Genomic DNA, 61520 nt, shown 5'->3' with positions numbered 1-61520 from the left:
GTTTTCCCCAGGACCAGCCCAACACATTTTGCCACCTAAGACAGAAAATCCAAATGAAACCCTGCGCCGGCGGATCAGCATGGATTCCTACGCTCCAGGAAGTTAATTTTAGGTGGGCATCTGTGTTGGTCTGCAGTAGAAGAGCAAGATTCATGTCTAGTTGCCCCTTAAACGCCAACCAGATTTCGAGAGTAGGAGCTTTCAAGAGTCAGAGCGCCTTTTGTCAGAGCTCTGACTCTCGAAATCTCATACCCTGGAAATGTAGTTGGATTGTAAGTTGCTACTGGAGCTGAATTATGCTCCAAGATGTTCCCCCTGTGGAAATCATGCTGACATGAACACAGCAGCAGAGCTTTCTGTTGGATCAGGCCCAGTGCTCAGATCTGTTCCCTACAGTTCCCCCTCTGGACTTTCCTTCTTTATGATGTCTGCCCTGGCCCTCAGCCACTAAGCATCCTGCGCTTCCTTCCCCATCTCTGGAAGGAGGATCAAGAGGTTCCAGGACGGTGGTTTCCGGCAGGGCTGACTTCTGGAACTTTTCACAGAAATTAAGCTCAGACATGACAAATGAAGTCAGAAATAGCAGGGACCTCTGCCTGGACATCTGGGACAAGAAAATGGGGTGGGGGTAGAAGAGGCCAAGCTGCATGCGTGTTATTGCTAGCCAAGCTGGTTGCAGTCCCAGCTTGGTAACTTTTTCAGAATTGGAGCTGGCCTTTTGCTATGTGAACGCAGAAAAGCAAAAGAAAAGGGTTACGGTAACAAGATGCCAAAGAAAACAAAAAATCCGGAGGGGGGGGGGATTGTTTTCTTTGGCACGTGAATGCCGAATGCAAGATCTCCTCCCAAAAACGGGAGAGGTATTTGTAAAGCCAGTTGAAAGAAAAAGACGGGCAGGAGGGTAACAACGCTGGGCTCTACCATTCAAGTGCTGTGGCAGAAACTGAGGGGACAAGTTGTGAGGTTTGCAGTCTGTTGGGAGAGAGCTTTTCGCCTCCCTCCCTCCTTTAAGGGAGAAGACATGGCCTCAGCATAGCAGAACCCGAACAAGCACCAAGAGAGAAGATCCCTCTGAAGTGATTTTGCAAGCCGGGTCCACAACTCTCAACCCTCATTCACTGTTCGCACAACGGTATCTGACAAAGGGCGCTCTGACTCTCGGAAGCTCGTTCCCTGGAAATCTGGTTGGTCTTTAAGGTGCGACTGGACCCGAATCTTACTCTTCTATTGCAGATCCACACGGCTACCCACCTGAATCTGCCTGGTGAAAGAAGACAAACTTTTGGCACTAAATGCTTACTTTCTTTCTTTTCTAATTTTTTATTGATTACTGCAAAAACGTTAAAAATAAAAAAGCAAACAGAAAAGAAAAAAAGAAAGTACAGTGCTGGCTACAAAAACGCTTTTAGCAAATCTATACATATGATTTCCAAATATTCTCAGTAGTTTCTAAAGTGAGCCCAGTCCAGTGGGACGTACAAAACTGCTTTACACCGAGTCGGATCACAGGCCATCCACCTCGGTCCTATGGGGCTTTACCTGACGGCAGCTGCCCAAGCTCTGAGACTACTGTCAGGTCTGTTGCCCAGAGTCCCTCCATACTGTTCCACAGTCTAGCTAGAATGTTGCAATAGCCTCGTGCACCTGTTCCCGTTGCTCTCCAGATTCCAGTACGGCGGAGACCTTATCTTGGATGGCTCGCCGCAGTGGCCTTGGGGCAGCTCCATGCTGATACTCCCATCCTGCTACTGATTACGTTCCTGCTTGATGAGCTAAGCGGGTGGGGGACATGTAGAGGGGTAGTTATAGTGTATCATGTAGTCAATGCATCATTCTTAACAAGGAACCTGTGTACGGCCAGGTGCCTTTAATTGCTTCTGTGTAGCCTATGGACATATGTATGGCGAAGCCTATGATTTCTCAATAAAACCCTTTTACTCAAGAGCCTGGATTTCTTGCTGCGAGGGTTGGGATTCAGCTTCAACGGATCCTGTCTTCCATAGACTGACAACTACAAGCATCTTCCTTGATACCGGCTGCAAAAATGCTTTACTGCTGAGGATTGAACTGGGAAACTCGTGCATGCAATTCTCTCAGTTCTCCTTTCCTCCATTTCACCTTCCCAACCACCCAAAGAGGTAGGTTTGGCCATAAGTTGCAAGGACGCTTATGTTAGAAAAATCAGGATTGATCCAGGTTTGTGTCGTGGTTAGTGTTGGACTAGGATCTACAGAAATCTAGGTTCGAATCCCCGCTCTGCCATGGAAGGTGACACAGTTTCAGTGTAACCTACCTCGCAGGGCTGTTATGAGGATAAAATGCAGCAAGGAGAGCTGCATGAGTCTCCACTGGGGAGAAAGGCCAAGTTTAAATGAAATAAACAAACAGACGCTGTGCAAAGCACGTTTAAGAGTTCTGTGATTTAATACAAATAAAAATACATTGATCAGTATAGGGAAAGCACATGAATCTTCATTCTCTGCATTCAGATGGTCCAGAAACTCATTACAAAATGAGACATGAGGCAATTGGCACGTTCGCATATCTTCATGAAGTCAGGCTTTCTGTTTAACCTGAAAATCAGGATTCCAGAACAGGAGCAAACTGGTATTACAGGACAAGTATAAACCACAGTTTGCGGTTCTGGATGTAACGGCAAACTATGGTATGCTCAAAACTAGAAATAATTAACTTTCACAAAGACAGGACGGATTTTGTGAGCAACCCTTCCAAGCTGCTTGCATACTGCCAAACCGTGGTTTTCTTTTATGACTGAACCAAGTTTGAGTTGCAATACAAGTAAAGACAAAGACGGCACGTTCTTCTATGCATTCAACTGGACACTGAGGTCCACTTGTTGTGCAGGCTGAGAAAACAGGCATTTCTGCATCACCTGGTGAGCAGCAGGCAGAAGATGCAAGCCTAGTACCAGGATCATCCATGGTTGCTTCAGCATGTGGACACAAAAAGTGGGCATGTACTTGCTCATCCCAGGGTGGAGAAAAGGCCTCTGGGATCTGCTGAGCCCACCTGAGAAGGCAAATGGGCCTTGTTGATGTTGGCAACGTGGCACCCTGGCTTCTGGGCCACTCACTGACTCAGTAGTTCAAGAACTGTCCTCTCTCTCTCTCTCTCTCTCTCTCTTTCAACGAAGAAACAACTACCCTGAGGCAAAAGTGCTGACAAGCTTAAAACTGTTGCCATGAGATCAGAGGAGAATGTCCCAGAGTCGCAAAGAAGCTTGCTTTCTCCACGAATGAAAACCTCTAAGCCATGTTCTCTTCCAAATCAAGATCCCAGGTATTGCAAGCAGAAGAAAAGACATGGAAAATATATACTTTTTCAGCATCCTTCATTACTACATCTCCTTGGGGCCCCGTTTCCTGCCAAATGCCCTCTTTAACAACCTGAACATTAACACTCAAAAAGCTGAAGATGTGCTCCCTCGCCCCAAACCAAAAGTGACTAGTTCCCGTTCTCTTTATTCCATGGAATCTGCTGTCCGAGGGACAAACAGGTTGAAATCCCAGATCCAGTCAGTGCTCACAGGCAATGTTTTGGCTCTCCTCCTCAGCCCACAGAAGGGATATCATATCGATACTTGGAAACGGTACAGTTGGCCAACCTGCCGTAGATGGTGGGTAAGACGTAGTGGCGATACACGCGGAAACCGACATTGCTGTACATGGTGCGGGCTTCATGCTGCACCATGAGGGTGTTCAGCACCACCGACTGGTAGCTGTGTTCTCGGGCAAAGGAGATCACGGTCTTGCAGAGGGCCTTGGCAATGCCGAGACCTCGGTAATCCTTGCGAACTGACATGCGTTTCAACATGAGCTCCTCCGGGTGCTCCTCTGAGGGTCGAGCCCCCACAGTGGCCACCACACACTCATCCACCTCAGCTACCCAGAAGCAGGAGCCTTTGCCGCCCATGTACGTTGCCTGGATGTCCAGCAGGTCCGCCTGCAAGCAGTGATCGATGTACATGGACCAAACGTAGCCCAGCAATTGCCGGCCCATGGCCACTAGCAGAGTGATGGCGAGGATGGGCAGGAGAAGCGATTTGGAACTGGTGAGCAGCAGGCAAAAGGTGCAGGCCAGAACTAGGATCACCCATGGCTGCTTCAGCATGTGGACGCACAACGTGGGCACATACTCGCTCATCCCAGTGGCAAACAAGTCACGCACCGTCTCATAATCCTCGGCACGGTACTCGCGGATGTGGAAATTCACCATGATGCCACGGGCAGAGCTGAAACAAGACAAAGCAAAGATTTATGTAGGTGAGAGAATACTGGCTGCACTGGGGAAGACAAGCAGCCACCAAAGTGTTTTACCACAGAAGTAGAAACAGAAGCTGTAATAATAAGGGAGGGGGAGATGCAGTAACTGCACAGAGAGGCTGAATCCTGACTAGGAAAGCTGCCCAGAATGCTAACCCAGAAGTTAGCGGTGAAGCGACAAGCTGCTGCCACCTGCCTGCCACTGCCACAAACACAGGGTTCGGAAATGTTGGCTAGTGCCTTGGCAGCCAACCAAAATTAGTGGTCACCCATCTGCCCGCTGACTCGGAGGGCAAAGTCTCATCACCAGTCGCATGCTGAGATCTGGAGGCACTCGGGAGCACTTCTCCAAGGACGGCGGGAGGGCTATGCCCATGGGGATCACTGGAAGCAGGCCCACTGACAGAATCCTGACTGCAGTGGCTGCTTCCCGTTTATAGTCCTTCTCCGAAGTCCCCAACTTGTTTGACTCCCTCCCTGGCACCATTTATTGGCTCAGGGTTTTTTTTGTAGAAAGCTGGGGAAGTCAAAGAAACCATGGAAACCAGCTGAGCATCTCCTGAGAGGACTGATGGGATCCAATAGTTAAGCGAATGGCATATCTGGCTACTAGACAGTCCCTTGACATGTCTTCTTCATATCAGTCGCATACTAACAAAGCTGGCCTAAAATCAGTGGCACCACCCAGAAGCAATTATGAGGACAAATTTCTCATAAGAAGGCGGGCTATAAATAAACAATGATATAACAACAACAATAATGAATATAAAATATGTGTTCCTATGAGCTACCTGTGCTTCATGTTGTCTAACGTCAGCCCGAGAGTTGCTTATGTTTCAGCAATTCCTCAACCCCATACTGGATCCTTGCTAATACTCTATCTTTGTAAGCTTATATTCTTTTACCCCGTGACATTGTTTATGGAAATGTTCTTGACACTGTGTGGAAATGCCTACCCTTGTCCTTGCCACTGATTGTACTGATCTCACACTATGTAATCCGCCTTGAGTCTCAGTGAGAAAGGAGGAATATCAATAACATAAATAAAAATCAACAACAACAATAAAGTCCTCTCAGGGCTCCTTCCCCCCTCCTCAGCCCAAAGCCCAGCGAAGGAGGCCCGTTTCCTGCAGGGGGAAGAGAGGCTCACCTTCTCCCTTGGCAACGGCGCCCTGCCAGTCGCTCGCTGGGGTACTGCCGGGCTTCCGCTGGCGTCACATCCGGTGCTCTGACAAGCCCGGCCAATAACGCCCGTTCTGACCACAGAGTTGGGCTAGAGAGTATCCCCTGCTGTGCCCAACTTCCGTTTTAACCTGGGACTTCCGTTTTAGCCAGGGCGAGAGGGGACCTGAGGTGCGGGGGAAAGGTGGATTGAAGGGAGTCCCCTCAGAGGAACAAGCGGCGGCAACGCAAGCAGGAAGTCCCGCCTCCAACACCCTAGCTGTCGGTGACTTTGAGCTCTTCCACGGAAGTCCCGCCTCCCACTCGCGAGCTGTCAGTCTAGCGTGGGCTCCTGAGCGGAAGTGCGTATTGAGGCGGCGGGGGTCGGTCCGTCACCGTTACGGTTCCCCCAGAGGCGGCCTCGGGGGAGTTTTTTCCCTTCTTTCTTCGGAGTTTCCTCGATGAGTAAAGCGTGGCGGAGGGCAGAGACGGGTGCCGGCCTGAAGATGGAGGGCGCCGGGCGAGGTGAGGGAGGAGAGCACGGGGCTGGGCCTGCGACCGTTTCTAGAGTTGCCAGCCTCCAGGCGATGGCTGGAGATCTCCCGGAATTTCAGCGGATCCCCAAATGAGAGATCGGTTCCACTGGAGGAAATGGTTGCTTTGCAAGTTGGAGTCGGTGGTTTATTTATTTTATAGACTTTATGGCATCCCCTCCCGGTCTCTCCTCAAACCCCGCTCTGCTCAATCTCTACCCCGGATTTTCCCAAGTTGGAATTGGCAACCTCGTTTCCCCCTCACATGCTCCAACGTATTTATTTGTTTTCTTATTTGTGCTGCCTGTCCTGGGAAACCAGAAACAAATCTCGGGCTGAGGAAGAGTGATTGGTCCTAGTAGGGTTGCTAACTCCAGCTTGGGAAATTCCTGCAGATTTGGTGGAGCCTTCAGAGGGCCGAGTTTGGGGAGGGGGCACATCAGCAAGAATGTGATGCCACACTGTCCACTCTTCAAAGCAGCCATTTCCTCTGAGGGAACTGATCTCTGTCATCTGGAGATCAGTTTTAGTTCTGGCAGATCGCCAGGCCTCACCCGGAGGTTGGCAACCTTGGTCCCCAGAATACCCAGCAAGGTTCATGGCAGAATGGGCATTTGAACCTGGGTCTCCCAGATCCTAGTCTTACAACCTACCCCCAGCCCCGTGCCATTTGTCTGAATCTGCCCTTGATTGTTTCTACCTGTGAATCTTTGGCACTGGGCTTGCGTTACCCTATTTGCTTTCTCTGCCTACTGCAGGTGATGAGGATGAATCCAACAGCCACGGGGCTCACAAGAAGAAGCATAAGAAACATAAGAAAAAGCACAAGAAGCGGCATCACCGGGATGATGTCAGCACAACGGCGGTGGACTTGGGTCCTGCACTCCCCAAGCCCCAGCTGAAGCTCAAAATCAAGCTGGGAGGCCAGATCCTGGGTACAAAGAGGTACAAAGAGGTGGAGGGTTGGAGAAAAGATACTTGGCAGGAGAAGGGGCTTAACTCTTCATTTCCTAGAAGTGCAATTTGCCCCATTTAGGGGCATAGTGAGTGGAATATTTGCCACTATTTTTTCATAGTTTTTTACTATTGGTCATATTTGTGGGACTGTTTAACTGGGGTGATTTTTTTAGTTTTAGTATACGTTTATTGTTGTTTTAATATTGTAAACTGTTTCTGGCCTCATTCAAGAGAGGTGGGGGTGGTATAAATACCTATAAAATAGATGTAAGCAAATACAGTATATAGGGGCAGTCCATTCAAATCATCCTAAATTGAAATCCAATTGTACTGTTTCTTCTGTCTCTCTGAAATTCCAGGAACTTTGTAGCTGAGGAACAGCCTCCTGGCTACAGCTTTTTCCCTACTCTACTGGGATTTTACCACCACCACTCAGAACCGGTGTTGGCTGGCATGTGAGTTCTCTTGCCATCTAGGGTTTGTCTTGGTAATTTATTTGCTTCTGTTCTTTCCCCAGTGTGCCAACCTTCACTGTCATCCCCGAGAGGCCACGCTCCCCGTCCCCTCTGATGGTTGTGGATGACGAGGATGAGCCGATGGAGGGGGTACCCATTGAACAGTACCGGGCCTGGCTGGGTGAGTGGATGGTGGAAGAAGCCAAAGCTGAGAGCGAGACAAGAGATGGAGCAGGCTGAGTTCTTCTGGGTCTCTTGGGCAGCAGGCTTTTCCTCTCTGTCATCTCTTGGGCTACACACTCTCCAAGGAGTGGGGAGGGATGCATTTGGCACCCAAAGAAGGAGATCAAGTGGCCTTCATTTGTCCTGTTTGTCTCATGGTGTTCTGACAGTCATCTCCCAAAGCAACTTGCATCAATTGAGAGTGATAGGTTTCCCTGTCCCCTCAGGGTTACAGTCTATAAAAGCAAAAGACAGAAAGGAAGGGCAGTAGAGGGGGAAAGGTGAGTGAGTAAGTGGGAGTTTATGCTCAGTTGAGACAGGCTGATCTTCCCCTGCTTGGATGAAAGTGGCTAAAACTTCCTGCAGCCCATATTCTCCTGGCTGGTGTCAGAGCACTCTTCTCTAGTCTTGGGTCAATCAGCAGGGAGGAAATAAGAGTCAGAATGTTCTTTCCTTGTTATATGCAGTGTTGAGGTAAGTTAGGGTTTGCTTTTTCTTCAGGAGAAGAGAGTCTTGAGCCAGAGGAAGATGTGCCTGTTGAGAGAGAGATGGTTTTCTAAAATGCTTGACACGTGAAAAGCAGCGTCAAGCATTTCATTTTCATCTGGATAAATACTGATTTAGTGCATTTTTTTATCCTGCCGTTTCTCCAAGGAGCAAAATGTGGTGTACATGTTTCTTCTTTTATCCTTGTAACAGACTCTGGAGGATAGGTGAGGTGGAGAAAGTGTGTCTGACCCAGCGTCACCCAGAGACCTTTGTGACAGAGTGGAGATCTTTGGTCCTAGTCTGACATTCTGGCTATTGCACCACAGTAGCTCTTATGACTTTGTGTGGCTCAAAGGCTCCTTTCGGCTGGCAGGCAAGCTATCTCCTTTCTTTGATAGCCACCTAACCATTCAGTCAGATCCTCCTTTTCGAGGTACCTCTGCCTTCAGGAGTGAGATGAGTGGTATCCCTAGGTGGGGCCTTTCTGCCGTAGCCCAACATTTCTCTGCAGCCCTCCCTGAAAGGTCTGCCTGCTGCTCTCACCAGCTGTGAAGATGTTTCTTGTTTTCTCCTTTTCAGATTGATTCTTTTTACCCTGCTGCTCTTGGGTGTTTTAGTGCTGCCATTTGTTTCGTTTTTTAAAAAAAATAACCCTTGTTGAGCAAAACTTCCTTTCTGAGAAGTGGCATCATAAGTCTTTTAATGAGCTAAATAATAAAGGCAAACTGTTCCTTATCCCTCCGTATACAGATGAGGACAGCAACCTGGAACCCTCGCCCCTGCCCGAGCTCGATACGGAGATCGGATTCCCAGCCCATGAAGAAGAGGAAGAACAGCGCTGGTTGGATGCCCTGGAGCGAGGGGAGTTGGATGACAATGGGGAACTCAAGAAGGAGGTGGATGAATCCTTGCTCACAGCCAGGCAGGTGAGGGAGAGGAGTTGCTGGTGTATTGATGTGCTTAGAGTGTCCGACTAGCATCTGGGAGTGTGTGTGTTATGTGCCATCAAGTCGCCTCCAATATATGGCGACCCTATAAATGAAAGACCTCCAAAATGTCCTATCATTAACAGACTTGCTCAGATCCTGCAAACTGGAGGACGTGGCTTCTTTTATTGAGTGCAGCCATCTCGTTTTAGGGCTTCCTCTTTTCCTACTGCCTTCCACTTTTCCTAGCATTATTGACTTTTCCAGAGAATCTTATCTTCTCATAATGTGACCAAAGTACGATAGCCTTAGTTTTGCCATTTTAGTTTCTAGGGAGAATTCAGGCTTGATTTGATTTAGTACCCACTTATGTGTCTTTTTGGCTGTCCGTGGTTTCTGCAGAACTCTCCTCCAGCACCACATTTCAAATGAATCCATTTTCTTCCTGTCAGCTTTCTTCACTGTCCAACTTTCACATCCATACAGGGCAATGGGGACCAAGATCAAGATATTACAAACTATGTTATTCCCCCTTGTGGATGTGAAAGTTGGACAGTGAAGAAAGCTTTATCTTGAAGGATCTTCTCTAGCTCGCTCCCTCTCCTTCTGATTTCCTCGTTGCAGTCTCCTTGTTGGTTGATGATTGAGCCGAGGAGTAGAAAATCTTGGACAATTTCAATTTCCTCATTGTTAACTTTGAAATTGTGTAGCCCCTCAGTAGTCACTCCTTTTGTCTTCTTGATGTTCAGATGTAATCTTGCTTTGGCGCTTTCTCCTTTAACCTTTGTCAGTAGTTGTTTCAAGTCCTCACTATTATCTACCAGTAACTCTCTCAATGTGACCTGTCTCATCAGTTTGTCAAAGGGGATCAGACAGGGATGGGAAGCCACGTAGTCCACCCCAAGCGCCTTGCTCTAGATATAAATAAAAACTGAAGATTATTTTTGACCATTCTGCTTAAAAGCACTTGGCAGCTTGCAACAGCAAACATGTTTAAAATGATAAAATTAACAGCGTGTAGCTGTATCGGCCGCAGTAAAGCCCCAATCTCCCCAGTCCCATTAAAAAAAAATCACCCCACTCAGTTAAAAGCCAGGTAAAAAGAAATGCTTAGGTCTGGCTCCTGAGACACAGTAGGATAGGGGCAAGATGAGCTGCAAGGGGAAGGTGTGGTGCCACCCCTGAAAAAGCCCTGTCTTGAGTCACTACCCTTCTTGGTTGGTAGGTTTTTACAGAAGTCATCTCATGGTGGGTGTGGGCAGGGTAATTGGGTATTTTTACAGGGCTTTTGTGTCCTGCCACTGGCGGTGTGGCATCAAAGCAGCAGAGAGCAGGTTAAATTTGTCAGGTCTGGAAGTGACTCCATGATAGTGCCAGCTTCGTTAAAGAAGCATGTCGTTCCTCAAGTCAGCTTCCTCTTTGAATGGCAGAACTGGTGACCTCCTTCGTTAGGTTGTTATCAAAGATGAGGGTTGATGTTCCCTTTGCTCAAGGAATAAGCAAGAAATAATGTGACCGCCCCAAACCAGTCTGCCCCAACCGGGGCCCTCTAGATATCAATAAAAACTCAATATTATTTTTTGACCATTCTGCTTAAAAGCACTTGGCAGCTTGCAATAGTAAACATGTTTACATGATACAATTAACAGCATGTAGATGTATCAGTTGCAGTAAAGCATCAGTCACCCATTCCGGGTGATGTTTCGTTGAATTGAATTGTCTGAATTTACGATTTTATTGTTTGTTTTAACGATTGTTGTTATCCACCCTGAGCCCACTCGTGGGGAGGGCGGAATATAAATTCAATCAATCAGTCAGTGCCTTCCCTGCTTCTCACTTAGAGCATGCCCGGGGTTTTTACCCAGTTTATTTGGAGGTGATGTGGCAGCATTCTGTCCCCCCCACTGCTAGGCCACCCCACTGCTTCTGGAAGAGGCCGCCCTCTTCCTTCCTCCCCCATCACAAGTGTCCCTTTTCTGCTCATGGGGCTGGCAACAACATCCTGTTTGGGCCCCTGTAGCAAAGGATTGTGGAGGATAAAGGAGGCAGGCCGGATTGCACAGCTGTCTGTGCTGTGATGTTTCTTACCCGTTCATGTTGTTTTCCTGATTCGTTTGTGATGTGTGATTTCTGTGGCACCTCCGCAGCGCTGCTGCCGCTCTGCCCTGAAGCCTCAGCCTCCCCCAGCTGCTTGCCTAACGCTCTGCCCCCCTCTTTCTTGCCCCGCTGCAGAAGGCCCTCTTGCACAAGCAGCAGAGCCAGCCCCTGCTGGAGCTGCCGATGGGCTACAAGGCCAAGGAGCTGACGGAGGAGATGCTGGTGAAGCGGGAGGAGAGGGCTCGCAAGCGGCGCCTCCAAGCCGCCAAGAAGGCCGAGGAGAGCAAGAACCAAACCATCGAGCGGCTCACCAAGACCAGCAAGGCCAAAGTGAAGACTCTGCGTGAGCGCAAGGCAAAAGGCGGGGCGGTCCCCACTGTATGCTACCGCAATGCTGCCGATGGCATTACTGTCTCCTTTCCTTCAGGAGCCGCCATCCCTCTCTTACCTTCCATCGCACCTGCTCTCCCTACGCCCACGCTGTGTGGGGTCAATGGCTGCCCCAACCTCAAGCGGTACTCCTGTTCACGCACTGGGGTGCCGCTCTGCAGCCTAGCCTGTTACCGAAAGAACTTGGTCCAGCAGGTGGCAGCCTAACTCCCTTTCCTCCTGACCAGCCAGAGGTGGTCTCCGGCTGACATTCTTGGGTGGTGCTCTGGGACCCACAGCTGAGCCAGGCGGCACTCTGATCCTGGAGCAGCGTGGCTGTGATGTTGTCCCAATGTTGAGGTGGATCGGGGCACGCTGCCATTCCTGGCTAGGGGACAGAGAAGAGCCCCTCTGTCCAGCCGAGGTGCTTCAAGATGCTTGTAGGATGAACTGTCACTGCCCACAAGTGGGCAAGGGAAAGGCCTTTTAAGCCAGCGAAGAATCAGATGTAGTGGTGGGTCCTCGGAGGTTACCACTTCCTGGATGTTGTACACTAAGCCCTGCAGCTCTGCGGTGCCTAGAAGGACACACTTTGGTCTGGTACAGTTAACTGTTATAGCTTTCTGGAGATTCAGAGAGCTGATGGCGCCATGCAGAGCTGAGGGAGCGCTGTGGATGTGTCGCTGTGTATGCGGCTGGCAGCATATTCGGTATGGGGCTTTGCGGCACACTTACTGAGTCGTGGTGTCGGGAATCCCTTTGTGCCTATCCTGTGGACATCCCTTCAGTTTCAGCGAAGAGCCTCCTGCCACCTTCCCACCCGCAGGATGTTGAGAGTTGCTGATGCTCTGAGGTCCTCAACTAAGCCTAGAGATCATTGTTTTTAAAAAACGTGGTTCCTTTGCTGGTTTGTTGATTTGTGTCCTTAATAAATGATACAGCAAAGATGCTGGAGAACCGAATCTGGTTTGATGATTTCCTCCCCTCACCCAGTTCCTCCCCTTTGCTGTTTCAGTGAGGTCTAGAGGAGCAGGTTGTGTTGTGAGGGTTGCACAGGCTGAGGGCCGCCCCCCCCCCCCCGGGCTTGGGCATCACTAGCGGGCTCAGCAGAGACTGCTACCCTCCTACCAACCTGCAGTTTTCCCGTTAGATCATCCGGCAACCCGACCTACTGTGACTTCCAGGCTTCCCCTCTTCTTGGGCCTCCCCGTTGGATTCCTGGAGCTTTCACTTTTAACATGGGGATTTTATCAAATAGGGAACGGTCAGTCTATTGAGTTGTAACAATTCTCCCCATCACGATATACCAGCATTTGTATTCAAGCTTGTCCAGGCTGTTATGGGGAGAGAAAGGGCCTGTTTTACCCCCTAGTGTTTCATGCTGGACTGCTTGGCTCTTAACTATCGGTCCAATGATGGGCTATTCTGGATCCATGTGAACGTTGTACCATTTGTACATCACAGCTTCAAAGGATCTAGCTCATGGCACCCATCCATTCTAAAGTGCTTGAACCAGTGTTCTAATTTTCTAAATGCTTCAGGTTCTGAAGTAGTAGAAATACTAGATTACGGAGTCCTGTTCTCTCCCAGCCCTGGTGCAATTACATGCCAGTTGCTACAAGCGGAAGGGCCGGGGCAGTGTATTTTCAGGGAAGCTCTGTCTTAAGTGGCTCTGGGACTCCTGTCCTCTCTGCATGAGTTGAGAGTCAACTCGTTTGGGATTTATTCCGGAGTCAGCATCCTTAGGATGTCTCTTCCTCCTCCCCCGGTTCGTGTTTCCCGTGTAGTTTCCGTCTGTCCCGGCTTCAGAATCCTATCCCTCTTTTGCCGCAAGAAAAATCCACAAGCAGCAATGCTGAGTAACCTTTCTCTCCCCCATCCCCATCTGTCCTTGGTTAAGGTGGTGATTTCCACGTGGCCAAAAAAGCCCTACCCGACTTCTGAATTTTGAACAGCTGTTTCATCTGCAAGATGGTCTTAAAGACCAACTAGATTTCCAGGGTATGCGCTTTCGAAAGTCAAAGCTCCCTTTGACCCTTTTGAAAGCTCATACCTTGGAAATCTAGTTGGTCTTTAAGATGCTACTGGACCCGAATCTTGCCCTTCTGCTACAAACCAGTACGGCTACCCACCTGAAACTTGTTTCACATGCAGTGATGGATAGGTGCTAAAGCTTATTTGCTTGGTGTAAAAAGCCTAGCCTACCAAGGAAGATAAAATGGGGGAAGGAGAACTGTGCAGGGTTCCCTGAGTTCCCTGGGAGGATAGCAGAATAAAAATGGGATAGAAGAGCTTTCCTTTCTTTTTCCTTTTTCTTTTTTTGGGTTTTATAATATTTTTATTAGTATTAAGCAAGAGCTTTCCTTTCTGATATCTGCAAAGCATACAGCTGCAAGGCACGACAGCAGCCCAGACTTGGCTTTTTTTCTGACCATTTGGCATGTGAAATTTAGCCTTTATGGGAAAACATGTGACTCCAGCCCAGGCAGACAGTGTAAGGTTAAATAGCAAAAAAGTTTATTTGATAACATACCGTATGAGCGCCACTTGGCTAGCAAGGGCTCTTCAATGCCAGCATTTGTTTTGAACAGTTCTTACAAACAGGTTCCCTCCCTGTGGCCCTTTTAGTCAAGGCACGATGTTCACCCCCACAGGGCTGATGGGACAGGATGGCGTGTCCTGCATGTTCCAGTCAGGGCCTGCCCGCCAGAACAGGACCGTCATGCACCCCAGGCTGGTGTGGGTACTGGCCTTCTCCCCCCGTCCCAGGCCTCTGTGCTCAAGAACGCCGCACCAGATGTTCTATAAAACGCCCCTTACGAAGGTTCAGCCTGCCCCAGTTCTATACTCTCACCTGCTGCCGTTTTTGATTTGTTGGCTGCCATCTAGGACTTTCATGCTTGGGAGTTGCCACCGTTTGCTTGCTTCTGAGATTAACACATAAGTGTCGTAACAGTCAGCGGAGACCCTTACTACTTCTCAGGGAATGTCAACCAAAGCTTCCAGCTCAGAATTTCTCAGTCGGGAAGTAAGCCACGAAGGCTGCAGAATATGGGCAGTTCCTGCAGAGATACTACTGCTGCTGCCTCCTCAAAGGGAGTCTTACATGACTCCAGAATTAATACCTCGTAAGCATGCCTTCTGGATTGGGGCCTATACACCTGCTAGAAGCCATGATCACTAGTTCTAGTGTCGCGGGGAGGCTTAAGATGGTAGCATTACTTTGAAGGGATCTTCACCCCTTGATTGTGTTGTGGGTTTATTAGGACCCAATATAGTTTTCCTCACCCAGAAATTACATATATATATTTTTCTCCTCTTAGAAATAACACAGGTGTTGGGGGCTGAGGATACCCCCTCCTCCAAAGATGTAAGTCTTGGATGGAGGAAGGAAGCTGCTAAAATGGGACGGGAGAGCCGAGATTTGACAGAATCTTCCTTATCCTGGAACAACATGGAGGTGCCCAAATTGTTCCTTCCTCACTGGGCTCTCCGCTGGGATCGCAGTTTTCGTAGCCGCAGCTGGCGGAGGCGCAGGACGAGGTCTTTGGGGATCTTGCCCCCTTTGGCCAGGATCTCCCTCAGTCGTTGCTTGGGCGTCTTTGTCAGGCGGAAGTCACAGATGGTGGGATTGTCTTCATAAGAGACGCGGCAGCTCCGCGTGACAGAGTGGTAGCCCTCGGCCGCAGCTGTGACGTCATATTCCCCGGGGTTTAGCAGGCGCCAGTAATCCCCGTCGAAGGCTGCCAGGGAGCCAAAGAAAAGGAGAGTTCAGCTACATAAGATGTCTTTGGGCTTCAGTTCGGACTGTGGGTGGGATCTTCTGAATGAGAACAGAACTGGAAATTTCTCGGGGACCACCTTTACCTTTAAGCACCATTGCAATGAGTGAGAATTGCGCTGCTGAACATTTCTTGGCCCAGAGTTCTCGCCCGTTAACCCCAGTGCAGATTAAGACCTAAGCTTGCTAAATGAAAGCATCTTGCAAGGAAATTTAGCTCCCTCCACGAGCTGATCAAAATGAACCTTTTTGAACGAACTCTGCTAGACCAAATCACCATCGCAATATAATATCGCTGCATCTCTGCTGGGAGCTAGCACAGATCTTGGATCTGCAAACCCTTTCGCGGCTTTGCAATGCAACAACAACAACAAAATCTTAGAGCTACATGATCGTTCTGACCTTGAAAGCCAACTTTGCTAGACCTCAGTTTTGTTACTGGACCAGCAACGGAGGCAGGATGGCCAAGGGAATGGGGTGGGGGTGGGGAATCCACAAGAGGAGATGTGGCCACTAGGGATGTGCGTTTCGGCATTCAGAATGCCGAAAGAATGCCGAAATAAAAGTGTTTCGGCTTCTTTCGGGGAATGCCGAAACGTTTCGGGGAATGCCGAAACGTTTCGGGTAGCCGAAAGAAAAAAGCCGAAACGTTTCGGGATTCTTTCGGCTTTCTTTCGGCTTTTCAATGGGAAAATGCCTCCGTCTTCCCAGACGTCTGGGGGAGGCATTTTCCCACCGAATAAGCCCAAAATTGGTGGGGACCTTCCTCTAACCCTTCTCTAACAACCACCCAAGTTTCAGACAGATTGGACTTTGGGGGGCCATGTTATGGCCCCCCAAAGCAGGTCCCCCCATCCTCCCATAAGAAAGCGAAGGAGCAGCATATTGTTAGCATGCTGCTGCTAATCTTCTTCATTATTTCCTATGGGGAAAAAATGAAGAAGCAGGCTTCCTTTGCCAGGGGTGGCATTTTGCATGCAAAATGCCCCCAAGCCCTCAGGGGCCCTTCTCCCACCCCTCCTCCCACCCCCCACCAAGGCTCAGCCTGCTCCCACTTGGGGGGGGCCATTTCATGGCCTCCCCAAGTAGGTGCTCTAATCTCTACCACTGACAGCTGGGGGAGGCTTGTGTTGCCAGGGGTGGCATTTTGCATGCAAAATGCCCCCAAGCCCTCAGGGGCCCTTCTCCCACCCTTCCCCCCACCCCCCACCCAGGCTCAGACTGCTCCCACTTGGGGGGGCCATTTCATGGCCTCCCCAAGTAGGTGCTCTTTTCTCTACCACTGACAGCTGGGGAAGGCTTGTCTTGCCAGGGGTGGCATTTTGCATGCAAAATGCCCCCCAGCCCTCTGGGGCCCTTCTCTCACCCTTCCTCCCACCCCCCACCAAGGCTCAGACTGCTCCTACTTGGGGGGCATTTCATGGCCTCCCCAAGTAGGTCCTCTCAGCCCCTAAAGTCCACCCCTTACAGCCCCACACAAACCCAATTCCCCCCAGCTGCCACACACAGACCCAAATCCCCACATTAGCCCCTCACAGACCCAAATCCACCCCCACCTGCCCCACACCCATAACCCCAGGAACAGGCTGGCAAAGGCCAGCCCTCTCCCTTTGTTCCCTATGCTGGGAACTTCTAAACTCTCTTTCCCTGGGCAATTCTGCACAGCCCAGGGGTGCCACAATGGTGGGCACACTTCTGAGTGCCAGCTGGTCCCTGTGAAAGAGCACCTGAACCACAGACACCCTCCCTCAAATTCCCCCACCACCTACAGAGATGGCTGGCCAGCCAGCCCCATTGTTCCCTATGATGGGAACCAACTGCACAACAAAGAATAAAACAAGAACAACACAAAATAAAGTTTTAAATTTTTTTTCTCCCTTCCAAAGTACAAGTAGGCAAAGCATTATGACACATTACACCAGCAGTCCCCCACACAGAAAAATAACACAACTCACTTAACATCAGAGAATCACAAAGCACGATTCCTGTCAAAAACACTTTATTTCTTGAACAGCTTTAGGTTACACAGCAGGGGGGAACACCAAAGGACATGGCAGCACTATCTTACACAAAAATAACACAACTCACTTAACATCAGAGAATCACAAAAGCACAATTCCTGTCAAAAACACTTTATTTCTTGAACAGCTTTAGGCTACACAGCAGGGGGGGAACACCAAAGGGCATGGAAGCAGTATCTTACACAAAAATAACACAACTCACTTCACATTAAAGAATCACCCCAAAAAATTGCTGTCAAAAGCACTTTATTTCTGTAACTGCTTTAGGTTACACAGTAGGAAGGCACCACAGGGCAGGAAAGCAGTGTACTACACAAAAATAACACAACTCACTTCACATCAGAGAATCACACAAACACAATTGCTGTCAAAAACGGTGAAGTGGGTTGTATTATTTTTTGTAGTACATTGCTATCATGCCCTGTTGTGCCCTCCTACTGTGTAACCTAAAGCTGTTCAAGAAATAAAGTGTTTTTGACAGGAATTGTGCTTTTGTGATTCTCTGATGTTAAGTGAGTTGTGTTATTTTTGTGCAAGATAGTGCTGCCATGCCCTTTGGTGTTCCCCCCTGCTGTGTAACCTAAAGCTGTTCAAGAAATAAAGTGTTTTTGACAGGAATCGTGTTTTTGTGATTCTCTGATGTTAAGTGAGTTTTGTTTTAATTTTTCTGTGTGGGGGACTGCTGGTGTAATGTGTCATAATGCTTTGCCTACTTGTACTTTGGAAGGGAGAAAATAATTTTTTAAAAACTTTATTTTGTGTTGTTCTTGTTTTATTCTTTGTTGTGCAGTTGGTTCCCATCATAGGGAACAATGGGGCTGGCTGGCCAGCCATCTCTGTAGGTGGTGGGGGAATTTGAGGGAGGGTGTCTGTGGTTCAGGTGCTCTTTCACAGGGACCAGCTGGCATTCAGAAGTGTGCCCACCATTGTGGCACCCCTGGGCTGTGCAGAATTGCCCAGGGAAAGAGAGTTTAGAAGTTCCCAGCATAGGGAACAAAGGGAGAGGGCTGGCCTTTGCCAGCCTGTTCCTGGGGTTATGGGTGTGGGGCAGGTGGGGGTGGATTTGGGTCTGTGAGGGGCTAATGTGGGGATTTGGGTCTGTGTGTGGCAGCTGGGGGGGAATTGGGTTTGTGTGGGGCTGTAAGGGGTGGACTTTAGGGGCTGAGAGGACCTACTTGGGGAGGCCATGAAATGGCCCCCCCAAGTGGGAGCAGTCTGAGCCTTGGTGGGGGGTGGGAGGAAGGGTGGGAGAAGGGCCCCAGAGGGCTGGGGGGCATTTTGCATGCAAAATGCCACCCCTGGCAAGACAAGCCTCTCCCAGCTGTCAGTGGTAGAGATGAGAGCAGAGCACCTACTTGGGGAGGCCATGAAATGCCCCCCCAAGTGGGAGCAGGCTGAGCCTTGGTGGGGGGTGGGAGGAGGGGTGGGAGAAGGGCCCCAGAGGGTTGGGGGGCATTTTGCATGCAAAATGCCACCCCTGGCAACACAAGCCTCCCCCAGCTGTCAGTGGTAGAGATTAGAGCACCTACTTGGGGAGGCCATGAAATGGCCCCCCCCAGTGGGAGCAGGCTGAGCCTTGGTGGGGGGTGGGAGGAGGGGTGGGAGAAGGGCCCCTGAGGGCTGGGGGGCATTTTGCATGCAAAATGCCACCCCTGGCAAAGGAAGCCTGCCTCTTCATTTTTTCCCCATAGGAAATAATGAAGAAAGATTAGCAGCAGCATGCTAACAATATGCTGCTCCTTCGCTTTCTTATGGGAGGATGGGGGGACCTGCTTTGGGGGGCCATAACATGGCCCCCCAAAGTTCAATCTGTCTGAAACTTGGGTGGTTGTTAGAGAAGGGTTAGAGGAAGGTCCCCACCAATTTTGGGCTTATTCGGTGGGAAAATGCCTCCTCCAGGCGTCCGGGAAGACGGAGGCATTTTCCCTTAGAAAAAAGCCGAAAGAATGCCGAAATAATGCCGAAAGAATCCCGAAAGCCGAAAGCCGAAAGAGATTCTTGTTTCGGCTTTCGGCTTTAACGATAGAGAATCTTCTTTCGGCTTTCTACTTTCGGCTATAGCCGAAAATTTTTGGCTTGCACACCCCTAGTGGCCACTTCTGGCATGACCTTGAGTGCATTTCACAATTATTTGGGGTTCTGCATCCCCAAGGTACACTTTAGTGCCAGGAATGGCCCAAATCTGCTACATACGGTCATGGTCTGTGCCTCATGCCTGGAACTTATTACTCATTTTTCACATTATTTATCATTCACCTTTTTCACTGAGACTCAAGGCAGATTATACTGTATATATCAATGCAATCAACAGATGACAACATCTAATAAGCAGTGTAATAGGACTAGGAATTGCAGGAATTTAAAATGGAGCATAAGTATTTTGTTAAGCAGTGCAGAACATGAGTGCCAGTTTGGTGTAGTGGTTAAGAGTGTGGGACTCTAATCTGGAGAGCCAGGTTTGATTCCCCACTCCGCTTGAAGCCAGCTGGGTGACCTTGGGTCAGTCACTTAAGAGCGGCAGGACTCTAATCTGGAGAGCCTGGTTTGATTCCCCACTCCTCCACTTGAAGCCAGCTGGGTGACCATGGGCTAGTCACAGTTCTCTGGAGTGCTCTCAGCCCCACCCACCTCACAGGGTGTTTTGTTGGGATAATAATGACATACTTTGTAAACCGCTCTGAGTGGGCATTAAGTTGTCCTGAAGGGCAGTATATAAATCAAATGTTGTTATTATTATTACTACATCAGTAGAAACACAGTGCAATTTGCTGGGCCAATCCGTTATGATGTAGCCCTCTTTCCTTTATCAAAAAGCCCTCCTGAATAATTCAGTTTTGCATAGTTTGCAAAATGCCAGGAGTGTGGGAGCATGGCTCAGGCAGCTATTTGTCTAGCGCAGCAGGGTACATTAGTATTTATCAATGCTTGGAGCTTACAGTGCTGTACATGGCTCTTTTACCCCATAATTAACATAGGCTGAAAGAGTGTGACTGACCCAAAGTCACCCAGTGAAGTGTGTGGCAGCGTGGGGATTTGACTCTCCCAGATCCTAGTCTGACACATTAGGCACTACGCCACACCCGGCGTGCCAGTGAGCGCCAGTCACTTGTTCCCACCTGTCCTGATGTCATGATTGATGCCGTCCACCGAAATGATGGCGTCTGCGATGCCTTCTTCTGTGTCTTTATCTCGGACGATGCCTTTAATGCCCCTGCGGACCTGGAACAACAGGCACGGTTAGTGCATCCCTTGGAAGGGATGACGTGTTACACCTAAAGATTAGGCGCATCAGCAGCATTGCAAAGAAGAGAAAAAAAGCATTATTTGCTACCCAGTTTGGTGTCACGGTTAAGAGCAGCGGGACTTAGAGCTGAGTTTGATTCCCCACTCCTCTTCTTGAAGCCAGCTGGGTGACCTTGGGCCAGTCACAGCTTCTTAGAACTCTCTCAGCTCCACCCACCTCACAGGGTGATTGTCGTGAGGATAATAATAACACTTTGTAAACGGCTCCGAATGCAGCATTAAGTTGCCCTGAAGGACTATAGAAATAGAATGTTGTTTTTATTATATTAAGAGCCCCGTGGCATAGAGTGGTAAGCGGCAGTACTGCAGCCCAAGCTCTGCTCTCAACCTGAGTTCGATCCTGGCCGAAGGCAGGTTCAGGTAGCCGGCTCGAGGTTGACTCAGCCTTCCATCCTTCTGAGGTCGGTAAAATGAGTACCCAGTTTCCTGGGGGTAAAGTGTAGATGACTGGGGAAGGCAATGGCAAACCACCCCGTAAAAAGTCTGCCACGAAAACGTCGTGGTGCAACGTCCCCCATAGGTCAGTAATGACTTGGTGCTTGCACAGGGGACTACCTTTACCTACCTATTATTATATTATTTCTCCTCTCCATTCATTGTCTCTAATTGCCTGTCTGCTTAAGACTTTCTACTAGATATGTAGCTCTCCAGAATCCACAAAAATGTAAAAAATCAGACAATTAAATAGAATCCCAAACCTACACATCATGTGCCTCGTTCAGGAGTAGTCAAGCGACAAGTGACGAATGACACTTGAACGGCAGGTGAAGGTGGTGTCTTGTGTTCAAATTCCACTGAAATATACACGTTCTGTCATTCTTTCGCAGCTCTGCCAAGATCTGCAGCCTCCGAGCAATGCTATCTGTACATCGAGTTAGAATTTTGAACGCCCCCCCCCCCGAAATGTTTGGATGCCCTACAACTCTGGAAGATGTCTTCTCTTGTTATTTTGCATGCACATCTTTCAAAAGTGCTTGCAAGATTTGGGGGCTGAGGAGTCGCTTGGTGGCACTTTGAAGTTTTGTTATTTTTTAAAAATCGATACTGATTTATTTCATTGGTTTTAATAAAAGTTATCTAGAATTGCTCTACCCTGTAGAAGATGGAGGACTATATGGGTCCATAATTTCTCGAGGTGCTTCCTGGAGCGCTTGCTATTGTATCTTCAACTGATGGTTCTTGAAAGACATTCTCTGCTTGGATTGTGACTTTTCAGGTGCATATTAGATGCCTGTTCTTAATCTCCCTGTCCCCCCCCCCCCAAGATCATGGGTGTACAAGGCGTTGTCACACACAGCGCTGCTACCTGAAGTTCCTTGCAGTGAGGAGCTCAAGATGCTGCTCTTAGCACCTGCTCTTCTTGCAGTTTCAAGTGGCTTTTTCATGATAAATCTGCCCCCCAAACCAGTATTGTTCTATTTTCTCTCAGTTCTTGACCCTAACAATAAAAGGGTCTTTAGAAATCATGAAAGGACGCTAAGTAACGGGTGTGTTGTATTTATGCATTACGCAGCTTGCCATTGTTACACTTCTCGGAATCACAAAGAATGTTTTCTGTTTACACCCACACAAATGTTTGTACATGCCCCCTTCCACCACCTCCCTCCTTTCTCTCCCTCTTCTACACCAGACACTACGGTTGCCAAGTTCAGGTTGTGAAATGCCTGGAAATTTGGGGGGTGGAGACTGGGGAGGGTAGAAGTTAGTGAAATGAGGGAGATCAGCAGGGACGTGATGGCACAAGAGTCCACCCTGCAAAGAAGCTGCTTTCTCCAGGGGTCTGGAGATATTATGGTCTGGAGAACAGTTGTAATTCTAATTCTGGGAGGTCTTCAGGACTCACCCAGAGATTGGCAACCACAACACATACAGAGAAGCTGGCTGAGACAGAATTCTCTGCCAGGGGTTGTTGCTAGTCGACTTCAAAGGCTGACTTGACCAGATATGAGCCACAGCATTGACACTGTGCCCACGTTGCACTTTACTTTACTTTAATTGAATTTTTATGCCGCACATCTCCCGAAGGACTCAGGGCGGTATACTTAAGAATAACCCCCCACAAATGAAGAATGGGGAAGGGGAGAAAGAAAAACAGGATTGGGAAAGGGAAAGCCCTTAGCCAGTGATACCACAGCCAAGCTCAGCTATAATAATTAACAATTAATTGCAGTGTTGATACTTTGGGTTCGCTGGAACAAGGGGGGAGTTTTTAAAAGTTTAAATTGCCCTTGGCGAAAATGGTCACATGGCCGGTGGCCCCGCCCCCTGATCTCCAGACAGAGGCGAGTTTAGATCAGGGGGCGGGGCCACTAGCCATGTGACCATTTTCAAGAGGTGCTGGAACTCTGTTCCACTGTGTTCCCACTGAAAAAAAGCCCTGATTAATTGTATGCTGATAGATCTAACGCAAGCCGTGATTTCTTATGCGTTTGCTGCTTAGTAACTTAGAGAAACTGTGTTTAGTTACATTGAGTATTGAAAGCAAGAATTCAGAGCTTTGTCTCAGAAGATAGCAGTATAATATCATTGTTCGTTTGCCAGATACATTCAGCCAGAAAGGAATTCTTAAAAGGTAACATACTCAAGACAATGGCTTATTCTGTAGTGACACGCACGTGCAAATGTGATATGAGCTGACTTTGCACTAAAAAGGTGACATGCGTGCTGAAATTTCTAACTGCAACATATACTATGAACCAATCATATTGTAATTAAGTACACTGATATTGTGATGTCAAAAATGCTATAAAAACTCTGCTGCTCAAGGGAGGAGCCAGAGGGAAACAATTTTGGGGGGCTTCTAAGGCCTGGTTTCCCTCCCGCTGTTGCAACAATGAAATAAATCTAACCCTCTTCTCACTCTTGGCCTCCAGAGTCTTATTGGGTGGGGCACTGGAGAAGATAGCCCTTTTCAGGCATAAGACCAGGATGAATGCCATCTGGACTGTATAACATGGAGAGAATTAGGCATTCTAATCATGGGGACGGACCAGGGCAGACTTCGGACTCAACAGCGTTGCCAACTATTCAAGACTGGCTTGCTCAGTTCGAGAGCAGCACAGCATTGCTCAGGACTCACTTGAGGATGCCCAAAGGACAGGATTTATTTATGGTTGAAAGTGAGATTAATTTTGTAGGGGAAGACCTGCACCAGGCCCCCCTTCCGAGCCTCTGGGTGGCAGCCGCAGCCACGCCCTGTGGCTCTCCCATCCTGCCCTACTGTTCCCAATGACAAAGCCCCTCTGACCTGCTCCATGTAGACTACCAAGGACTCCTTGTTGTTCTCCCATTCTCGGGGCAGCTCCGACTCATGTGGGTATTTGTCGCAGGACAATTCGACCGTGATTTCGAAGCAGTTGGTGTGAAGGTAGCTGAAGTCGTTCATACCTGCAGAGAGGTGCAAGACCAGAGGTGGCCAGGAGGCAGCAAGTGGATACAAAACAAGCAAGAGAGGATTGCGATATCAAGAATACAACAGCAAAAACAACTCGTGAAATCTTACTAAATATAAGTCATGGCCAAGTAATAAATGTAATTCACAGAATCATTTACTCGAGAGTCAAAAAGGCAATTATTCATATATATCTACAAATTTTTGGATGAACAAGTGGAGTACCCTATCACCTAAAGAAACAAGATTTTCATGAGTTTAGATAGTTTAAAGTGAGAACGACGAGTTATGTCGATGTGAATTGGGTATGTTCAAGTGTACAGTTCTTATTTTGTTGATGTTTGTATGGCTTATGGCTTCGGCCGGAAAAGCAATAAACATATTATTATTACTCTATCACCAAGTCAACAAGGAGCGGCTCTCTTAAAGTGGCATGTGCAATGGAACCATTGTTATTGAAGTCTCAAATATACAATTATCTATTGTTCCTAAAGTACATGTGCTTCAGTCCTCATTAAACATGATAATAAGATGAAGACAGAATATTGCACAGTTCCCTAAGTGAATTCAAGAAGAGTTCATATTGCACCGGCAGTAATAAAGTACTGAGTCAGTTCGTAATAGGTCCAGGGGATTAAGTCTCAAAATCCATGCACGCTCAGTCCTTATTGCGAAAATTCATCAAACGCTTAGTTCGCATTCTATCTTCGTCTTATGAATGATTCTGTCTTGATGCATTTCAGAAACGCTCATGGAAAAGAAAGGAAGTGGCATAATTGCGCGAAGCAACTTTCGTTTAATGCACTACAAGGATTATAATAAAGTCTGGATAATCTTCTGACCCAAGTAAGATGTCATATTGTTACATTCTCACAATATATTCCTTAAAAATATAAGAAGAGCCCTGTTGGATCAGATGAGTGGTCCGTCTACCCAGCATCTTGTTTCGTACAGCGGCTAATCAGTTGTCCTGGAGGGTTGCCAAACAGGGCCCAGGGGCCAAGGCTCCCGCCTGAGGCTGCCTCCCAGCACCACCTCTGAACATGGATGTTCTCTTAAGTCACCGGGGCTAATAGCCATTGATGGGCCTCTTCTCTGTGAGCCTGTCCAATCCTTTTTGAAAGCCATCCATGTGCGTGGCCATCACTGTGGCCACTGGTAGTGAATTTCACAACTTTAATTACTCATTGAGTAAAGGAGTACCTTCTTTTGTCTGTCTTGAATCTGTTACCCATGCATTTTATTGGGTGCCCCCACGTTCTAGTATTATTTTAGAGCTATCAAGTGGCATCAGAGATCAAGGGTTAGCTTTGGCTGTGGGAGAACCAGCTTCGGGTCCTTGCTTGACTGAAACATTCTTACCTACGTTCGATACAGAGAAGTAATTAACCGTGTTCTCCTATGCAGACTTCAGCCTAAGCCCCTTGAAATCAGTGGGCTTAGACTGGAATAACTCTGGCTGATTCCGCACACGTTGGATAATGCACTTTCAATGCACTTTAGCTATTGTTTTGAAGTGGATTTTTTGTTTCACACTCGAAAAATTCAGTTCCAAATGATCTCTAAAGAGGATTGGAAGTGCATTATCCAACATGTGCGGAATCAGTGTCTGCACAGGATAGCAGTGTAAAGGAACAAAGACTGTACAGCAGTGTTAACAAGTAAACTGGATTGGATGGATCCATTTGGCTAATGGTGAAGCTTTCTTCTGGTACAAGGAACCTTCTGCTAGCAGAAGAACCTCTTGCGCCATTGTTAGCCAAAACAAAGTTCTGCTAGCGGTAGCCAGAACAAAGTTCTGCTAGCGGAAGAACCTCTTGTGCCATTGTTAATTGGAAGAATCTTCTGCTAGCGGAAGAACCTCTTGTACCATTGTTAATTGGAAGAATCTTCTGCTAGCGGAAGAACCTCTTGTGCCATTTTTAATTGGAAGAATCTTCTGCTAGCGGAAGAACCTCTTGTACCATTGTTAATTGGAAGAATCTTCTGCTAGCGGAAGAACCTCTTGTGCCATTGTTAATTGGAAGAATCTTCTGCTAGCGGAAGAACCTCTTGTGCCATTGTTAATTGGAAGAATCTTCTGCTAGCGGAAGAACCTCTTGTACCATTGTTAATTGGAAGAATCTTCTGCTAGCGGAAGAACCTCTTGTGCCATTGTTAATTGGAAGAACCTTCTGCTAGCGGAAGAACCTCTTGTACCATTGTTAATTGGAAGAATCTTCTGCTAGCGGAAGAACCTCTTGTACCATTGTTAATTGGAAGAATCTTCTGCTAGCGGAAGAACCTCTTGTGCCATTGTTAATTGGAAGAATCTTCTGCTAGCGGAAGAACCTCTTGTGCCATTGTTAATTGGAAGAACCTTCTGCTAGCGGAAGAACCTCTTGTGCCAGAGGAAGTATCCTTATGCCAGCAACACATGCCACTCTTTGCAGGACAGGTTCATGACCTCAAGATTTATTTCTCTGAAATGGGTTTCCATCACACACAATAAAAAACCCACCCCCCATAAGTTGCTTCTATGCAGAAATTAACGCGAATTCTGTGTAGTGGTTGTTATGCTTGACAATTGTTCGCAAAGGTGCTTGCATGCATAAGATAGGGAGCTCGATCCATGTCAGAGAACGTACCCTGCGAAATACCGGACAGCTGCTTCCATTAAAACCCCCCAATCCCCCAACAAGGACAGCCGATTTCCAAGTCGATTGCCCCCCCCCAGTTCACCTACTTCCAGCCACTGTGTGCCAGTTGGCCCCATTGATGATGTTGCCCTCTCTCATGAAGTCGTCGTAATGGCACAGCCGCCGGTCATCGTCCAGCATAGCCAGGTTGGAGGTGGCGTAGACCGTTGCAAGCCAGCGGAAAACGGCATCGTCGGCTGTAGGCGTCAGCTCTTGCGCTTTCCAGTAGGTGCGGGTCATGTCGAAGGGATACGTCACCACCAGCTCTCCTCCGTGCAAGTTGGCGCTGAGCACGAAAGGGTAGCGCTGCATCCAGTTGATGACGGCCCGTGTTTCTGGAGCAACCTGCGGCAGGGAAGAGAAGTGGCCAAGGTTAGGAGAACCAGGTCAGGGCTGTAAGGCCACCTGCCATGTCTGGAGGACTGAAAAAAGGAAAAAGATTTTATATTTGTTTGTGTGTGTGTCTTTATGAAATCAAGGTCAATATAAAAAATTCTAAAGTTATATTAAATCACAGAATATTTAATCTATTATAAATTTTTAAAAACCCGTGCATTAAAAAGGTATCAACTTTAGTTTCCTATATAAATATCTTTCTCTAGCACAATTTTTTTTGAACATGTATTCTGAGTTTTAAATAATTGTATCTGGTCATCTGAAGATGTCTGTAAATTTATATTTATTATTTATTTATTAGATTAGATTTTTAGTCCTCCCACCCCGCCAGGCGGGCTCAGGGCGGAGATGTGATATCCCCACATATTCAACTGCAATTACTCAAAAATGTTTGTACTATGGGAAGACACTTTTATATGAAACCAAAGCCGATACATTTTCAACGGAGTTTTTAATTATTTATAATGGATTAAAAATTCTGATTAATACAGTTAATAATAATGCTACCAGCTTTAATTGTCTCTATTGTATATGTTGTATTACGTTTTAAGCAGATGTTATCTGCTCTGAGCCTGCTTGTGGGGAGAGCAGATTACAAATCAAATAAATAATAATAAATAATAATAATAAATAATAATATAGAGTCTAAAGAAGGGAGTTCTGACTCTTGGAAGCTTATGTTTGGAAAATCTTGTTGGTCTTTAAGGTGCCGCAGGACTCAAATCCAGCATTTTACAGGTTTCCGTAACACGACGCTGAATGGCCTTAGCAGTCAATGTAACCAGGACGCCCCCTGGTGGCCGAGGAGGCTAAGATGCTGGCGTCTAGAGGGTGTGGTGGTGGTAAGGAAGCATACCGTTGCATTGGGGAAGGTATAGGGCTCCGGAATGGGGATGTAGTGGTTGGGGAACTTGTGGGGCACCAGTTCGTTGTCCTCCGCATCCCACAGGGCCGTGTTGAGGTCGGCAAAGTTGTGGTTGAGATCAAAGCCTTCGTAAGTCCACCGGCCCATGGCCCAGCCGGACAGCTCTGAGCCCTGCGTGGGTACAAGAGAACGCTCATTTCATCGTTGTTTCTATGGATTTTTATTTCACTCCTTCATGCCTGGAGCTCAGATTGGTGAACATGATTCCCCTGCATTTTATCACCACAACGACCCTGTAGGGTAGGCTGGGTAAGAGGGGGGAGGAGGAGGAGGAGGAGGAGAAGGAGAAGAAGAGTTGGCTTTATACTTCATCCTTCCTACGTGAAGGAGTCTCAGAGCAGCTTACCATCACCTTCCCTTCTTCTCCCCACAACAGACGCCCTGTGAGGTGGGTGGAGCTGAGAGAGCTCCGAGAGAGCGGTGACTGACCCAAGGCCACCCGGCTGGCTTCAGGTGGAGGCATGGGGAATCAAACCTGGCTCTCCAGATTAGAGTCCTGCCGCTCTTAATCACTACACCCAACTGGCTGATCCAAAGGTCAGGGCATGGGGGAAGGGAAGAGGGCCGCAAGAGGGGGAGACTTAACTCCCCCCTTCTCCCCATGCTACAACGCCTGCTGAGAACCAGAGTGGCAGAAGTTTCCAGATCCTTCTTGGCCTGTCTGTTGGCCTGTGGTGAGAAGCCTGCTAATGCCATTCGATCCCCGTTGAAAGCTTCACTTTCTTGACAAGATCCTACCTGTCAACTAGATTGCCCTCAGAAATCCCATCCTTACTGCAAGATGCTCAAGGAGCATCAGGGACGCTTAGATTATCTAATCTCCCCCCTTTTATCTTCACAACAACCCCAAGAGGTAGGCTTGACTAAGACCAAGTGGCTCAAGGTCACTCGGTAAGATTCACGGCTGAGGGGGATTTAAACCTGGGTCTCTCCCTCGTTCCAGACTTGCTCTCAACTCTGCTCAGAAGGTGGGAAACCATGTCTGAATTCCCCGTCCACAGAATGTCTGGCGCCTCTGTCTCACCCACCAGCTTGTAGGCCGTCTCGTAGCCATCCGGGTTCATGGAGGGCAGCAAGTGGATGCGGGTTTCGGTGACGAGCCGGACCACACGCGGGTTGCCTGCTTGGAACTCTTGGCACAAGTACTCCATCAGGTTGAGCAGCAGCTCCCGGCCCAGCACCTCATTCCCGTGCATCCCGGCCACGTAGCGGAACTCGGGCTCCCCTGCAAACGGCAGAGAGAGAGCGGCAAGAGGGCCATTCAGAAAATTCTTCTGACTGCCCCACAAACAGGGCCAGGATTAACTTCTTGCAAAATGAGAAGCAGCCAAGACTGAGCATCCAAGATGTGTAGCACAGGATTATGGCTAAGAAGGGAAAGCACTTGGCATATGCTCAGATTCCCTCCATTATTTTTTAAATAGTAGCTTCAAAAATCCTCAGGCTGAAACTTTTTATATGTAGACTGACAGGACCAAAGGTCCAAAGAGACCAATAACAATTTTTTTTTTATGAAAGCGCGAGTGCTATAGTGCAATATATTAAACAAGAATTTTCTATAGATTCTACTCCATACATATACACAGCAAACTCAATGCTGAACCATACAAATTGCACCATGGCTTCATCTGAACTAATGAAGACCAATAATATACGTCTCAAAGTCCAATAATTAATCTGTTTCTTCTTCTTTTTTTCTTTTTGCAGGCAAGCGCCATCGGCTGGAGAAGACGGAATGGACGCCCCGGGAGCCAAGGAGGAAACCGGGGTCTCCCAGGCAGTTGGCAACGGGTGCACCAGTAGTTACAACAGCCCGTTTCGTGTTGTCTCGCTTTTTCAAGCCATAAATAATGGCATCCTCTTCAATACATGAATTTACACTTCAGCATTGATTAGTTGCTTCCTCACAGTCCACTTTTTATGTCCGTGAGGAGGACTGCAATACGTGAGACCCTGGGAGTTTTGTGTCTGGATGTCCCTGCATTTTTTTAAAAAGTTAAATCGCAGTTGTGCAGAGCCTACAATTGCCAACTTGGGAGGTTCCTGGAGATTTTGGAGAGAAGCTTGTGGAGGGCAGAGTTTAGGAAGAGGAGGGGCCTTAGCGGAGTATAACGTCATATAGTCCACCCTCCCAAGCAGTCATTTTCTCCAGGGGAACTGATTTCTGTAATCTGGAGATCAGTTGTGATTCTCCAGGTCCCATCTGGAGATTAGCAGCCCTAGCAAGGTCCCTGTTGCGACTGGAATCACGTAAGGAGGGTCGAAGGGGTTTACTCCTACTTAAACTGACACCCCCACATATGTGATTTTTCCTTCTAAGGCAGAAAGAAGTTGGCAGCTGCAACAGCCCAAAGTAAAATCCAAAAAGAACATGCAATACTTTTTATTAAGACCAACAAAATGACACACATTTTTTAAAAAATTTTTTATTGCATTCAACCTGATGAAGAGTTCTGCAGAACTTGAAAATGTGCATGCTGTTTTGTGCCATTTCAGTTGGTCTTCACTGAAGTATTACGTAGGCTGTGATCCTTCCAGGGAAGGCAACCCACACGATGCCTTTTATGAACTGCAGCTTGGGGAGGGCAGTTTCGACAGGCAAAGCTGTGACAGTGTGGAAGGATCCAATCCTCTCTTCCCACCCTACATGGCCCCAAATTAGGGTTGCCAGCTCCAAGTTGGGAAATTCCTGGAGATCTGGGGGGTGAAACCTGGAGAAACCTGGAGAAAGTGGGATTTGGGGAGGGAAAGGACCTTGGCATGGCAAAATTCCATAGAGTCCACTCACTAAAGTAGCCATTTTCTGCTGGTGAACTGATCTCTGTGGCCTGGAGACTGGTTGTAATTCCGGGGGATCTCCAGCCACTACCTGGAGGCTGGCAACCCTACCCCAAATGGAATGTGGTCCACGCATGGCTGCAATTCAGCGTTTAAAAATGGGTTTGAGCCTTTGGATCTGTTCCACTGTAGGGATGCCAGCTCTGGACTGGGGAGTTTCTGGAGATTTTGAGTCAGTACATGGGAAGTGCAGAGTTTGGGGAAGAAAAGGAACTCAGCAAGGGTGTGATGCCAGAATCTGTGCTCCAAAGCTGCCATTCTCTCCTGGGGAACTTAAGTCTGTAGTCTGGAGATAGGTTGAAATTAGGGCTGCCGTTCTCCTGTCCAGGATGGGGGATCCCTTGCTTCTACCGTTTCCCCCCTGCACCCACATACTTGACTGGGGGGGCGCACTCCCTGGGGCACCCTGAGCAGTGCGATGTGCCCCTGGGTGGCATGGCATGCCCCCGTGCCCACAGTGACCCGATTCAGGCTGAAATGTCCCCCACAGCAGGCCCGCACGTGTGAGAACAAGCAGCCAGGCCACAGCAAGGCAGGTGCCGGGCTCCCACAGGGGAGTCAAGGGACCCGGCAACCTTAGTTGAAATACCAGGAGAATGCCAACCGTTCTAACAGGAATGCTTTTCCCTAATGCAAGAGGCTTGCACGAAGGAAGATCTGTTGCACTGGGGGTAAGTGTCACTGGTCATGGAATAGATCTGTGGGGTCAACCCACAGATCTATTCCTATCTTTACGTTGCCCCTGAGAGGGGCAGGGCCTCGTGGTTCCAGGGGCCTCCCCGGAAATCACTTTCTGTATCCTCGAAGCCTGTCTCTCCCCACCTCCAATCCTAGATTTATGAGTGGACTCTTATTTTTGGAGCAGGATGCTGGCAGAAAACGCTCACCTACTTCGTGGTGCCCGGGGTTATCGGATATCTCCATGACGTACATTTTCAAGCCCCGGTAGCTCTTCCCGATGCTGTACACCCGTGTGATGTTGGGACAGGCGTCATTTACTTCCTTCATTAGCTGCAAGAGGGTTAGGGTTAGGGTTAGAGTTGCTGGTTAGGTTCCAGATGTAGACCACAGCCCTGTCCTATTCCAAGAATTCAAAGTGAATAAACCCATCGCTCGTTTTCATGTCTCCAAATCAGCTCTGGATGAGTGGAATTTGGCAAACGTGATTTTGCCTCTTCTTTACTGTGGCCGCTTTCACATGGCTTACTAGCTGCGGAACATCGTGCAAAGCTCCTGAAACCATAGCATCTTCCTGGCGCAATTTCATGCGAGAACTGGAGATATGATGGGAAATCACGCCAGAAAGACGCTGTCGTTCCGGGAGCTTTGTGTGATGTTCCGCAGCCTGTAAGCAGTGTGAAAATGGCCTGTATCTTTCCCCAAAACCAAGGGTGGCAGCTGAGCTCAGAGGTTGAGGGTTAACCCCCCCCCTTGAACTTTGAGACGAAGCTGGGATTTGAACCCATGGAGAAATCCATTTGAAATTCTGTATGATTCTAAAAATTAGTACCCAGTGTTGCGGGACTAACATCCTAGTGATGTTGGTTATTTTTAAGAGCGGCAACAGTTTTATGAATGGCACATTAAACACATTGACTAACTTCATGGAGTAGACGCTGGCATTAGTACGAGGGCTCAACTGGATTTGGGGTGTAACCCACAAATTGCATGCGCTCACAAGCTCAAATAGCCTCAGGGCCACGCAGGGAAGGAGAGGGAATTTAACCTTGCAACTTCCACTTGTTCTTGCTGTTCAAGACCCAATCCACGACCAGGGGTCATTTCGTAGAAATTTAGCTGCAGGAACTTGTTAGCATAACTCATCAGCATAACACATTAGCATATGCCACGCCCCTCGGCAAGCTCCAGAAGTGTGTCATTAGCATAACTGATTTGCATATGCCACACCCCCTGACATCACCTATCCTGGTTGTTTTGGACCCAATCCTGGCCATTCAGGGCTGAAATTGGGCCCAAAATGGCAAAAAGGGGCTGAAAATGGCCGAAAAGGGGCCCAAAATGGTCAGGACTGGGCCGCTGCTGAGCGGGAGAGTGATCCACCACCCATCAGAGGTCCAATCCTGGCTGTTTCGGGACCAATCCTGGCTGTTTGGGGCCTGATCCTGGCCATATTGGCCATATTGGGCCCAAATTGGGCCGCTTTGGCCCCGATCCAGACTGAAACGGGCCCAAAATGCCCAAAAATCAGGTGGGCAGGGCCACCTGACATGTGACCTTTTGGGAGAACTACCAGAACTGCGTTCCTGCGCGTTCTCCTTCAAAATGAGCCCTGTCCACGATTAACATTTTAAAGGAGAAAAAACTAAGTCTATACATTCCCCCTCCCTTAAAATGCCAATAATAGAGCAGGGAGCTTAATTTCAGATAATGAAACTGGGCAGAGGGTGAAAGGTTAAAGCCCCTCCCTCTCCGTTCCTGGTGTAAGCAGGCAATTTTCTTAGCACAGAGAAGTGGGATCTTTCTTCAATCTGTTTGCACCCCGAGGCCAAAGTTCATCTTATGAGTACACCTGATGGCTGATGTGTGCTTTCGTCTTAAAATTCAACCTCCCTCGTGGGAAGGCTGGGTGGGGCCAGGGCTTTTTTTCTGGGAAAAGAGGTGGTGGAACTCAGTGGGTTGCCAGCACAGGGGGCAACTCTTGGCGGGAGGTGGTGCCCCTGGTACCACATGTGCATGTGCAAAGTGCGTGCACGCTCCCAGGACCAATGAAGTCACTTTGGGTCAGCTGGAACAAGGGGGGAGTTTTTAAAAGTTTAAATCACCTTTTGCAAAAATGGTCACATGGCTGGTGGCCCCGCCCCCTGATCTCCAGACAGAGGGGAGTTTAGATCTAAACTCCCCTCTGTCTGGAGATCAGGGGGTGGGGCATGCATTTGAGGTATGCATCTGATGAAGAGAACTGTGATTCTCGAAAGCTTATGCTACAGTAAAGTTGGTTAGTCTTAAATGTGCTACTGGACTCTTTTCTATTCTAAAACATTTATATTAATATTTATATATCTACATATTATTATTACTCTCGGTTAGTTTTCTCTTTGACTCTGCTTCTATTGGCCTGTGCAGATGAAAAGAACAACGTTCCTCCCTTTTCCCACCCCCCCCCCAAATCTGGTGAATTCAGCGCCCAGGATGATTTTGACCAGGGAAACACCTGAGCAAGAGGTAACCCACCTTCCCCAGCACAACCCTCCTCCACAATTGCTTTCAAGATTAATTTGCATTTCAGGGGATTCAGTCACGTGTCTCCAATGTAGTGTGTAGTGTGACCTGGAGAGAAAATGAAGCTCTCAAGGGAGAGACCTGTCTCTGGATCTCCTAACATTTTGTTTTTTACCTTCAAGGGCCTGCTAGCAGGAGTCTTCATCCTTGTGGAAGCTGTGGCCAATTTTTGAATATTGGGACTAGGCAGCGGCTACTGCAATAAAATAGCTGTCACGCAGGGCAGGGTTGATCACAAAACCATGAGAAGGTCCAAAATATTTTAGTTTCAGGCGGGCAGCTGTGTTGGTCTGCAGTCAAAGAGCAAGATCTGGGTCCAATAGCACCTTAAAGGCCAACAAGTTGGCCTTTAAGGTGCTATTGGACCCAGATCTTGCTCATAAAATCTTAGGCAGTTCCAAGCCAAGGTTCCCTCTATAATGGAAGCTGCCATTTCCTCAAAGCACCTTCTCTTCTAGTGAAATGAAGGAAAACAAGGATTGGCTCTTTGATCTAGGGAAGAGATTCTTTCGGGAAGAAAAAGTGGACACCTGGACACATGGTGTATGGTGCTCACTGGCACCATGTTGGGGATCCGTGAACAAGAGGCTGCAAAATAAATTAGGACACCTATGGTGGAGGAAGGGCTGCCTAAGCTCCCCGCCTTTGCAATTTCCTAAATCTCTCTCCTGTACTCCATAGTTACTATTAACTCTGCTAGGGGAGAGAGAGAGACACCTGTCGAGGACAATGGCATCAATTACTGAGAATGTTGTATTTTTTAAAAAAAAAATGTTGTGGAGAGCATTCACTGAACGAGGGGAATATTCACTTGAGTTTTGGCCAGCAAATTTAATTTTGTGTTGCCCTGATTCTTTTTAGTTCTGACCTTGTGATGGGTACTTAAGTGTTGCTATCTACCTTTCCTTTGTTCCTGGATGATAAACAAAAAATGGGATTTTCAGGCCGAGAACAAGGAATTATTTTGCAGGAAGGGGGACGGGGTTACAGCACTGTACATTTTGGTCAGGCGGCTACCGGTTTTCTAGAGGCAAAGGAAACACACCTTTCTCATATCCTTGTAATTGTGGTGCCTGAAATCCAATTTATCGTTGGTCGCTGGTACATCATCCCAGTAATAGATGTTGTTGGGGTCTGGAAAGAAGATAGGAAGGCAATTGAATACCGGATGCCAAGTTTTGGCTACTGTCACACCAAGGCCGTTTTCACACGGCCATGCGCTCGGAAGATCATGCAAAACAGCATAAAAGGGTCTTCCTAGCACGATTTCCTGGCACGATCCCGTTTAATGGCGCTTTTTCTTACATCATCGCATCATTAAAGGGGATCGTGCCGGGAGATCGTGCTAGGAAGACACTTCATGCCCGTGAGTTTGTGCGACCTCCTGGGGTGTGTGTGAAAACAGCCCATATTGCGAGTTGGAGGAGAAAGCAGTTTAGGCTGCCCAGAAACCAAGAGCCGTGCTTCCTGATCGCGCACATCAAAGTCAGGGTTGCTGAAGTCGCTCTTTGTGGTTGCTAGGCAACAGCAAACTCCTTCCTCTCCTGGACCAGTGTGGCGATAGCATCCTCAGAGGATATCTCAGGAGGCTTGGCTGGAAGTCCTTACCTGGTAAGGTGCAACCAAGGACCTCCATCCTCAGGCAGATGGTCCCATTCTCAAACCACGTTTGAGGATTGATGCGGATGTAACGAGCCACCACCGGAACAGGGAAGAGGTTGAGGACCGGCGTCTCAGGGTCCTTGTTTCCAGGGAATATCTGGAACGAGTGGAAGAAAGTAAGACGCCCTTATAGGGTCTTCCTCAAGTGGTGGGGAGACCCAGGGATTTCACCACCTAGATTAGTGTAGTTTGGATGAGAGAGCACTGTAGACAGAGGGCATCCTTGTAATATTTTATTTTATTTCTAAGTATGCAAGAGGAGACAAAAGGCACTCCTGCAGCACGCAGCAGATCTCCAGAGAGCATCTTGGCCAATGGCCCCAGCTGCACTCTCAGCCCTGCCTTTCTCCAGCTCTCTGAGTCCTTCTCCCTACAAACCACAAAACTACTTTTTACTGCCTCTCTGCCCCCTTCCCTCGACTGGAGGAAAGTCATCCTTTTCAAGCTCTGATAAGTATTATTCCAAACGCTGGAGGGAGAGGCCCAGCTATTGGCAGATCATCTCCTGTCATTAATTCCCATCGATGGGACATCAACCAGTTCTCCTGGGCGGTTAGCCCAGCTGTAACCATGCTTGGAATTTAGCGGAATCAGGCCGATACTTGTGGCTAGCTGGCTGCTCTCAGTCCTTTCTTTCCCCAAGGGACTGGGAGGAGAAGACAATCTGTGCCGCATTCTTTGGGCTTTTAAAAAAATATTTTTTGGGGGAGACTTGAGGTACAGGATCTAACCCAAGCAAGTAGGGGCTCAGCGGCAAACTGTCTTTTATGGAGGACATGGAGATATCACCTGTATACCTGATAACACATACTTGAAAAACGCCTGTGATGCTTGCTAAACGCTAACGGGATGGTGTCACACCATGCAGAGCACCCCCCCCCTCAATATCACTATGGCCAGGGAGATGTGGATTGGCAATACACAAACGTCTCCCCATGACATAGTAGACAGTCCAGTAGCACCTTTAAGACTAACCAACTTTATTGTGGCATAAGCTTTCGAGAACCACAGCTCTCTTCGTCAGATGCATGATGCATCTGACGAAGAGAGCTGTGGTTCTCGAAAGCTTATGCTACAATAAAGTTGCATCTGATGAAGAGAGCTGTGGTTTTCAAAAGCTTATGCTACAGGTGCATCTGACGAAGAGAGCTGTGGTTCTCGAAAGCTTATGCTACAATAAAGTTGCATCTGATGAAGAGAGCTGTGGTTCTCAAAAGCTTATGCTACAGATGCATCTGACGAAGAGAGCTGTGGTTCTCGAAAGCTTATGCTACAATAAAGTTGGTTAGTAGTAAAGGTGCCACTGGACTCTCTACTATTTTGCAACTACAGACTAACATGGCTAATTCCTCTGGATCTATCCCCATGACATGAAGTTTGCGCATCACTTAAACTCAGGAGGCCAAAATCATCAAGGTCAGAAAAGCAGGTGTGGATCCCCTGGAATTTTGGAAGTATTCCATCCACTCCTTGGTGGTAGGCTTCACCTTCCAACTTCTAGTGCTCACTCTTAAAGCTTGCCCATCAGTCTTCCTGGACCACATACTCCTTGGCTACGACCTGCTCATTCCTCACGCCCGTTTTACTCTTCCCCATTCCGTGCAAGTCCTCTGCTTGACCCAGCCTCTCTCTCGTTTCCGAGTCCTCTTAAAGAGCTCTCCTCTGTCGCTGCCTGAGATTTTTTCTACCCCATTAATCATAGTTGGGATGCTCATCTGTTCCAAAAAAAGGGCAGCCCGGTACCGAAGGGCTTTGGCGCTTTTAATCACGGCAGCGGAGGGAGCATACCACGGGGAGCTGCGTCTCTCAGCCCTGCAGCTCTGTAATGCGGAAGGCCAAGCAGGCAGCTGCCGTGCAAGAAAACACCCTGCTGTGTTGGTTAGGAAAGGAAATAATGGCAGGTGAAGCTTGTCGGGCAGGTGGGTAATAAAGCCCTTGTCTGCACAACCCAAAATGTCCTGCTCTCTCATCTTTTGCCGTCTGGGCTTTCCCAGGTGCAAGAGCATAGGCCACCTGTGACCCACTCCTTTTGAATACTGCCCACCAGCCAAACTCAGGGGAGCAGGTTTCAGGGCCGGATCGAGGGGGGGCAGGGGGGGTAGTCTGCCCCTGGCACCGCCAGGGACGGGGCGCCGGGAGCAGCTGCCAGCTGCCGGGAGCGCGTGGGCGGCAGCGTGGGCAGCCTCGCAGCCTCCTGTGCTGCCTTTCGCCTGCCCCACAGGATAGGGGGCGGCAAGGCGCCCCGTCCCGCGGGGCAAGCAAATGGCGTGGGCAGCCTCGCAGCTCCCCATGCTGCCTTTCGCCTGCCCTGCAGGACAGGGCGCACGCGGCAAGCCAGCTTCCCCCTGTCCTGCAGGGCAGGCAAAAGGCAGCGCAAGGGGTTGTGAGGCCGCCTGTGCCATTTGCCTGCGGGGAGATGAATGGCGCGGGCGGCTTCCCAGCCCTGCATGCTGCCTCCGCTGCTCTGCCCTGCGTGATGACGTCACCGAAATGATGTCAACACGCAGCGCTGAGAGCGCGCACACGCTCTGTGTGTGAGCGGTCGAACTAGGGTTGCCCTGGGTGCCAGCAACCCTAGATCCGGCCCTGGCAGGTTTCATGCACTTAGCAGGCCTCAATATGTAGGTGAGGACTAGTTTGGTGGGTCATAAGCCATGCAGCCTGGCTTTCATGAAAACCCTAAACTGGATTGATGGGTGGCACGCATAAAGGGCTTGCAGTGACTGCCCCAGGGAGAATCAAAGGTCCACTATAAGCAAGCCTTCTCCTGTTTCCAGGCTAGGCAACAGGGCCTCGTAGCGCTAATCTGTGGCCTGGAGAAAATGCTATAGAGCGGCAGTCAGGCACCCCACTGTCCTTGGCAGGGGGCAGCAGAGCTGTTGATTTCCCTTTGGTTTGCTTGGCACGTCTTAGGCTTGGATCTTTGCTCCAACCTTAGTGCCAGATTCCAGCTCAGTTGCACCCTTGTCTTTTTCTTATTAAGGGCAGGACAGATGCCAAGGATCGCAGAAATAATTCTTGGTCAAAGTTAACGCTTCACATTAGGCGCATTGCAATGCAAATGTCAGAGGCAGAATCTGGAACGCGGACCGAGAGGTTCCCTCTTTCCTTTAGAAACACAAACATAAAAAGCGCCAAGCTCTTATGGAAAGCTTGTAAATGCCAAAGGTGTCTTAGGCTGAGTGGGGTGTGAAGTTTATTGACCTTTCTGCCCAACTGGTATTATCTGGCTTCCTGTCGTTAGGAAAATAGATTTTTTATTTTTTACAAACCTTTCTACATAAAAAAACATATTTACAGTTAAAAATTGAAAGATTGGATGGCTACAAATGGTGACAGAGTAAGCACTGTTACTAACATCAAAAACCTTAATTATACTTGCAAGACACTTTAGAAACCTTCTGGAACTTTAACATTAACTTCATAAGAACCTTAGAAGAAATTTACAAAAAACATTAGAAGAACCCTATAAATCCTATAAACATTATCAACACTATAAACCCTATAAAACCACTATAAAACCTTTTAAAACAAATTATAAACATTGCATTATAAACATTACAAAGCAACACCTCTCAATGGACAGGGGAATTCACCTCCCTATACCCAGGGCTTTTTTTCTGGGAAAAGAGGTGGTGGAACTCAGTGGGTTGCCAGCACAGGGGGCAACTCTTGGCGGAAGGTAGTGCCTCTGGTACCACATGCATGTGCGCAAAGTGCACGCATGCTCCCAGGACTGCACAATGACATCACTTTGGGTCAACTGGAACAAGGGGTGAGTTTTTTAAAGTGTAAATTGCCCTTGCAGAAAATGGTCACATGGCCGGTGGCCCAGCCCCCTGATCTCCAGACAGAGGGGAGTTGGAGGGCAATCTAAACTCCCCTCTGCCTGGAGATCAGGGGGCGGGGCCACCGGCCATGTGACCATTTTCGAGAGGTGCCGGAACTCCGTTCCCCCGCGTTCCCGCTGAAAAAAAGCCCTGCCTATACCACTACCATCCACTCAGCCTCACTTTCCTCTTGGACTCCTCCGCACTTCTGTATTTTGTCTAAGTACGAGGTGACGTGCCGTCCCATGTCATGGATCCCTTCCCTCCATCCTTAGTCTGACTCTACAAATTATTTGCCTGCTTGGATCTCGGAAGCCGAAGAAATCATACCAGGTAGATAAGGGTGGGTGTCATGCACGACCCATCGAGATCCTGACTCACTCACCACTTCCTCGCTTCCATTCATGCATGGCTGCCAGGTATGAGTGTCGTTGCTGAACTGGATCTTATAGGAAGTCACCCAATCGTAACTGGGAAGAGACGAAGAATGAAATGAGCCAATGGAAAGATAGATTGGGAGGTAGGTTAGGTTGAGAGAGTGTCAGAGCAGGGATTTGAACCGAGGTATCCCAGGGCCTAGTTTAACACTCTAACCACTACACCATACTGTATGCATGTACATACATTTGTCTATAAGGAAGACCCAACCTTCGTTGACTATATAAATGAAACTGGGGAACAGTACCTGGATAAATATGGGATATAACTTGTTTGTTCAGCTGGACGTGCATTGAATGTAAAATCAGAATTACTCAATGTATGTACAAAGGAAAATCAAGGGAACACGGGTTGTATGTGCATTCACTGTAACTTGTGAATGGTGCTTTCTTCTTTGGGGTGAAAAAATACTTTGAAGCTGCCTGGTGTGTGTGGCAGCTGCACATGAGCACATCCATTTCAGTCCCCAGCTGTAGAAGATGGTGGGACCAGAACCAAGGGGTTGAAATTAAATCAAAAGAGTTTTCGGCTAAACATTAGGAAGAACTTCCTGGCAGTGAGAGCAGTCCCTCAGTGGAACAGGCTTCCTCGGGAGGTGGTGGGCTCTCCTTCTTGGGAGGTTTTTAAGCAGAGGCTAGATGGCCATCTGACAGCAATGCTGATTCTGTGAACTGAGGCAGATCATGAGAGGGAGGGCAGGAAGGGCTACATCAGGGCTCACTTCTCACGGCCCCTTCTTACATGCCCAGGGTAAGGCTGATCGCCACCTTGGGGTCAGGAAGCAATTTTCCCCAGGCCAGTTTTGCTAGGGATGCTGATGGAGTTTTGACTTCTTCTGGGCATGGAACAGGAGCCAGTGTGTGTGTGTGTGGGGGGGGTATATGGGAATTGGACTAGATGACCCTAGAGGTCCCTTCCAGCCCTGTGCTTCTATGGGAGAGGTAATGGGTCACAGGAAGGGGTCGGGTGAGTAAGCGGCAACGTGCTGCTCCCCAAAAGGGCACGGAGGTAGGAGCAGCACCCAATTTATCAGCATCAATCCATTCATGTGCAATAGTCAGACATACCTAAGAAGAGAGCTCAAGGCACGTTTGCAGTGTTGGAAGCATCTTTTTAAAATGTACACTTGCCGCTTCCTCCTCCCTTTGTGTATCCCTGGAGTTCAGTCTGGGGCCCCTCCGAGGCCACTTACGTCCAGATGGAGTTCAGTCCTTGCGTGATGACCCCTGTGAAGAGCGTCGTCCGCCTGGCGTCGATCTCTAGCCACTGGGTCTTGTCCTCATGCCCTGCGCACCAGCCGCCGTCGTAGAAGTCGCCGTCACTGATGCCAGACTAGAACAGAAGCAGCGAGGGGTGGGGGATTAAGAGGCAGAGGGTGCAACATACAAAGCCTTCCGCAACATCTTGCTGAAGTTCACCCTTGGGATTCGGGGTATGGTCACTGCGTCAGTAGGAGGGCAGCATTTGCGATCAGGCTAGCAGGCACATAAGGCAAGTAAAGGAGCCAAAAAAATGAGCCCCCGAAGGTGTGTGTGGGTGGAAAAGTAAGCAACCGAGGCAAGGAAGGAGGAGAGGCAGTGCAGTATATTGGACTTGGACTAGAGAGACGCAAGTTTAAATCACTTGGGTCTGGCCTACCTCATGGGGGCTTGTGAGGTGATGGACCTCAGCGGGGTATAAAGCCATAGAGTCCACCCTCCGAAGTTCCCATTTTCTCCAGGGGAACTGATCTCTTTTTCGGTTGTAATTCCGGGAGATCTCCAGCCATTACCTGGAGGCTGGCAACTCTACTTCCCCTCTATCTGCTTGCTTCTCAACTGCTCCCCCTGCTGATAAAGGCGGGTACTGCAGGGGCATGGGGCTTGGTTCACCTGTATGTTGAGACGTCCCCGGTGGGCCCCCAGGCCGTGGCGCTTGATGCTGGAAGCTCGGAGCTGTGAGTCCCTCACTTTTAGAGATTCGAGTCCCAGTGGAGGGCATTCTGGTTTGAGATGGTGGATGGGGTCAGGGGGAGGAGAGAGACCAAGTCAAGTCAGCAAAATATTCAACCTGGGGAGCATCCCCCTTTACAAGCAGATTCGATTTTCTGGTGGCATGACATTCTCAGGTGGCCAAAGACGATAGAGAAGGAATGGGGAATAGTGGCTTTGTCTCCCTTGCGCAGGAATTTAGCAGGGGAGCCTCTCCCCTGGCTTCATCTGCATATCAGAGAATGCCCTAAAGAATGCCGTAAACTTTAACTTTAGGGCATTCTTCTTTAGGGCATCTTCTTTGCTTGCAAAACTTCTTTATGATCTATAGCTTTGAAAGGCACTGGAGCGCTATGGGTGGGGAAAAGTTGGCAACTTCTGCGCACTGCAGAATCAATCCAAAATCACAGGGCCACTGCTGAGATGCTGAAGTTAGTCTTTGCGCTGTGTCTTTCATGGCAACCAGGTTATAAAGAAAGCCAGCCCGCTGCTCTCTTGCTGTCTCACAATCTGGTCCCGAAGACCTCTTCGCTCCACTTGGTAATAATACCTCCTTCCCCCATATTTGAACCTAGCATATTTATTTTTGGCAAAAGAGGATCAAACACCACATTTTTCAAGGGTTTCCTATTCTGGTTGTTGTGGGTTTTCCGGGCTGTATTGCCGTGGTCTTGGCATTGTAGTTCCTGAAGTTTCGCCAGCAGCTGTGGCTGGCATCTTCAGAGGTGTAGCACCAGAAGACAGAGATCTCTCAGTGTCCACTGATCTCTCCACTGTGGACACTGAGAGATCTCTGTCTTTTGGTGCTACACCTCTGAAGATGCCAGTCACAGCTGCTGGCGAAACGTCAGGAACTACAATGCCAAGACCACGGCAATACAGCCCGGAAAACCCACAACAACCACCATTCTCCGGCTGTGAAAGCCTTCGACAATACATCGTTTCCTATTCTCCCAATGCATCTGGGAACTGTAATAAGCAGCTCTGTGTGTGCGTGTGTATACACCCTGCATCAATTTGCTGATAGCTGCCTTCCCACCTGCAAGTTGCTATGAGGCACCCCAGGGACAAAGGAGATGACGTTGGTCTTTACCCCTTGTTAATGTCAGTAGCAGATCAGGAGAATGTGCGATGGCCACTTAAACCAGAAAACTAGCTCAGGGGGAAGGGATAAATTCTCCTCTGCTAGCAGTGTATCCAAATTCCCCCGCCCCGCAACTGCTGTTGAAGTTACTGCATGCAAATTCGTCTGAACTTCTGACTCCAGATCTCCAATGCTTGGCCCACTTCGCGCATCTGATGACCCAAGATTTGGCTCCCGAAAACATTTGCCACAATCACCTTTAAAAGCCGCAAAACTCTGTGCTGTCTCTTCCAAGTCTAGAATTTGGGTTCACCTAAGGGGTGAACTGCGCAAAACTCACGCGAGAAGATGCTATCTTCCACAGTTTTTTTGCGACGTTCTGCAGCGTTCTGGATGAGGGTGAGTAGTGTGAAAATGGCCATAGTCTACTTGTAGCAATACTCTACACATCTACATATCATTTCATAGTACAGTTCAGTCGTCTGTGATAGTTGAAAACAAGTTACATTAAAGCCTTCACATCCTTAATACATTCAAGTCCTTATATGTATTTTTAACCCAATTATAAAATAGAGTCCATGGTCCAGCGAAGCCCTCTTCTATTTGTCCTTTCAACAATGAAGTTGATTTGTCCATTTCCGCACTTCCCATGATCTTCACTACTAATTCTTCTTGCAAAGGTATTATTTGACGTTTCCAGTAATACGTTAATAGAATTCTAGCCGCTGTTACTGCGTGTATTATGAACTATTTCTGGTCCTTAGTTCAGTTTTGCTGAACTGGAATGCAGTTCCAGCCGGTTGGAAAGGTATTGAAACCTGCAAAATTATTTGTAATAATGTGTGCAACTTCGTGTACTCTCAGAGGATCATTCATTACCCAGCATGCAACACAGAAAATACTCATGGCAGAGATGTAGACCGACATGTATGACAAGAGTTTGATTTGGTGGCCTGCTGAACAGGAGTAGTGGCATTCATAAATGGCAGAGCTATGGATGCTGCATTTTAAAACTAAAATTAAGGGAATCATTTTTTTTCTCCATTGAAGAGGGGAGGGTGCCTCCAATCACGCTGGAGCACTGAAACCACAACTATGTTTTACATGACTCAAAACCACAGAAGACAGTGAGTGGTCCAGCCAGAACAAACTCCTTGCAAGGAAGGGGGTGGGGTGGGACGGCTTATTCTGTATCATTCCTTCAACTTCTGTGAAAAGGGATTACGAGAAACGATGCAAGAACATTGCAGAAGGAGCAACTTCTAAGCAGTACAGTTGGCAGGGGTTTTTTTCCTGGCAGAGCTCTTTTGCCTTTAAATTCTTCCACGTGATGTACGGAAATTGTGCAGGCAAAGCCTTCCCATTCGTTTATTTTCTGTGCAAAGAAAAGCTTTGCTCGCAGCATATGCGCATTTTGTTATGCCCCATTTAAGAGCACAAGAGCCCTGGCTAGCTAGATCGTTGGCAACCTCATCTGGCTAGTGTGTTGAATAAGTGCAGTCTGCGCCAGTCATAGTGCTTGCCGCACAATAAGGATTTCATTTGGGTGGCAGGGGCAGAATTTGGATGTAGACATGCATGCAAGACCAGGCTTCTGGTGCATGAACTGGAATGGCACCTCACCGTCTGCATTATAACTTGGTTTGGGGAGCGCACCTGTGATGCTGCCCTTTTTCCTCCTGAGCAGCAGCTAAAAGGAGAAGAAAAAGAGTTGCAAAGAGCCATATCGCCCCACAAAAAATCCAGAACAAGAAAACAAATCTGTTGGGGCCGATCAAAATGATGCAAAATATTATGCATGCTTTTGAGTTTTTAATTTTTGTAACATCTGCCTGATGACCCTAAAGCTTGCACAATACTTTGGCTGGTCCTAATAAAAACATATGACACAAATGTGTTTTCTTGAGAAGAGATGAATCTTCCATTCTGAGTTCAGAAGAAAGGTTGCCCCATATCTGGTTCCATTTGTAGCTTGCTCTCTTGGTCTTCCTCCAACCTCATTCTGGGTTGTGTAAAGATGTCTGCATTCTTCATTCATGCTGCTAAGGCCTCAGTAGAGATGGGCACGAACCAGGAAAAAACCGAACCATGTGGTTCGTGGTTCGTCACGTTTCACGAACCACAAACTTCCATGAACCTGGCCTGGTTCACGAACCGTTTTGTTTGGTTCGTGAAAACATTACTTCCGGGCCAGCAAATCACCACTTCCATGTCAGCAGAAGGTCTGCAGAAAGCCCATCCCCCATTGCCTAGGAAACTGATCGGTGCCAAGCTATCTGCAGTGACGAACTGAAAAATGAACCAAATGAACTACCTTAAAGTTTGTGGCGGTTCATCATAAATGGGCTCTGATGAACCGCTGGTTCGCGAACTGCGAACTGGCCTGGTTCATGCCGAACTTTGTTTCGCATTTCAGTTCATGCCCATCTCTAGTCCTCAGTGCCGTTGATGGTACAATCTGCATCAAGCAGATGTCAATAAATGCAGTCGTCCGCTTGTTCAGGAAACAAATCAATTGTAAAGTTTATAGTGGTTCTTTAGCCTTGGAGCAAACCTTCAACTTCCACTTAAGTACCACCCCCCGCAAAGGATGGTGGTTCATTTTCTTCTAGTCCTCCTGCCTTACAGTGGAGCTCAGACACACTTATTTGGTTGTGTGAATGGTGCCTTTCTCTTTGCTTTTGGTTCGGCTGAAATGGCCCCCCCTCTTCCGATTAATAAGACTGATGTGTGCACTTCTCATGGTGCCAGTGGTAGGGGAGGGACAGAAGGCCTCCTGCCAACATTTCATCTGGCTACAGCGCAACCAAACACGAAGCTCTCCTCGATGCTGCAGTAAACCTAAAAAGCTCAGGAAAAATAACAGAGCTGGCTTTCCAAGAATAACCAGAAGGAGCTCAAACTGGACTCTGGGATTTTGGCACCCTGAGGCTCTTTTTATGTAACAGACTAAATATCAGGGCATCACACTGCCAGCCGGCCTTAAAGCAGCGGCTGTGTTCTATAGATGTGCTTGGAGTGTGTGCACCTTTTCTGTCTGTGTATGATTTCTGGGAAGGCGCAGGGCACCATTTACAAAACAAGACCGGAGGCCCAGAAAAGCTACCAAAATGGGCTAGCCAGCATGCGTGGCTGTCAGTGACCGGCAACTCCCGTGTGCGCGGTACCTGGCTCAGAGTGGTACTATGGCATGTGCATCAAAGAGGCTCAGACCTTCTCCCTTGATGGCTTTTCTTGACCTGAAACATTCCTGGAAGAAGAGTGAAATTTGCTCTGCTAGGGAAGCCCACCCAATCCTTTGGATACACCATAATGGTAAAGAGTGCCCCCCCCCGGACCATTTCAGGTCAGGAAAGTGGGTGTGTGGGGGAGGCTGAAGGTCCCCTCCATGCGCATTAGAGTCCTGATCCAAAATCAGATACCATGCACATGAGAATTGATCCAGAGAAGTCAGCCATGTTAGTTTGTAGTAGCAAAATAGAAAAGAGTCCAGTCGCACCTTTAAGACTAACCAACTTTACTGTAGCATAAGCTTTTGAGAACCACAGCTCTCTTCATCAGATGCATGGAGGGTATGAAGAAACTGGTCAGATATATATAGGTGGTGAGGGGAGGGGGGAGTAGATGCAATCAGTAGCTTCTGATTATGGGATCAGTTTGCTTCTGATAATGAGATAACCATTCATAGTCTCTATTCAATCCAAGTCTGACTGAGTCAAATTTACATATGAATTCCAGTTCAGCAGCTTCCCGTTGGATTTTGTTTTTGAAAGGTTTCTGTTGAATTACGGTGACCTTTAAGTCCTTGATGGAATGTCCTGGTGGATCGAAGTGTTCTCCCACTGGTTTCTGGATGTTGCCATTTTTAATGTCAGTTCTGTGTCCATTTATTCTTTTGCGCAGAGGTTGGCTGGTTTGTCCAAAGTACAGAGCAGATGGACATTGTTGGCACACGAGGGCATATATCGTGTTAGAGGAAGAGCAGCTGTAAGAGCCACAGATAGTGTAGTTGACGCCATTGGGTCCTGTAATCATATTTCCTGGGTAGATATGAGGGCAGAGTTGGCATCTGGGTCTGTTGCAGGGTCTAGTACATGTGTTGGTGACTTTGCTAGTTGATTCATAGGTGTTAGGGAGAACCATGTGAATCGAGGAGAACTTGTAACTCATGTCTAGTTACACAGACCCGACTTTTGCACTCTGTAATGTATGAATTGGCCATAAATTCTCAGTTGAGTAGAGGTCTGATTTGGGACAGGACAAGAGGTTGCCACAAACCAAAATATGAACCAAAATTTGTCACGAACCAGGCTGTTTTTTGGTTTGCGAATCAGTGGGTCATCAGAGGGCATTTCTGACGAACTGCAACAAACTGCGACTTCTTTTTTTTTTAGCTCGTCACTGCAGACAGCCTGGCGCAGATCAGTCCTAGGCAACATGGGAGGGTGGGTGGGCTTTCTGCAGACCTTCTGCTACCCCAGAAGTGACATATTCATGAACCAAATGAACTGGTTCGCAAACCGGTCAATTTCATGCCGGTTTGTAGTTCATGGTTCCTGAAACATGACGAACCACGGACCGCAACGAACTGCCATTTTCCCGGTTCGTGCCCATCTCTAGTCAGTACTCAGGACTATAGAACACAGGAGGGAGAACACAAGAGGACCCTTCCCCAGACACGAATTGTCCCCAGGGCACTATTTGCTCCTACTAGGGCTTCCATGTGTACTATTAGCATTATGCATCAGTTTTCTCACTGGGGCAAATAGCACCCTCCGGCTGTCTCAGCTTGGGAAATGATGGAGGGGGACGGCATAAGACTCCGCACATTGCGCACTGTCATCTTGACCTGTATCTGGGAACTCCATTCCAAGCACATAACTCGCTATGCACATTAGACTGAAATGGTAAGTTTTTAAAAAGTTCTTCAGCGTTGGACCAAGCTTTGGACACCAACCCGGATGCGACCTGAGACCTGTGTAACACGGCATTAATTCCTTATTGGCATCCCGAAAGCTGAATCCTGTCTGTATGGGGCAGCTGGCAATGCCCACAACGTAGGCTTGGAGGCAGCCTGCCGAGCAATTTCCCGTGGCTGCCTTGATCTCAGTAGCAGCCCGGACAGCCGAGACCAGACTGAGCTCATCAGAGTTTGGAAGCTAAGCAGGGTCTGCTCAGGTTAGTACTTGGATGGGAGATCCACCCAGAAAGACCAGGGTCACTGTGTAGGCACAGGCAATGGCAAACCACTCGTACTCATTTCTTGCTTTGAAAACCTCATAAATTGGTTTTGACTTCTTCTCCTTCACCACCCCCACTATCTGAAGTTGTGAAATGATTGGGCATTTAGGTGCTAGGCTTCATAGTTACAGACTGAGCCTGTGAGACTGAGGGCCAGCTCACATAACCACCTCTGACTCCAGGCAAATACCTGGCTTTCATTCAGATGACCACTTGTGTTGTGTGTGCCGGGTTTACAGACTTGGGTTAAATGCCTGACATAGGCCAGCTCCACCCTCTCTCCCAGAGAAGCCCCGTCCCTCAAAAGGGAAGACCTTCAGGGGCTTCTCTGACCTATGGAGCAATTCACTGAGCATTTTGTACCTTCTATGCCCCCCTCTTCCCCCTCGAGCATCATGCCCAAACCCTTTCCCCATAGCAGATCCCCTGAAAATATACCAGCTGATCGCATTCATGTAACCTCTTTCATAATTCAATACATTTCAAGGATGATACCCCAGCCTTGTAAGGTAGGCCTGTTTTAGCATTCCCATCTTGCAGGTGTGGGGCTGAAGGAGAATGAGTTGCTTAACTCCCTGCTGAGAATATGAGCGATCTGTGACAAGGACAGTTGATTCTCAGGCTCAATGGCTGCACTAGTCCCTGGTGGGAGCAGCCGTGGAGGGGTGTAGAGGAAGAGCTGGCGGTGGTACTTACGTGGCTCCACTTTTGCCACCGATGCTTCGACAGAAGGCTTTACTTTCTTCTTCAAGACTTTTTTCTTGATGACTTTGACGCGGACAGAGTTTTTCACAGCTGGAGAGAGGCAAAAACAGACACACCTGATCATCCCTTTTGGTCTTTGGAGGTCTTGCACCGAAGTTGTTGGGCACAACAGAAGGGGACAAAATAGGAAAGAGTCCAGTAGCACCTTTAAGACTAACCAACTTTATTGTAGCATCAGCTTTCGAGAGCCACAGCTCTCTTTGTCAGATGCATGGAGGGTATGAAGAAACTGACGTGGACAGGCAGCAGTGAGAAGGGAGAGGTACGTGCCCCAGGGTGAGGCTCTAGACGCCATAACTGGAGGACGGGCCGTGCACAAAACCAGTGAGTTCAAAGCAGCAGGAGGTACAGGAAGATGCAACTAGCAGGGGCAGTAGGCCGTAGGGTTGGAGCGCAGAGCTGAATTTGCCATGTAGTCCAATTGCATTTGATATGTATGGTGTGGGTGACCGAAGGGCCAGAAGAAGAAGAAGAAAGATTTCAGCTCTCCATATGTCTGTAAGAGATAAACTGTGTCTGCTCAGCCAAAATTCAAACCCTGGACTGTGCGGGAAAGGAAGAGGGGATTTAACCCTTCAGCTCCCCTCTCCCCCTCCATGCAGTCTTGCTACTGACATCTGGGCTCTCTGTGCCGCCCTTAGCATTTTAAAGGGAACCAGGACTGTATCCTCTAAAAACCTGCCCGTTCCCTGTTTAAAACGTTAATAAGAATACAGGGGGCTCCTTTTCAGTTAGCAAAAAGCAAAGTGTTTTAAGGGTTAAGTTCTCCTTTCCCCCGAGGTCCTGATCCAAACTGTGGGCTGCATAGATGTGCAATTTCCTGTTTATAGACCACTGGAGAGCTGTGATTTTTGTCACATCTGTTTTGACCCCCAAGTCTGCCCCGAAGCCAGAATTTTGTGGGAAAATCTGAGCATGTACAGCTGCATTGAGCTGAGTCAGAAGGTGGCTCCGTCGAGACCGGCATCCCCTACCCTGGTGGCTGCTCTCCAACAGAGATGAGTCTTTTCTGTCATCTGCTATTGGAAACCCTGTAGCCGGAGTCTGACTTCTTATTTGCATTTTATCCTGCCCAGCATCTACGGAGCTCAGAGCAGGGTTCATGTCACTCCCCTCCTCCATTTCCTCTTTACAACAACCCTGTGGGGTAGGTTAGGCAAAGAGAGAAACACTGGCTTTAAGTCATTGTGTAAACTTCATGGCAAGCAGGGATTAGAACTCAGATCTCCCTAGTCCTAAACACTAACTGTTACACCACACTGCCTCAGTTATCAGGGGCAGATCCTGTGACCCTTTTCATGCAAAGCAAGTGATCTAGTAATTAGGCACAACTCTCTGAGTCTAGGAAGCTACCATAAGATAGATTTGTATATGATTGTGCAAGGTCTGTTGTCTGTGAAAATGTATATGTCTTGGCTTTGAGTCTCTCTACCCGAGACATCTGACAGGGGAAGAATACATGTTGGGAGATGCAATGTTAGCCGGGAAGGATAGTTTAAAAAGACAGAGCTGGTGGCAGGGTAAAGGCTTTGCTATACACTGGAGCTGTGTGAAGGGGCTGTGAAATGCCAGAAGGGAAACGTCAGCCCATTAGAACCTCTCCAGGTCCAAGCTCAGTTTGGAAAGGCAGCTCCAGCCCATTTCCATTCTTCACTGCCCTCTGGTTGCCAACCCACACAGTTTTAAACTGGAAATTGACAGAGAATGAAATAAAATGAACAAACTCTCTAAGGAGCAATCTCCACTACTCTGTCTTTTTAAACTACCCTTCCTGGCACAGTTTTAGACTGAAGAGGTGAAATTGACAGAACCTTTGTGGAGGTGAAGATGAAATTAACAAACCCTCTGAGAAGCCATCTCTGCCGGCTTTCTCTTTTTAAACTATGCTTCCCGGCTAACATTGCATCTCCCTACACTTGACGAAGACACGCCGAGGTGTCTTGCGTACAGAGACTCTCTGATTGAGAAATTGGGATATTTCTTGGAAAACTGTTACTGATAGGCTTCATAAGGAAAGTTAAGAAAGACGCTTCTTTCGACTTTGAGACTCTGCTTTAATGTAAAGATAGTTTGTCCGGCAGGGAGATGCATGTTTCTTTGCAAATCTTGACTCGTTTAATGGTTTCTTGCAGGCTCAGAATGTGAAGACAGAATTCCAGCCGCTGACTCATAAGCCAGGTGGTGCCAAAAACATTCGCTTGGAGCCAGAGCCGTGCAAGGGCAGCAAGAGGAACGGATCTTCCTTGTCTCCCCTCTTCCACTGCAGACTGCTGTGACCCCTGAAATGCTGCCCCAGGGGTCAGGGGAAACCCCCAGGAACAGCATGAGGGGATGAGATGCAATAAGGTACCCCATCTCTGCAGTAGGAAAAAAGTTATGGATCCACACCTTTCCTCTTCTTTGCAGTGAACCCTTGGAATAAAATTGATCCAACGTTATGTGAAGTCTCTCTCTCTTTTTTTATTAAAAAGTTTTATTTATTTTGGTAGGTTAGCATATACATCCAATATAAAAACATTAATTATTCATCCCCTGACTAGTGTATGCCCCCCACCCCTCCCTCCCCCCTTTTATTTTGACTTCCAACAGCGCTAGAACCATTCTATCCCTGATCATTACATCTAATTTACATCTTATCTTTTTAATTACAGGTAAAGTCACTTCATATCTATCTTTCAGTAGTTATCAAAGATTACTAATTTCCCTTTTACATCCCATTCATTTTCTAAGTAATCCTTCTTTTTCTGCCAGTCTTCTTGAAATTCTTTTGAGTTTTGTTCTCTCAGTTTTCTCGTCATTTTATCCATCTCCGCCACGTACAACAGCTTTTGAATCCATTCTTCAGTTTCTGGTGTCTTCTCTTGTTTCCAATATTTTGCATATAGCAACCACCAACGTTATGTGAAGGTCTCTACCTGCTCAGTGCCCACCTTTCATAGGAAAAGTGTTTTGTGCCTGCAGTGGACAGTCAGAAAATATCCCCAGGGACCTTGCACCTCGAGACACAACTTGGTACAGACAGCCACCTACGACTGTATGCAGGGGTGCCAGCTCTGGGTTGGGAAATTCCTGGATATTTGGGGGTGGAGCCTGGAGAGCGGGGGTTTGGGGAAGGGAGGGGCCTCAGCAGGGTATAATGCCATAGAGTCCATCCTCTAAAGCAGCCCAGTTCTCCAGTTCTCCCAGAATTACAACTGATCTCCAGGCCATAGAGATCAGTTCCCCTGGAGAAAATGGCAGCTTTTAGAGGGTGGACTCTGTGGCATTTTACCCTGCTGAGGTCCCTCCCCTCTCCAAACCCCTCCCTCTCCAGGTTCCACCCCCCCCAAACCTCCAGGAATCTTCCAGCCTGGAGCTGGTAACCTTAGATAGACAGACGTCTTTTGAGAATTTCTGTGCTCAGAATTTCCTGTTGCGTGGGGACCTTTTTCAGATTGGGGGTTCAGCCCTTTGACAGAGGAAGCTCTCAAGTCTTCCTCCTCTCCATTCTGTTTTCTCAAACAGAAATGGCTCCAGGGAGCTGTGGTTTGCCCTGTTGGGGAAACTTACAGCTCAGGAGAAAAAGCTTAAACCCCTGCTCCAAGCAAACTGCAGCACAGCCAATGTAAACGAGGCCCTTGTGCACCTGGGAACTGAGTCCTAAAAACTCATCTGTCCATTTATTTTTATTTATTTATTTTTTCAATTTATATACCGCCCATCCCCAGGGGCTCTGGGCGGTGCCAGCTCCAAGTTGAGAAATTCCTGGAGATCTGGGGGGTGAAAACTGGAGAAACCTGGAGAAAGTGGGGTTTGGGGAGGGAAAGGACCTCAGCATGGCATAATTCCATAGAGTTCAACCCCCAAAGTAGCCATTTTCTCCAGGTGAACTGATCTTTGTGGCCGAGGGACCAGTTGTAATTCCAGATCTCCAGCCACTACCTGGAGGCTGGCAACCCTATCTGCCTATAGGGTCGCCAGCTCCAGGTTGGGAAATTCCTAGAGTTTGGGGAGGTGGAGCCTGGGAAGGGCTGGGTTCAGACCTCAGCATGGTATAATACCATAGAGTTCACCCACCAAAGCACCATTTTTTCTAGGAAAACTGATCTCTGTGGCCTGGAGTTCAGTTGTAATTCTAGGAGATCTCCAGCCACCACCTGGAGCTTGGCAACCCCAGTACAGACCCGTGAAACTATAAAGTGCCTGTGCACAGGTCAGGGAGTGCCAAGCCCCCCACTAATGGTGTTGTTCTGCTGGCAAACAAAAGGGCAGAGGGAAGGACGAGGACTGGACTTGGCCCGGGGGCAAACGGAGCCCTATGGGCAGTGCCAGTGCCTCTGGGGAACCAGGGCCTCATACCAAGTCATGCTGCAGCTTGGCACACATGCTGGGGATTGCCTCCATCTGGTGTCGATTGTGATATGTGATCTTGCGCACGGGATGTTTTTGCTGCGCTCATGAAAAAAGCCCGGCGTGAAATCATAGAATCACAGAATCACAGAGTTGGAAGGGGCCATACAGACCATCTAGTCCAACCCCCTGCCCAGTGCAGGATCAGCCTAAAGCATCCCTGACAAAGATTCATCCAGCCTCTTCTTGAAAACTGCCAGTGAAGGGGAGCTCACCCCCTCCCGAGGCAGCTGATTCCACCTTTGAACTACTCTGACCGGGAAAAAGTTTTTCCTAATATCCAGCCAGTACCTTTGTGCATGTAGTTTTAGCCCATTGCTTCTCGTCCTACCCTCTGCTGCCAACTGGAACAGCTCTTTACCCTCCTCCAAATGACAGCCTTTCAAATATTTAAAGAGAGCAATCATGTCCCCCCTCAACCTCCTCTTCTCCAAACTAAACATTCCCAAGGCCCTCAGCCTCTCCTCGTAGGGCTTAGTCTCCAGACCCCTGATCATCCTCGTCACTCTCAGTACGTGTCCATAGAGGAGGTGTGAAGTGGTGTTGTATGCACCGTCTTCTCTGGCACAAGAAGAATTTAATTTCCTTTCTCCTTTAGCTTTTGGATACAGCCCCCCCGCATCCCCCATTAGGGAGAAGCCAACAGGATGGAGACCCCCCCCCCCCAAACAGAGGCTGCTGTGTGCGGGCCTGACCTGGCCTGGCTCCATCGGCTCAAACTCTTTTCCTGCAACTGCTGTGCTGAACGGTGGGAGTGGAAGAGCAGAGCGAGCCAAGTTTGGACTCGGAGCACCAGGCGCAGCGTGGGAGCCTGGGAGGAAGGAAGCTGGCCCCTGCATGGGAAAGCCTTTCTAGGAAAGGAGCCCCCCCTCCCCCTGGCAGGCAAAGCAGACGGAAGGGGGAAAGGGGAGCTAAAGTGAGGCTAGCAAGGGAGAGAGAGACAGACCCACTGAATCCAGCCCCTGTGCATGTTTCCGTCCATTGTATGCAGCACTGCTGGGGACAGCTGCAATTTTTCAGACTGCAATGTTCACTGAGTTGTAGCAAAGCTGGGCAGGTCGTGTGTGGTGGTGCCAAGTTTGTGAGTGTAGAAACAACGAAACGGTGGCATAGCCAGCCATAGCAGTGCATGCAACTTGTGGATATAGAACGCTAGTTGTACAATCACTCTACAACCAGGTCCTACTCGCAACAAACCCTCCCCTCAACAGCCCAGGATTACAAAAGCATACAGCCGGTGATTAGCGCCAAACCCCACAATATCCCGCATACCATGGCCAAATACTCACCATGGAGATCAGCCAGACGCAACGCAACTTGTACAAGCACAGCACAATTTACAACGTGCACAGCACAACGTAAAAACCACTGCACAGGCGTGGAAAGCACACAGCACAGAAAAGGCAAGGCAACACACACGTGCACCAGAAGTGTACAACACGTGACACAGGTAACAATCCGCGCTCCAGTATTAAACAATGTCTAACACAGTACCCGAATGGGCCATATTGGGGGTGCGAAGGAGGGGAGGTGCATCTCGGAATAACCACGGAACCACGAGAAATAGGGCTGCCCTGAACACGCAATCCAATTACAAAAAGGAGCAAAGCAGCAACTACGGTTTCTGCAGGACCCTCCCCCTATGCATGCATGTGTACACACATGCATGTACCAAACCACTGTACATGTTCCGGCTTCCAACACAGAGTGCACAATACGTAACGTGTGAATGGCCGCATCGGCTTCTGTTACTTTCTTCAGGTTAGGGACGCCCTCATCCCCAGGAGACGGAACTATACGCGCAGCCTCAACGAGATGCCCTGGCCGCCGTCCCCATGTGTCCCCCTCCCCTCCTCTCCCGCTCCTCAAGTTTTGCTCGCCTGAGATCCTTAGAGGAAGGAATGGCGGGATTAAAACACGAGAAATCACTGATAAAAGGCAGAACTCTGTGGAGGGAACTGAAGTTTAGTGATTTTGTATGGCTGTGTCCGTGTCTTAATTTATTGGAACAGGGGAATCCTGTGTGATTCTTGAAAACTTTGAAGAGGACGTTTTGCAGTCCAAAATGCAGAGGAGTTCGCCGTGTTAGTCTGTAATAGCAAAATCGAAAAGAGTCCAGTGGCACCTTTAAGACTAACCAATTTTATTGTAGCATAAGCTTTCGAGAATCACAGTTCTCTTCGTCAGTTTCTGTCCCATGCATCTGACGAAGAGAGCTGTGATTCTCGAAAGCTTATGCTACAATAAAATTGGTTAGTCTTAAAGGTGCTACTGGACTCTTTTTGATTTTGCAGTCCAAAAGACATGGAGTTACTCTGACTAGATGTAAAATATTAAAATCCTCTTTGGAATGTGTGCTCTGCCTGGTGCATGCTGGTATTCTTTCGGGTTCTCTTATTCAGGACTTCTAGTAAACTTGCTGGCAGGATTAAACCCTATATACTTCCACTTCTAAATGTACCTGAAGAAAGGGAGCTTTGATTCTCGAAAGCTCCTACCCTGGAAATCTAGCGGGTCTTTAAGGTGCTACTGGATGCAAATGTTGCTCTTCTGCTGCGGACCAACGTGTCTACCCGAACCTTTCTCCTCCAAGGTATCCCCAGCCTCAGTGCTGGGATGTCTGATGGGCCAAGCCCCTCCCCCCCCCAGAAAGCCCCGGCATCTCCTCCCTCCTCATGCCAAAGGTGGGTACCTTTCTTCTCAGGTGTGGAGAGGGGTTTCTTCTTGGCCTCGCGCTGGGAAAGGGGCTCTTCCAGACCCTCTCTTGGGAAAGGAAGGGTGGTCTGGATGCCAGCAGGTGATGTCAGCCTTGGGCCGGTTGTCACTCTTGCCTGGTTGCTCCTGGAGGCAAAGGAGGTGGTGGATGCTGGGCTGGGCACAGCAGTCCCCTGGCTGGCCGTGGTGCCAGGCTTCTTCTGTGCAGGGCTGGGGGTGACCTGGTGGGGTGCCCCGTCCACTGAGGCTGCATGAGAGAGGAAGACCAGGAGTGCTGCCCAGAAAGCCAGCATGGTGGGAGGGAGGCAGGCCAAGCCAGACCCGGCTGCTAGAGGAGTGGGAGCGCTCTGCAGCTCCGGGGCCGGCCGGCCTCTGCCTGCGTCTCTCCTTCCCTCTGCACTTTGGGATGCTGCCCCGTCGCCTTTATAACAATCCCTCCCAGCTCCCTGCCATGCCATTTCCATACATGTACCGCATTGTCAGGAATAGCTGTGACCCATCAAAACTTTGGACTCCTTTCTTTTTCTCTTTATCTTGGCGAGTGTCTGTCAGTCTTGGCCAGGATTTCCTGCTCTCTGTGTCTCTTTAGATCCCCTCTAAGCAGTTCACTTCTTCCAGACAATCCTTTCTGCTCAGACTTATCAAAATATTACGTTACTTGATTGCTTCAGGTGGGTGGCCATGTTGGTCTGCTGTAGAAGAGGAAGATTCGGGTCCAGGAGCACTTTAGAAACCAAATGGGTTTCCAGGGGAGGAGCTCAAAGCTCTGTTCTTCAGAAACATTGAGAAGTGGATGCATGTAGGGTTTTATTGTGTTGGCTTCATTCTGCTCTTGTTCCTTTATGAATTCGGTCACATTTCATAGAATCATAGAATCATAGGGTTGGAAGGGACCTCTGGGGTCATCTAGTCCAACCCCCTGCACAATGCAGGAAATTCACAAATACCTCCTCTCCCCACAGCCCTAGTGACTCTTGCTCCATGCCCAGAAAATGGCAAAACACAGTCAGGATCCCCAGCCAAAGTGGCCTGGGGAAAATTGCTCCCTGACCCCAAGGTGGTGATCGGCCTTACCCTGGGCATGTAAGGAGGGGCCACGAGAACTAAGCGCTGATGTAAGCCTTCCTGCCCTCCCTCTCATGATCTGCCCAGGTTCACAGAATCAGCATTGCTGTCAGATGGCCATCTAGCCTTTGCTTAAAAACCTCCAAAGAAGGAGAGCCCACCACCTCCTGATTTTTAGTCCTCCTGCCATCCGCGGACCCTCTAGTGGCACGCATGTCTCTTCTTTCCTCATTTTACCTCCTCACAACAGCCCTGCAAGGCAGGTTCGGCTGACAGGATGCGACTGGCTCCTGGTCACTTGCAAACATCTGGAGCAGAGTGAGGATTCAAAGATCTAAGTCAGCGCTATAACCACTACACGGCACTACCGGTAGAAGAACAGTCATGGTCCCAAGAGGGGACAGAGATCAGTGGCAGGACACTTGAGCAGAAGAACCTCAGGAGGGCTCAGGGGACCATGATGGGGTCCCATCAAGGCTGTCATCTGTTTCCGACAGAGATCACCCAGAAAAGACCCCAAGCACCTCCTGGTTAAAGCACCGCGCAAAGTCACACAGATCATACGAGGCTGAACGGCGTGTGGATTATTTTCCTGCGCCACCAACAGAGGCGACTTTCCCCTCCCTGGAGATAGATCAAGATGGGTAGCCGTATTAGTCTGTAGCAGTAGAAAAGAGCAAGAGTTCAGTAGCACCTAGAAGAAGAATACAATTTGTGATAGGGTGTGAGCTTTCATGAGCCACAGCTCTCTTCTTCAGATACAGCTAGAATGTGAGTCCACCTGTCCTTATATCTTGGAGAGATAATGGAGCTTAAGACGATGCATCCACCTGGACTGAATCAAGACAAAAGCTTCCTGGATCATTACCAGTGCTATTTTCTCCACACCCACCACCACTCTGCATACACCACCTGATCCAATCACGCCTGCCTTTGTCATTCACTGGCTATTATCATTTGACTTCTGTAATCACTCCACTCTCCGAGATATAAGGCCAGATGGACTCACATTCTAGCTGTATCTGGAGAAGTGAGTTAGGGCTCACGACAGCTCATGCCCTACCACAAATTTTGTTAGTCTTATAGGTGCTACTGGACTCTTGCTCTTTTCTGCTACATTCTAGCTGTACCTGGAGAAGTGAGTTAGGGCTCACGACAGCTCATGCCCTACCACAAATTTTGTTAGTCTTATAGGTGCTACTGGACTCTTTTTTCCGCTCCCTGCTTCTACAAGATTTGGGAAACTTGATAATAAAATCTTCTGCACAGGAGACCTAAATCATGCCATTCGCCCAGGTGCCCCCACGGCCTTGCTCCCTGGCTCATTTTACCAACTCTCCGGACTGGGAAATTCTGGGAGACTTGTGGGGGGAGGAGCCTGAGGAGGGTGGGGCTTGGGAAGGGGAGGGAACTTAGTAAAGTCCACACTTTAAAGCAGCCGTATCCTCTGGGGGAACTGACCTCTTGTTTGTTTGTTTGTGCATTTTTTGCTTGCACTGTGTAATCTGTCTTGGAACTCAGCGAGAAAAGTGGATTACAACTGTGTGTGATGTGCCGTCAAGTCACCTCCGCCCTATGCTGACCCTATGAATGAAAGACCTCCAAACCGTCCTATCATTAACAGACTTGCTCAGATCCTGCAAACTGGAGGACGAGGCTTCTTTGATTGAGTCCAGCCATCTCATTTTAGGTCTTCCCCTTTTCCTACCACCTTCCACTTTTCCTAGCATGATTGACTTTTCCAGAGAATTTTGTCTTCTCATGATGTGACCAAAGTATGATAGTCCCAGTTTTGTCATTTTATCTTCTAAGGAGAATCCAGGCTTGATGTGATCTAGAACTCACTTATTTGCCTTTTTGGCTGTCCGTGGCATCTGCAAAACTGTCCTCCAGCACCACATTTCAAATGAGTCAGTTTTCTTCCTGTCAGCTTTCATCACTGGCCAACTTTCACATCCCTACATAGTAATGGGGAATACCATATTACTACTACTACTACTACAACTACTACTAAATAATTACATTCCACTTTTTTACTCAGTTGGGACCCTAGGTAGCATACAGAATTTTCCTCGCCTCCATTTTATTCCCACAACAACCCTGTGAAGTAGGTTAGTCAGAGAGTGTGTGACTGGCTCAAGGTCACCTAGCGAGCTTCCATGGCAGATCGGAGATTCGATCCTGGGTACCCCAGATCCTATCCTGACACTCTAACCACTGCACAATACTATCTGCCTGTGGTCTGGAGAGCAGTTGTAATCCTGCGAGATCTCCAGGCCCCACCGGGAGGTTGGCAACTCTATCTTTGGCCCCTGTGGTCATTGCCCCAAGAGGCACAATTAGCAAGGCCAGGCCCAGGGCTTTTTTTCAGCTGGAACGCAGTGGAACGGAGTTCCGGCACCTCTTGAAAATGGTCACATGGCTGGTGGCCCCGCCCCCTGATCTCCAGGCAGAAGGGAGTTGAGATTGCCGGGCGGCGCGGACGGCAATCTCAACTCCCCTCTGTCTGGAGATCAGGGGCCGGGGCCACCAGCCATGTGACTATGTTCTCTGAGGGCAACCCACTGAGCTCCACCACCTCTTTTCCCAGAAAAAAAGCCTTGGCCAGGCCTGCTTTTGCAGGTTTCAACCTTGCCCTGTTGGAGTCTCCAAGATGGAGATGCTGAGATGGCGAGCAGAGGGGGTGGTGCAAGAGGGGAGTGAAGTGGCAACGTGATGGGAGATGGCAGTTCTGAACTGGGAGTGGAATGGAGTCTGAAGCAAGGGGGCCCGGAGTCAACTGGGGACAGGACGCTGATCGTATGGACACGAGGAGAACCTTTCTAAATCACGCCAAGAGGCTACCTGCCCCAGCGTCCTGCTCAGCAGGGACCAGCCGTCTACTTCTGAAAAGTCCGCAAGTGAGGCATGATATCAGCGGTCCTCTTCACCTTTTGTCCCCCAGCAGCTGGGATCCACAGATATACTGCCTTTCAGCATGGAGGTTCCATTTTGTTGTCATAGCCAATAGTTGCTGATTTCAAGTGGCTGCAGACAGTTGGGGTCTCGGCGTCCACATTTATTTTTGTTCGTTTGTTCTTCCGTATGTCTAGCAATGCCAGAATGGGGGACGGTTGGTAAAAAGGGTAAGGGGGCACCTTTGCATGCAGACAGGACCAGATGGCAGGGCTCCTGGACTGGCCGATGACCTGGGCACCAGTCCGTGGCTGCTTCTGATGGAATAAAAACTTGTGCATCTGGAAGGTGCCACAGGATTCCTGTTTATCTTTTCGGCTCCACAGATTGCTCGGGAGGTCTTAGACCAGCTGGTTGGCTTCAGGCAGTCGGCTCCCTGCCATTAATCGCTCAGCCCACAAAGGGCGGGGGGGGGGGCCCTCCCTCTTGGCTATCAGAGATTGACCCTTCCTGCTCTCTCTCCAAGTTCAGCACGCTGGCCTCTTCAACCCTGGCCTGCCTCAGATTCCAACAGATGGGAGGGGAACGAAACCAGCAGGCCCAGAACCAAAAACGAGGCAAGCTTTTCTCCCGAAACCTCTTTAAAAACATTTTTGTTTTTAACTCACATTTTCAGCACAAGACAAAATAGTACATAGTACATCTGATTCTTGCGGCGGCTGGGCCCGCCTTGGGAGACGCTCTGCCGAGTTCTTGGGTCCAAAGCATTGTGTACTCCTGAAAGGGGGTTTTCTAGTTTCTCCTGGAACTGAACCACACATATCCCTATAAGCCCCCCCTCAAAGTTCTCCAGAATAGCCCTCGTGTGTTACAAAGGGCTGTTATTAATAATAATAATAATTTTATTGTTTATTTTTTATTTATGTCATTTATAGTCCACCTTTCTCACTGAGACTCAAGCGGGATTATACAGTGTGAGATTAGTCCAGTCAATATCAAGGACATTTCCATAAACAGTGCCATGCGTAAATAAATACAAGTTCACAAAGACATAACATTCGCAGGAATCCAGTACAACATAGTGGTGAAGTCTATGGTTCCTAACTCATTAGCGGAGCATCTGAGATCCCCTCCTTACAATACAGCCCTCCTATCTGAGTAAAAAAGCCTTTTTGAATCATTTGGTTTTGCATCCGTTGCGGAAAGCCAGGAGAGTGGGGGCTCTCCAGACTTCCTCAAGCAGGCCGTCGCACCGGTTGGGGGCCACCACAGAGAAAGCCCGTGTACAGGCCGCTGTCCATTTCGCCCATGTGCAGCCTGGCACCTGCAGGAGACCGGGTTCAGATAAGGGAAGTTGCCGTGGAGGAACATAGGGAGGGAAGTGATCCCGTAGGTATGCTG

At 48.5% G+C, this 61520-nt stretch overlaps 3 protein-coding genes across 3 annotated transcripts; 1 reads left to right on the top strand and 2 right to left on the bottom strand.

Moving 5' to 3' along the window:
• Positions 1–2407: 2407 nt before the first annotated feature.
• Positions 2408–5536, bottom strand: LOC129336803 (probable N-acetyltransferase camello). Its single transcript, XM_054990145.1, has 2 exons — positions 5434–5536; positions 2408–4252 (listed from the first exon to the last, which is right to left on the bottom strand). Exon 2 carries the CDS (start codon positions 4234–4236, stop codon positions 3571–3573), a length of 666 nt encoding a protein of 221 aa, XP_054846120.1. The 5' UTR covers positions 4237–4252; positions 5434–5536; the 3' UTR covers positions 2408–3570.
• Positions 5537–5768: 232 nt separating this feature from the next.
• INO80B (INO80 complex subunit B) lies at positions 5769–12036 on the top strand. Its single transcript, XM_054990127.1, has 5 exons — positions 5769–5969; positions 6736–6922; positions 7452–7570; positions 8851–9026; positions 11259–12036. Exons 1-5 carry the CDS (start codon positions 5906–5908, stop codon positions 11718–11720), a joined length of 1008 nt encoding a protein of 335 aa, XP_054846102.1. The 5' UTR covers positions 5769–5905; the 3' UTR covers positions 11721–12036.
• A 1951-nt stretch (positions 12037–13987) lies between these two features.
• On the bottom strand, positions 13988–56534 carry CPXM1 (carboxypeptidase X, M14 family member 1). The gene is made up of 14 exons (XM_054989919.1): positions 56137–56534; positions 48987–49085; positions 41867–41976; positions 41188–41327; positions 39943–40027; positions 35674–35824; positions 35111–35199; positions 31713–31836; positions 29016–29212; positions 27919–28098; positions 26714–27011; positions 23845–23984; positions 20411–20513; positions 13988–15235 (listed from the first exon to the last, which is right to left on the bottom strand). The coding sequence occupies exons 1-14, from the start codon at positions 56450–56452 to the stop codon at positions 14973–14975; spliced, it is 2295 nt and encodes a 764-aa protein (XP_054845894.1). The 5' UTR covers positions 56453–56534; the 3' UTR covers positions 13988–14972.
• Positions 56535–61520: the final 4986 nt, after the last annotated feature.

Source organism: Eublepharis macularius, chromosome 10 (assembly GCF_028583425.1).
Source record: "Eublepharis macularius isolate TG4126 chromosome 10, MPM_Emac_v1.0, whole genome shotgun sequence".
Taxonomy (NCBI): domain Eukaryota; kingdom Metazoa; phylum Chordata; class Lepidosauria; order Squamata; family Eublepharidae; genus Eublepharis; species Eublepharis macularius.
The sequence above is the reverse complement of the archived record's forward strand: the minus strand, read 5'-3'. Positions and strand labels throughout refer to the sequence as shown.

Coding starts and splice junctions, on each gene's coding strand:
- LOC129336803 (XM_054990145.1), bottom strand. CDS start 4,236: ATGGTGAATTTCCACATCCGCGAGTACCGTGCCGAGGATTATGAGACG.
- INO80B (XM_054990127.1), top strand. CDS start 5,906: ATGAGTAAAGCGTGGCGGAGGGCAGAGACGGGTGCCGGCCTGAAGATG. Junction 6,923..7,451: donor CAGATCCTGGGTACAAAGAG/GTACAAAGAGGT, acceptor TTCTTTCCCCAG/TGTGCCAACCTTCACTGTCA. Junction 7,571..8,850: donor ACAGTACCGGGCCTGGCTGG/GTGAGTGGATGG, acceptor CTCCGTATACAG/ATGAGGACAGCAACCTGGAA.
- CPXM1 (XM_054989919.1), bottom strand. CDS start 56,452: ATGCTGGCTTTCTGGGCAGCACTCCTGGTCTTCCTCTCTCATGCAGCC. Junction 35,825..39,942: donor TGAATGGAAGCGAGGAAGTG/GTGAGTGAGTCA, acceptor CACTCGTTCCAG/ATATTCCCTGGAAACAAGGA. Junction 28,099..29,015: donor ACGAGACGGCCTACAAGCTG/GTGGGTGAGACA, acceptor GTACCCACGCAG/GGCTCAGAGCTGTCCGGCTG.